General features: G+C 46.3%; 2 protein-coding genes and 2 pseudogenes across 3 annotated transcripts; all 4 read left to right on the plus strand.

The window, feature by feature from the left end:
- Positions 1–1,584, plus strand: part of LOC101775085 — a 3,713-nt pseudogene extending 2,129 nt beyond the window's left edge.
- Positions 1,585–26,134: 24,550 nt separating this feature from the next.
- Positions 26,135–32,898, plus strand: LOC101775493 (putative disease resistance protein RGA1). The gene is made up of 4 exons (XM_004979458.3): positions 26,135–26,462; positions 27,219–28,346; positions 29,927–32,326; positions 32,462–32,898. Exons 1-4 carry the CDS (start codon positions 26,172–26,174, stop codon positions 32,471–32,473), a joined length of 3,831 nt encoding a protein of 1,276 aa, XP_004979515.2. The 5' UTR covers positions 26,135–26,171; the 3' UTR covers positions 32,474–32,898.
- Positions 32,899–46,567: 13,669 nt separating this feature from the next.
- LOC101775911 lies at positions 46,568–50,399 on the plus strand (annotated as a pseudogene).
- Positions 50,400–51,534: 1,135 nt separating this feature from the next.
- Positions 51,535–59,524, plus strand: LOC101776718 (receptor kinase-like protein Xa21). Of its 2 annotated transcripts, XR_002678979.1 has the most exons (3): positions 51,535–55,393; positions 55,635–57,920; positions 58,163–59,524. XR_002678979.1 is itself a non-coding variant. In XM_004979460.3 (2 exons), exons 1-2 carry the CDS (start codon positions 52,639–52,641, stop codon positions 56,000–56,002), a joined length of 3,123 nt encoding a protein of 1,040 aa, XP_004979517.1. In that variant the 5' UTR covers positions 51,535–52,638; the 3' UTR covers positions 56,003–59,524. The 2 variants fall into 2 exon arrangements, 1 of the variants encoding a protein (XP_004979517.1); XM_004979460.3 differs by having other exon boundaries at positions 55,635–59,524.
- The last annotated feature ends 2,943 nt before the right edge of the window (positions 59,525–62,467 follow it).

Below are 62,467 nucleotides of genomic sequence, written 5' to 3' on the forward strand. Positions count from 1 at the left end.
CCTTTCGTCGCTCTATATTCTTCTAACCTGGCGCAGGAGAAGCAAAACAAAAACTCCTTCAACAATGTTCATGCCAGGCCACCCATTTATCTCTTATTCACAGTTGGTAAAAGCAACAGATAGTTTCTCGCCTACCAATTTGCTGGGTTCTGGACCATTTGGGTCTGTGTACAAAGGAGAGCTAGATGATCCAGATGGTGAAAGTAGAAATCTTGTGGCTGTGAAGGTACTAAAGCTTCAAACTCCTGGTGCACTCAAGAGTTTCATAGCTGAATGTGAAGCACTGCGAAACATGAGACACCGGAATCTTGTCAAGATAGTTACAGCTTGTGCAAGTATTGATTCAAGAGGAAACGACTTCAAAGCAATTGTCTATGACTTTATGCCAAATGGGAGTTTAGAAGGTTGGCTACATCCTGATGCAAATGATGAGCAGACAGAGCAAAGGTACTTAGATCTCGCAGAAAGAGTGACCATACTACTAGATGTGGCTTATGCATTGGATTACCTTCATTCTGATGGCCCAGTTCCTGTTATACATTGTGATCTTAAGTCAAGTAATGTGCTCTTGGATGCTGATATGGTTGCCCATGTTGGAGACTTTGGACTTGCCAAGATTATTGTTGATGGAAACTTAATTGTCCAACAGTCAGTGAGCTCGATGGGGTTCAGAGGGACAATTGGTTATGCTGCCCCAGGTTAGCACAATATTTTCTTCATTTCCATGTTTATGACTCTGTGTTATTTGTCTTTATTATTCTTTACTTCACTACCAAATAAAGCATGTTTGTGAAGTAACTTTGATGATTTCGAGAAGCTAAACCTTGCACACTTATGTTATGCAAACATTTAATTTTTCTGTATATTACAACTGTAACATAATTTTGCAACTTTGCACATTCTAAAGATATCTAATATTGTCCAAACATTTAATGGAATAGAGTATGGTGCTGGGAACGTGGTGTCAACAAATGGAGACATCTACAGTTATGGAATTCTTGTGTTAGAAATGGTAACTGGTAGGAGGCCCACAGATAGCACCTTCAGAGAGGGATTAAGCCTCCGTGAATATGTTGAGCTGGCCCTGCATAATGGAACGATGGACGTCATTGACACGCGCCTTTCTTTTAGCCTCAAGAATGAACTTCAGGGTGCGGGTGAGGGTAATTCTTCGCACAAAAGAAAGACTGATTGCCTGACTGCTCTACTTTGGATTGTCGTGCTCTGAGGAATTTCCATCCAGTAGGATGCCAACTGGAGACATCATCAAGGAGCTGCTTGTCATCAAAGGATCTATCTTGTAGGGAATGCAGAACATGAAGATGGAAAATCACTAACTGTATGTGCCGATGTGTCCATGGATATTTTTGATCCACTTTTAGATGCTTCAAGCTGATTCCTGCCGCGGCTAGAATTCTTGGATAATAGTAGGTTCATCAATGTGTCCAGTTTATGGCGATGGTTTCATCGTCCTTTATGTTATACAAGTGTGATACTTTCTGCTATTGCTCGCTGGAGTGGCAGCAGTTCAAATAATCTGTACTCTACAACGGATGGAAAAGCAATCGTAGACTTTGCTTTTGATTACTTCCTTGCATGCTTTTCATTATTATTGTTGATCCGCTATTAAGCTGAGAATTTTGTAAAAACTTGGCTGTGTGTGGTCGCAGAGGCCGAAGACTATTCCTTTTTTCTAAAAAAATTGAGTACCCTTTTAATGTTGTATCAAGATTGTTGGATAAAAGTTGGTGATCATCTCTGACAAGATGACCCCATGCATGCCTTCACTCTTCAACAATGAACAAAACAACTGCATTACTCTATCTTTTCTAAATGCATGGTTTTATGGCACTTGTTTTTGGAGGCTAATCTCTAGGTTCTAGGGAGGTAGACCTATTATTTTAACTTTTACAAGACCAGTAGGCCCATTATTTTCACTTCTACAAGATCAGCTAGGTTGTTTTAGTGTCAGTGAAATTTCACTTTTACAAGATCAGCTAGATTATTTTACTGAGAAAGGAATTGCTCAGTGAAATTTCTAAGCTGCACCACAGGTTCCTAACTATTTTTTAATAGGTGTTCATACATGCAACAGTTTTCATGATACCGTTCCTCATCCATACAACCGTTTTACACTGAGTACCCTTAAGGTTACTGACATATATAACACGGCGAAACAGCAAGAGTAGGCAACGTTCAAGTTCAAAGCATACCTGTAAAAAAAAATGTTTACCTTAAACTACGCATTCTTTTAAGCAAGTTCCACACTTTAAACTACAAATAAAACGAGTTGTTTATATCAACCAAATATAGTTTAGTCTAACCACAACACACACACACACGTTTTAAAACTACACTTTATTTTTGCCTCGAGGAAAGCAAGTTTTACTCACTGAAACGTGGGTCAGAGTGCCACACTACCTCTGTTCTAGTATTCCGCTTCCTCGTCCTGCCTTGGCCCCAACAAACTCGCCACAGCAGCCGCCGCGGCGATGGCGCCGCAAACTCCGCTGGCCGCCGCCGTCTGCTGCCTAGAAGCAGCTGTTGGGGGAGCATCCGGGAAGGAGGCCATGGGCCGCCGGATCTCGCGGTTCACGGTAAAAGACGATGGCATCGACGGTGAGCATACAGACTGCGAGCCACTGCCTTACTGCATTTTATTTTGCTCATCTTCCAATTGCCTGAATCATTTTGTGCTCTGAAGATCACTGTTCATTCTGCATCAAAATGATTTCTTTTGATCTTTTGCGCCTCTACATTTTGGACGCCGGTAGCAGGATTCGTGACCAACTAATCGCGAGATGTTGAAAGTAATGTTAGTGCAGACCAATTAGTACAACGATTAAATGATGCTTGGTAGAGGAAAGAACAGATCTGAAATCTTTATAGTAAGATTTCGTCACAGGCCACCATGAAGTTGTGTTGTGGTGGACCAAGGATTCGCCGATGCACACCGCTGCGGTGTACCGGCAATGCTGGGCACGACGGGCCGCCAGCACCTTTGACGCAGCACGATGTGGTTGACCTGGACGTCGATGCCCTAGCCCACCATGTCGCTCTCCCCGGCCTGCTCTCTTTTTTTTCCTTTCCGATGGATTCTAAGATGATTTTGCGTGTGTGCTATTGATCTCCTCCGCCTGCAACAGTTTATTCGCGCTTCTTCCCAACACGTGCGCTTGGGCTCCTCGTGCAATGCGGTGTAACTTGTGCGGGCGCCAGAAACATCCTGGTGCCAAATGTTCATCATGTAATTGACGCCTCTCAGTTTTAGGTCTGTTTTTCTCTTGAACTCTGAAAATCCACCTGTAACCTTACGCCTCTCAGGCTGTAAGGTAGTTTGGCTTTCCAAAAGGCCCAATGAAATTTCTGGTGGGCCCCCCGCGTCAACGTAGGTCCACCCCTGACAAGACCTTATGTGCAGGCCTTTGACTAGTCCTGGCACGGATGTTAAACGTGCCGGTGTGTGCCCTCGTCAGCTTTAGGACCACCACGGATGGGCCTTCCATTTCGGTGCCAACTGGGACGGCACGGATAAGCCGGTACGGACGGATGAGACCCTAGGGACGATCGGTTATGCTAAATGAAGTACTATATGTTTTCTGTTTTCTTTTTTTTATTATTTCTGTAGTGTCTAGTTCTTCAAAAAATAATGCATGCAGCTAGAAAAGTTGCAGAATTATTTGAAGCAACCTTGTGTTTTTCTGACCTGATGTTATGACTTATCCTTACATTGTCGATTTTAATTGTTCCGATTTTATTTGTTTTAATCTGCGATCCAACAGAACATGGTGCTGGAAACATGGTATCAATGCAGGGAGATGCTTACAGCTATGGAATTCTTGTGCTTGAAACAGTCTCCGCGAAGAAGCCCACTGTTAGTGTAATATTCCAAAAATTTGTAATATTTATTTATATGAAATTTTCAAAAAATTTAAACTTTTTTGTTTGAATTGTGTGCTTGTTTGAAAATGTTAGTCAAATTCTCTTCTCATCCCTAAATTTCATTTTAAAACTTGTGTGGATTCATTTGGAATCTTTATGAATTTTATTTGGATCTCATGTTTGAGTGGGTGTTTGCAAACTAAATGTAAATCTAAACCTATATCTAAATAAAAACAAAACCTACCTAACCTATCTAACTACTAGGCCGGCCACAGCCCAGCCCGTCAACCTCCCATTCCCCTCGCTCAACCGCCAGAACGGCTGACTAGCCCAGCAGGCCGCCTGAACAGCCCAACCGTCCAACCTAAACTGCACCGCGCCCCTCTCCTTCTCTTTCTCTCGCCGGTAGGTGGACCCCGCTCATCAATCCCCTGTTCATCTTCTTCCTATGGCCGTACACCCATGCGCCCGGCGCGTGCACGCGCGGATGGGATGAGGTCGTCGGCCGTCCGTGTGCCCGTGACCTCGCTCGCGCCCTTGCTTTTGCGCTAGCGGCCTCGGATGGCCGCCACGCCGCTCGTGCCACCGCAATCCCGACCATCCACGTTGCTAGCACCACGCCCCCAAACCCTAGCGCGCCGCCGCACCCTCCCTCTGGAAACCTAGCCACCTTTTCGCTATAAATAGGACCACCCAAAGCTTCCCCTAGCTGTCCACCCAGGGCTCCGCCCTTGCGCCGCTGGCTACCCGAGTGAGAAGAAGGAGCAGAAGAGAGAAAGAAGAGAAGGAGGCCACCCGAGGGAAATCAGAGCCGCCGTCTGCCACCGTACGCGGGAGCGCCACCATCCTCCTTCGCCGTCACCCCGCTGTGAGCCTCGTCGCCCCTCTCTTTCTCCTCGTAGCTTAGCCGTATGCCTCGTCTTCGTAGCAGCACCGCTCGCCTCGTTGTCGGCCGCAGCGAACCCGAGACACCGGGACTCCTGCGCGCCGCCGCGGTCGGGGACTACCATGAGCCCACGCGCATGCGCGCTACCGTGCCGCACCGCGCTGCGCATTTCGGGCACGAGGCCGGGGCCGAGCATTGACCCGATCGCAACGTGCTTGCGTGCCGCGCCGCACTCGCGTGCCGCACCCACGCCCGCGCACTGTATCGCGCGCACCGTGTCTGCGTGTGCCCGCGTTGCATGGCCGCTGCGCGCTGGTTGCGCCGCACCGCGATGTCGTGCTACGCTGCGACATTGTAGGCGCGGTCACAGCCGCGCCGCCGCCGTGCGCCACATAGATAAAGTGCGCCACGTGGTGCTGATGTGTCCGAGGCCTGGGCCCAATGGTGGTGCCCACTGGCAGGGCCGACCCATGGGGGTCCATTGGCCTGTGGGGCCCACCACTGGCTGATGGGACTCTGTTAACCATTGACGGTCAACAACGTTGATCGCTGACCGGGTCAACGCTGGCGTCAGCAGGCATGTGGCGCACTCTCATGCTACCACGTGGCCCAATCAGATGCTAACACGTGTCACTAGAATAATAAATGTTTTCTAAAATTATTTAAATAATTAAATAAATCCTTTAATCTTTAAAAATTTATAACTAATTCATTTTAACTTCAAAAAATAAGAAACCAATTGCATTAAATTCGTAAATTCGAGCCCGTGCTGTTTGTAGTTAGTTTAGTGTTATTTGGATTGTCTAAATTTGGCCTTCTTGGAGTTTTTTCCTAGATCTTACGCTATTTAATTTACTTTACGTCATATCTCATTCTATTCAGACCCGAGCTACGACCCGGAAAACCCTCAAGACCCTGACTACACCGAGGAAGACCCCAACGACCATGGATAAAGTGTCATGTCACTCCCAAACATATAGATCCTATGCATGCTTAGTTGCTAGCGCTTTATTTATGATGCTTGATGATGTCGGATTGCATAGCCAATGTTTTTATCCATGCCTTGATAATTGTTTATCATATTTTCCTTGTTACCTATTTTTGTGGACTAGCTAGAGACCCCTAGCTAGTCTACCGCTCATATATCCATATGCATTACTATCTAGCTGCTACTTGCCTTCTCCCTTCATTATTGTTTGGAATACAAAGCATCAAGCATCGTGACTCTGTCTGTTCGACTGTTCGTCTTTGGTCTTTCGGTCTTCTCCTTTGCTAGTTCGCCGAACACTGTGGCCGTGCAGCACTGGTACTGCCGGACTAGCCACTGGGAGACCGGACGTGAGAGTTGAGACGCTGCATGACGCCGTTGTCTAAATTGACACCGCCACAGGTAATCCATAATCACATGGCTATCAGTTCTACTTTGCTTTGTCCATTGCCCCCCTTACCTCAAATCCTGGCTCCACCCCTGGTTATGGATGGGCATTTGCCATGGCTTTGGTGATGGGATTCCTTGAACACTCTCACGTGTGTTTTAGGTGAGTGTGACTCCTTGATGTGTTTTGGCAAGAGCAAGCCATGGATGGTACTGAGGAGTGCCTTGCTGGGAGAGAGAATTCTGGACTCTCTCTATACCCCGTACCTGTGGCGGGTACCTCGTTTGTTACTAAGGAGCAGGTGGCGTACTTGTACATTGCAGGTGCTTCAGCACATACTTTTGGGTAGAGTGCTCGCTCTCAGCCGCTTAAGGACCGAGTCAGTTTACCACCAGTCACAACATCTTTTTATGTACATACCTCTCGCTTGCATTATGGGTGGGGTTCGGTCCTAGACTAGTGGTGGATAGTACTTTGCCTTTAGGCGGATTGGAAGATCGTGTAAGGAGTTCGAGGTGTTGCCCTACTCTAACCAGACTGGACCCTGACGTGGGTAGGTTTCACAGTTTTGAGATCCTCACTGGTGATGGCGTGCCCTGCAGATGAGGACGGTTCCAGACTCGAGAAAACAGGAGAGAGCTATCCACCTACTAGGGCTCCGGTTGTTAGGTGGGGTTTGGATGGCTGATCCCCGTTCAGGCTCCATCCGTGCGGGTATAGGTGTATAACCTCTGCAGAGTGTATAAAGCTATAGCTATAGTCTGTGTCCACTGGTTATGGATAGCGCTATTGACTACCGCTACTTCTGACTAGACTTTTCTTATTCTTCTACCTCCTTTTTTTGAGATAGGCCGGCATTCGCCGTTGAGATGTGAGGGGATGGAGCTCTCACATCGCCTAGTGTGTTTCGGTGCTAGACCCTTGGGTGCAGGATCCGGTGATTTGTGCCGACTTCCTTGTTTGAGGTGTTGACCTCGAAGATGATGTTGCCTTGCTGCTTCCTTGATTGCTGCTGCTGCTGCATAAACCTCTATAGCCATATAGAGGTTTTACTCATGCATATAGTATAATTCCCCCGTTTCCTTAGCTTGCTGCTTTTGGGAGTTGACATGGCCTACCCGCTTCTCGGGTAGATGGTGGCTTTTCAGGGTTGGAGCTTGACTACAACTTCGAAATGACGGATAGGAAGACTAGGGATGGTTCTTCGCTCGAGTCACCTCTGGAGATGGAGTTCGCCAAAGCTTTTGTTTCCGCTGCATAGATGTTTACCTTTCTTGATTCAGTCCTGATGGACTTGTATCGGCATGTGCCGAAGAGATGTACTCATTACTTATGATATTTATGATATTGTACTCTGTTGTTGCTCTAAATTTCTATGTTGGTATGGATTTGTACTATCTGAGATAGGGGTTCGCACGTGATAGCTTTTCTAGGACTATCGTCGAGGTGCGTAGACTTGAATTCTCAGAAATGAGAATTTGGGTCCATTTCAGCTAGCAACTTCACTAGAGGAGCCTCCATGAGTATGTTGAGTTAGGTCTACATGCACTAGTAGAGAAATGACCTTTGATGCTTGGACAAAAATCTCGAAATGAATTGGACCCGGGACTAAAGAGACATTAGTCCTAGGTCTAAATTTTGTAGTCCCTCGGAGCCTTTTTAGTCCTGGTTGGTGGCTCCAACCGAGATAAAAGTGGAGCTTTTAGTCTTGGTTGGAGCCACTAGCTGGGATAAATGAATTAGTCCTGGTTGGTGGCTCCAACCGGGACTAAAAGGGATTGGAGCCACCAGCTAGGACTAAATCCACGACGCGTCGACGCCAGCCTTAATTTTTCTCTCCAACTCCTCTCTCTCTCTCTCCCTTATTTGCTCCTCTCTCTCCTTCAGCTCGCTCCACCCTCTACTCCCTCTCCCCAGCCTCCTAGCACTCCTCTCTCTGCTCCCTCCCTCCCTCCCCGCCTCCACGTCCTCCTCCTCCTAGCTCCCTCCCCATGAGATGCTTGGTGCGGGCGGGTGAGGGCGGAGCTGCCCGGCGCGGCATCAGCGGGCGAGGGCCCGGCTTGCCACAGAGCTGCCCAGCCCAGTGCCGGCGCAGGCGGCCGGACGCGGGTGAGATGGTGAGCGGTGAATGATACGTTTGTGATTTTTGCTACGCGTGTTGTGTATTTGTTGACACCAGATTTCGTCACTAGTGAAATCGGCGCCAAGAAGAGAGGAAACTGGAAAAGTACAGTTGGGAATCGGCCGAATGGTGCTACAGTACGAGATCGGCCGATAACTTCTGCCTCGCTTCGGGTCGAGCGTGCCGGGTTCTCAATCGGTTGCCTCTTGCCGATAAGGAATCGGCCGATTAGGAGGTTGGGTTAATTGGGCCTGTATGGGCTTGGAAAGGAATAGAAGGATAAGGGGGAGATCAGCCCATGAAGCGTATAATAACCAACCTAGCACGAATCGTGCTTGTAAATATTCGTTTTCTATTTGAATTAGGGATAGAATTTTAGTCAGTTAAGGAGTCATCTGTACGGGGCTATAAATAGCTACCTTTGTAAATCTGTAAAGACATCAACAAATCCATACAACCAACTACTTTTTCCTCGTACTTACTTTCAAGCAGGCGACTTCGCCAAATACTTTCTCTTTTCACGAGTTCGTACGGGTTAGCAGGGCTGCATCAACTTGATCTCCGGCCGATCTTGTAAGTTCCGTTTACCGAGTAAGATCTAAGCTTTAACTTCGGGCGCATCGCTGTTGTTTCGTTTAGATTTATTCACTAGTTATCGATATTTGCTAGAATCATAGGTTTTACCTGTCTTTCTAGCTTTATCACCAGTTACCCAGCTAGGAATCGGTAGTTTCGGCTTTCTTCACGTTCTGCTATCAAATTCATCTATTTTATATTGCCGATTAGATCTATTCCTAGTGTTGTTATCATAGCTTTGCGTCGATTACTCCAGTAGTTTTCTGTCTACAAGGCTACAGTGATCGGCTGTCTTATAGCCGATTTCTTTATTACGGCAAATCGGCCGATTCGCTGATAAGCTCTCTCGAGATCGGAAATTTAGCCGATCGTGATTTCTGGACCTGACACGTATTCTTCCTTGCCAATCAACAGGTCAGATTGGCTGGCATGCCGCGCGAACCGCACCAGGGCAATCACCCGAACAGGAGTTAAGCAGATTCTCCCGGGTCGTGTGTCGGACGCTGGGATTCGGTTGACCGATTTCTAGCGCCAACACACTTTTGGCACGCCCGGTGGGACCAGTACAACCGCCATCATGACGAAAGCTGCTGAAGTCTCCGAAGATAACGTCATCGAGGTGACGGAAGCAGATCTGAAGGACGACCAGAAGGAAGAACTGGATAAGCATACGGCACAGTTCCGGAAAGCTTGCCCACAGTCTTTCAGTCGCTCCAGAAGCGGGGAGACTATCAAGAAGACTCCGTTCCCTGCTCCCCGCCAGATCACGATTTCTGAGGACTCGGCCAAAATGGCCGATATGATTCAACAGTCCGTTTATCACGCCTTCGTTGATCAGTCCCCGGTACTTTCAAATATGGTGCACAACGCCGTTGTCAACTCCTTCGCTGGTGGGATACCTCAAGGATACAGGGGACCGACATATACTCAGCCGATTCCACCAAACCAGAGTTATTTGAATTCGGTTTCTCAGCCGATCCAATTTTCTGTCGGGGGTTCAGGTGCTTCCTCATCATCAGCTCCTATGGGGTATAACTCCATCCAGCTGTCCTCTGTGCCGTTCCCTCCGGTTAGCCCAGCGCCTTGGGGGGCACCATCAGCCATGGCCGGTCAGAATCAATCGGCCAGTCAAGGGAGCCCACCATTCCAGGCATCTTTCCAGGCGGCCACTCGGCCGACCGTGCCGCCATACCAACCTGTCGCACTAGAGGTCAACAAGACAGCAGAGCTCATACTGTATGATGAAACGAGTGGCTCATTCAAACAGCCGACCTTTAATACACAGCCGGCTTTCACTCAGATGCCACCTGCTTTCACTCAGCCTCAGTTTATTCCACCTCCGGTTTACCAGCACGTGCCAATACCTCAGCCAACGGTTCACCAGCAACAGCCGGATTGGTCAGCACGTATTGCGGAGGTGATCCAGGAACAATTCGGCTTAAAGCCGAAGGTACAAACCTACACTTACAGGACACCATACCCATCTACATATGACCTGCTGCCGTTTCCCCATCGGTATAAGGTTCCTGACTTCACCAAGTTCTCGGGGATGGATGATACTTCAACCGTGGAGCACGTGAATAGATTCATCATCCAATGCGGAGAGGCAGCTACGCAAGATGCTCTACGGGTGCGGCTGTTCTCGTCATCTTTGTCCGGATCGGCCTTCCAGTGGTTCACGACATTGCCACCAAATTCTATTATCACGTGGGCCGATTTGGAGAGACAGTTTCACAAATACTTCTACGCCGGAGTGCATGAAATGAAGTTATCCGATTTGACCAGCCTCAGGCAGAGAAGCGACGAGCCGATATCCTCATATGTACAGAGGTTTCGGGAGATCAGGAACAAGTGCTATTCTTTGGCTCTAAACGACACACAGCTTGCCGATATAGCCTTTCAAGGCCTCCTGCCCCACATCAAGGAAAAATACGCCTCACAGGAGTTCGAGAGTTTAAGCCAGATCGTCCACCGATTTTCTGGACAGGAGGTACGTTCCTTCGATCCACGGAGGAATTTCCAGAAGAAAGTGGCGTTCTTGGAAGAGTTGGAGGACGAGGAAAACGTTGAAGTTGGACTTGCGGAGTGGATCAAGGGAAAGAAGCCGATATCATGCCCATTCGGCAAAAAGGAGCCAGAGGTGTTCGGTTTTGACACGACGAAGGCTGATAAAATCTTCGACCTTCTCCTCCAGGAAGGACAGATTAAACTCTCACCGTATCATACAATACCTTCTGCCGAACAACTAAAAAAGATGAAATACTGCAAGTGGCACAATGCCACATCCCATGATACTAATGAGTGCAAAATCTTCAAGCAGCAGATACAGTCGGTCATTGAGCAGGGCAGACTTAAATTTGAAGTGCCGGCAAAATCGGCCAAGCCAATGAAGATCGATCAGCACCCCTTCCCCACCAACATGGTTGATACGGGAAAGAATTCACTCCAAACAAAGGTGCTGACGTCCAAATCGGCTAAAAAGAGTGGCGCCATCGACTCCAGAAATCAAGCTACGCCTGAAGATGTCAAGGGGAAGCGGCGGATGGAGGATGACGATGGCGAATCGGAAGAGCCACGCATTACTTCCCAGTTCCTGCTCCAGAAATACCAACGTCAGCATGAACGCTCAAGATCCCGGGAAGAAGCGATGCGACGGCACGAAGATCACTGGAGGTGCCCGTTCTTCATCCACTGTTGGGAAAACAACCTCAGGCTACCTTCGGCCGATAATTGCCCAGAATGCAACGATCCATATCGTGGCAATCGGCCGTTCGACAAGTCTCGCTCCAGAGACGGAAAGCCAGAACCGATCAGCAGGAATTGGTGCAACCAAGATGACCAGCGCCCTCCCGTGCGTGATCGGCTGGGGGGCAGAAGTGACCGATACGATCGGTCGGAAGATAGACGCCATGACAGGCAGGGGGGCAGGAATGATCGACATGACCGGTCAGAAAACAAGGCCAATATTCACAGCCGGCTCGAAGAGATGGCCGATGCTCGGGTGACAGACGAAAACCCGTTAGGACGAGAACCGGAGTGGGAACGCGCCAAGTCAGGGGGCAAACTAATAAACCCCAGGTGGTGTCCCGATGGATTGACCAAGTCTCAAAAACGAAGAATCCAACGTCTCCGCCAATGGGAACAGCAGGAAGAGGAACAACAGAGCACGACGGACAAGAAGGAAGTAAGGCCTCGGGTATGGCGCCCCAAGAGAAACGATAAAGAGAACGACGAATCGGTGGGTGACGAATCGGCAGCCGATATCGGCATGGTTTTCATACTGCCGATGGAATTCATGACTCCCGCCGATCAACAGGATATATCGGCGATAGAAGAACAGACGGCACAGTTGGCTTTGGAGCCAATGATGGCCACGTTCAAGAAGCCCGAAGATGACGAACGACAACACATGAAAGCGCTGTTCCTTAAAGGGCATGTCGACGGCCGCCCCCTCACTAGACTGATGGTAGACGGAGGAGCTGCAGTCAACATCATGCCATACGCCGTGCTCCGGAAGCTTGGAAAAAGCGATGACGACTTGACCAAGACGGACATGATGCTCAAGGACTTCGAGGGCAACGTGTCAAACGCTCACGGCGCTCTCTGCGTCGACCTCACCATCGGCAGTAAGACCCTTCCTACCACCTTCTTTATTATTAATGGCAAGGGATCCTACAACATGCTACTCGGCCGGGACTGGATACACGCAAATTGCTGCATCCCGTCAACAATGCATCAATGTCTCGTACAATGGGTCGGCGACAACATCGAGGTAGTCAACGCCGATTCCGCATACAGCATCGCGGCAGCTGACACGCAGTAGTGGAGCTGCGAAACCGTCAGGTGCATATCCGGCAGAGTATGGGAGACCGATTTCCTGAAGGTTACCGATTTTGGCCTGCAGCCGATCCGAGCGGTCGGCTCCGAAGACTCAGAATAGATGGATCAGTTCGCCTGAGAAGATGGGAAGCTAGGGCATGGGTTCACGTCGGCCGATTCATTAGAGATGATAGACTTAGGCGATGGTACCAAACCAAGGCCGACTTATATTAGTGCAAATTTAGACCCAAAATACAAGTGTAAATTGACAAATTTGTTGAGAGAATTTAAGGATTGTTTTGCTTGGGAGTATCATGAGATGCCCGGTTTAGATCGATCTATTGTTGAACATCGGCTACCCATAAAACCAGGGTATCGGCCGTACCAACAGCCTGCACGGCGCTGCAATCCTAAGATTCTACCAGACATAAAAGCTGAAATAACTCGGCTAATCGAAGCAAAATTTATTCGGCAATACCGTTATGCCGAGTGGATCTCCAACATTGTACCAGTATACAAGAAGAATGGAAAGCTACGCGTTTGCGTTGATTTCAGTAATCTTAATCAGGCCACACCGATGGATGGTTATCCCATGCCAACGGCCGATGTGCTGATCGACGCTGCCGCGGGGCACAAGATTATTAGCTTCATGGATGGAAACGTTGGGTACAATCAAATACTTATGGCCGAAGAGGACATACCCAAAACGGCCTTCAGATGCCCAGGCCACCTTGGCTTATTCGAGTGGGTGGTGATGACTTTTGGCTTGAAGAACGCTGGCGCTACGTATCAGAGAGCCATGAATTACATATTTCACAAACTCATTGGCATTCTGGTAGAAATCTACATCGATGATGTCGTAGTCAAGTCCAAAGGTCACGAAGAGCATCTGGCCGATTTACGAAGAGTGCTAGAGTGCACCAAGAAACACGGGCTTAAGATGAATCCCAATAAATGTGCTTTCGGCGTATCCGCCGGACAGTTCTTAGGATTCATGGTGCACGAACAAGGGATAGAGGTCAATCGGAAGACCATAGCGGCCATCAACAAAGTCGTGGCCCCGCAGAACAAAACCGAATTGCAGTCTTTAATCGGCAAGGTCAATTTCATCAGAAGATTCATATCTAATCTATCTGGGCGGATTCAGGCGTTCACACCACTGTTGAAGTTAAAGCCTGACCAGGAATTTATATGGGGGGAGGAGCAACACAAAGCATTGGAAGATATGAAGCAATACTTGGTCTCACCACCGGTATTGGTTCCTCCTCAGACTGGTAAGCCGTTTAAGCTATACTTATCAGCCGATGAAAAAGCTATTGGGTCGGCTCTAGTCCAAGAGTTCGAAGGCAAGGAACGAGTAATTTATTATGTCAGTAGAAGACTTCTGGACGCTGAAACAAGATATCCTCCGGTGGAGCGGTTGTGCCTATGTCTTTACTTCTCATGCACTAAACTCAGGCACTACTTACTGTCGGCAGAATGCGTGGTCGTATGCAAGGATGACGTAGTAAAATACATGCTATCACTGCCAATCTTGAAAGGACGAATCGGCAAATGGATCTTAGCTTTGTCAGAGTTCGACCTGCGGTATGAATCGGCAAAAGCCGTCAAGGGTCAGGTCATGGCCGATTTCGTCGCCCAACACTGCGGACCGGAGATTACCCTCGTAGAGCCGGCACCTTGGACTTTATATTTTGATGGGTCGTCATGTGGGGTCGGATCAGGAATCGGCATCGTTCTCATATCGCCTCGGGGGGCAAGCTATGATTTTTCTCTGCCGATAGAAGCCACCGCTACTAACAATCAAGCGGAGTACCGAGCTGTATTGAAGGGCCTACAATTATTAAGAGAAGTCAAGGCCGATTCTGTTGAAGTCTTCGGGGATTCCATGCTTATTGTGGATCAATTAACCGGAAGGTCCGAGTGCAAGGACGACGTATTGAGACTTTATTATGAAGAATGTCTACAGCTCTTAAAAGAATTCAAATCGGCAGTAATCGAGCACATCCTAAGGGACCACAACGAAGATGCCAACAAGCTCGCCCAGCACGCATCTGGATATCGGCCAATTCTAGGCGCTATGGCTCTAGAACTCGCGGCCGATGACTGGCGGAAAGAGATTGCCGACTACCTGAAAGATCCGTCTAAAAAGGTGGAGCGACGAGTACGGTTTCATGCTACTAAGTACGTACTGCTCGAAGATGACATGTTCTACCGAACGATCGACGGTGTCCTACTCAAATGCCTGGGAACCGAGGAGGCCAAGACTCTAATGGGAGAAATCCATGAAGGGGTATGTGGAGCACACCAATCGGCTAATAAGATGAAATGGATTATCAGGAATAATGGGTACTACTGGCCAACGATCCTCGAAGACTGTTTCAAATATTATAAGGGGTGCCAGGATTGTCAGAAGTTCGGGAATGTCCAACGTGCACCCGCATCGGCCATGAATCCCATTATCAAGCCATGGCTGTTCAGGGGTTGGGGAATAGACCTTATCGGCCAAATTTACCCACCATCAAGTAAAGGGCACAAGTTTATTCTGGTGGCTACCGATTACTTTACCAAATGGGTGGAAGCGATTCCGCTAAGAGCCGTGACATCGGCTATCATGGCCGACTTCGTAAGGGAACATATCGTCTACCGATTCGGTATCCCCCAGACTATTACAACCGATCAGGGAACAATGTTCACATCGGGGGAATTCGAGGAATTTACAACCGATATGGGGATCAAATTGTTGAATTCTTCTCCGTATTACGCCCAAGCCAATGGTCAGGCCGAATCCTCTAACAAAGGGATAATTAAGTTGATCAAAAGGAAAATCGAAGAGCAGCCAAAGAAGTGGCATCTATGTTTGACCGAGGCCTTATGGGCGTACAGGATGGCTTGTCATGGGGCCACCAAGTTATCTCCTTATCAGTTGGTGTACGGTCACGATGCAGTACTACCATGGGAATCAAGGGCGGGATCGAGGCGCATTTCGCTCCAGGACCAGTTAACGGCCGATGAATACTCATCGCTCATGAAGGGGGAACTCGATGACTTGGCTGGCCAGCGATTGAGAGCTTTGATAAGCATTGAGGAAAACAAAAAGAAAGTAGCCAGGTGGTACGATAAGAAGGTCAAAGTCAAACAATTCTCCCCTGGGGACTTGGTATGGAAGTTAGTATTGCCGATTGGGTCGAAAGATCCTAAATTCGGAAAATGGCCCCCTACATGGGAAGGGTCGTATAAAATCGGCAGATGTGCTCCAGGGAATGCTTACATTTTGGAAACAATAGAGGGAGAAGAATTTACTAGAGCTCTGAATGGAAGGTACTTGAAAAGATACTACCCCAGTATATGGGTCAGAGCATAAGGGATTGACCGTAATACAACCACACATAGCCGATACAAAACGGTTCAAACACATAGTCGTCCAAATCGGCCGATGTATTCATTCGGTATGGACGATGGATTACGCGGCCGACAAGATACAAGTCGCCCTTAGAACAAAAATATACAATAACTAATTATTCTTCTTTTTGCGCTCCCTCTCAGTCCAACCCAAGTCTATCATAAGACGAAGGTACTCTTCTTCTATTTCCTTCATGGAAGCCTCCGCTTCAACTTGACGGGGGAGAGGGTGGCTTCGGTCCACCGCCGGACGTGACGTCCCCGCCGCCATGTCTTCAAGGGCAACTCACGGGGGAAGCGGATGACTCCTGTTAGTTGGAGGTCGCCGGCGACCGTTGCTCTCCAGGAAGTCCAAGACCACACGGGCCTCCGCGGTGATGTGTTCTTGAAGTTCGTCACGATGAGCCCTGATCAGGTCCTTATCCTCTGACGACAGCGGGTCATCAGAGTGTATGAGCTCAATGGCGCGTTCGAGCTCGGGGCTAAGACGTCGAGGCTGAAACAAAGAAAGATTAAAAAAGGGGCATCCTCTTCCCGAAAGCTAAAAAGAGAAAGGGGAATCAAGGCCAAGGTTTCACCTGGTTGACAGAGGAGGAGGAAGCCGATGAAGACATGACAGAAGGTCACGCCGACAAGAAGGGTGAGAGAATAAAGCCGAAAGCCAAGTTGGTGCTCTTGGAAGGGGGAGTCCAGGCTGGCATTTATAAGAGAGAGGAGCGTGGATATTTGGTAAAGGCGCGTCCCGTCGGAAATAAGAAAGGAAATAAATAGAAAGGGCGTCGCGAATGACGGTCATAGCAGTTATTAAATGTTCGTACAAAATAGTCAGTGTTTTATAGATTACCCAGAAGGGTATCGATAGCCGCGATCGCCCGACGCCGGATCTGATCGGCAGAGTCCAGGACCCGTTGGTCTTCATCCGCCGATCCAGGGACTTCTGATGCGCTGCGGTGGAGTTTTAGGGCCTCGTGGGCCAAGTGCTGCCTCTCCCGTTTCAAATCGGCAATGACAGAAGGGAGTTCTTGGAGCCTTTTCTCTTCGGCACTGATTGCCTTGGTCACTTGCTCCATTTCCTTGGCAAGCTCTGCCCTCCAACGTTTGAGGCGGTCTATCTCACCGATGATCCCTGGGCGGGAGTCCTCCAGAAAATCGATACGCTGGTGCGCCTCTTGAGCTTGACGTTTGAACGCGTCCTCCTCTTTACGAGTCTTGGCCAGCTTGGCGCGATCGGCCATGTGACGGAGGGCTCTGAAGACCGGGATCCTCATGGACTCGATGAATGCAGCCGGCGCCAAGGCTTCCTCTGCCTCTTCTGGCACCCGTCCGCTGACGTCACTGAAAAGCTGCCGAATCGGTGAGGCATCTTCTACTAATCGGCCGATGTCCCCTTGAAGAAGGGATCGGATACTAGTAAGTTTGGCTCGGACGTCGTCAGGGATGGAACTCAAGGCGACTTGGCGGGAAGCGACTTCTTCATCGTCGGAGAGGGCAACCGCAAAAGAGAAGAGGCTGTTGTCAGGGGTATCTTGTTCCTGGAGATAATAAAGAGGAAAAATAAATCGGCTGAGGGTGGAAGCAAATCGGCTAAATAAAGCCGGAAGATAACTTACCACTTTGAAGCGAATTTCTTCGTGTTGCATTTGGGAAGCCGTCGTGCCTTGTTCAGGGGCTTGTACCATGGGTTCATCAAAAGAGGAAGACTCCACGACGATCGGCGCGGTGCTTGGGCCAGCTCCCTGAGAGAAGACCAGTGGTTGAGGAGCGCTTGGCGTACCGATGACCTGTGTCAGAAGGTTGAATAAGTATATTATGCAAATACCAGGGAAAATCGGTGAAATAGTGTTGTACCTCAACGGATGGAAGCGGGGGCGCGTCGATGGCCGATTGGGTTACTGCCAATGGTTGTGTGTCCATGGGAGTGCTCTGTGCAGTCTAAGATAAGAAGGATTAATATCAGAACGACAATCGGGAGGAATGAAACATAAGTTTACCTGAACGGCCTCTAACAACAATGACGCGGCGGCTGCCCCAGCTTGTTCGACAACTTGAGTATCGATATCTCTGGTGGCCTGAGGGAGCGGCGCGGCCGAAGTCTCTGCCGATACGAGCATGGGAGGGTCTGCCGATTCTATACGAGCTCGGACTCGGCGGCTGGTCTTCTTGGCAACTCTCTTCTGAGCTTGTTTCGATCGGCCAGCAATCACGTCCACGGACGGAGCATCATAGCCGATGAGAGGGTAGGAGGTGTATGGATGATGACTCTCTATTAGCCGACCACTCCGGCTGTGTGTTGGAGGAGTACGATTCTCGGCCTGAAGAAATAGTAAAACCATTAGTGTTCAGTCGCGTTAAGAGGAGTAAAAATCGGCTAAGGAAAAATACCTCGGCGTTCGGGTCAATGTTGGCTGGATCCAGGAGGTTGCAGTATGCCGATGCCGAATTGCAGAAGAGGAATTGTTTTCAATCGGCCCACCAGAGTTTGAATGGCTGGACAGCAAAGGGAGCTACTTCCAGTTGTTCAAGTCAATGGTGTTGGAGTCCGAAATCCGGTCTCGTACCCGACTGTAGTCCAGACCGGTTGTGAGCTCATCTCTGAACTTGACTCGGCCAGCAAAATACACTTGAATCGGCAGCTGACCCATGCCGAGCTGACGTGCTACAACAGAAGGGTTGTAGAACTTGTACGTGGGGGCATCTTTCCCCGAAAAGAAGTTGGCTGGCAAGATTCCTGGCTTGATTAACTCATCGTTGAGTTCTTCGTCGAATCGGCCAGTGATTGAATCGAAGCAGGTTGGGAGTTCAAAGATTGGGTCATCCCGCCGATAAGGAAACCAAACGGTTGCATCTTCATTAAAGCCGTTATAAAAGCATCGGAAGTACTCGGCTACTTTTGTAGCAGAATACGTGCAACCTGGAAAGGCCGATGCTGCTTCACCAAAAGACATGCATCGGCGACGTTCGGTAGGATCTTCTGCCGATTCGATGTTGGGGAACATCATACGGTCCACCCTCTGTTGAGTGATCTCGCTCATATAGAGGTTCAGCCATAGGTTGATGAACCACCAGGGTCCGCCTGGATTTCCGATCGGCTCTCCCTTGGATAATCTGACGCCGATTTGGTGGAGCATGTGGTACACCGCCCCTAGCAAGTGTTTCCCAAGGGGAACACGATTTCCTCTGGACAGTGCTTCGGCTAAAGCCTGGGTGTTGGTTGATGGGCCGGCGGCTCTTCCACAAAAGAAGTGTTTTTCTAACCACATCATTAAGAAGGCCGTGTGCTCCCTATTCTCAACAAACCCAGCTCTTTTATTACATCTGATGAATCCTTTCCACCCGTCGATTCCCCTTGTGTCCAGCCGATGTGACGTTGCGGCTAAAAGGTGGAAAGGTGTGTCCGGGGAAGAAATGTCAAGGCCGGTCAACAGAACCACATCGGCCATTGTTGGGGTCATAGGTCCGTGCCCAAATAAGAAAGCATTGAGTGCATCAGACCAAAAGTAAGAAGCCGCTATTACCAACGGCTCATTTCTCTCCATCTGGGATAAAGACAGGTTGATACACTGGCCGATATTGAGCTCGTCCCATGAGACACTCTTCGACGCGGCTACCCGTTGGTACCACTCCCTCCAACCTGGGGTTTCATTCGGCCAGGACCTAAAAGTGCCCAACCAGTGATCCAGGTCCATGCCGGATTGTTTGAAGGGGATCCTGTGGGTTTCTAAATTGATAAGCTCTATTGGATCTGGGTTCCCCATAGGTCCGAGACAAATAAGGCCGGGATTTCCCGTAAGACCGATAGTAATGCGATGCCTAACCGCCTAAAAAAAGGAAAGGGGGGGTGTAAAAAGGTAAGAAACAGATCTAAAGTAAATGCATTGCCGATAGAAGAAGGATTCGGTAAATACCTCTGGGATGAAGTTCCGTGTGGTCGGCGTGGTCGCCGGTGCAGATGCGGATGATGAGGTCGCGATGGGGATCGCCATTGGGATCTCCGATGAAGCTCCTTCTTCTGTCGATGGAGCAACTGCCGTCGCCACTACCACCGGAGGTGCTACTTCCGGAGCATCGAGCGCTGGAGAGCTGCCAGAAGGAGTCGCCATTGGAGAGGAAGAGAAGAAGTAACAGGAGGATGGCGCTAGGAAGCTTCGGTGACAAGGGAAAAGAGCCGAGGAAAGAAGAAGGTGTGCGCACGGAGGAAGAAAGACATGAGCTTGAAGATGAAAGGCGGAGTGAACCACTATTTAAAGGGCGCCTGAAGAAGGGTAAAAATGGGATTTTCACCGCGCCGGCGTTTCGAGTTTTTCGGGAGTAGTGGTTGTCGTGGGCACCCGTTTCGAAAAGATTGCAATCATCAGCTGGAAGACCGCGAAACGGAAGGATATTTTCATTACGGCTGTTTCGGAGGAGAAGTTGAAGAGAATTTCGAAGTAAAAGACTATGTTTTACTCCGAAACTGGGGGGCATGTGTTGACGCCAGATTTCGTCACTAGTGAAATCGGCGCCAAGAAGAGAGGAAACTGGAAAAGTACAGTTGGGAATCGGCCGAATGGTGCTACAGTACGAGATCGGCCGATAACTTCTGCCTCGCTTCGGGTCGAGCGTGCCGGGTTCCCAATCGGTTGCCTCTTGCCGATAAGGAATCGGCCGATTAGGAGGTTGGGTTAATTGGGCCTGTATGGGCTTGGAAAGGAATAGAAGGATAAGGGGGAGATCAGCCCATGAAGCGTATAATAACCAACCTAGCACGAATCGTGCTTGTAAATATTCGTTTTCTATTTGAATTAGGGATAGAATTCTAGTCAGTTAAGGAGTCATCTGTACGGGGCTATAAATAGCTACCTTTGTAAATCTGTAAAGACATCAACAAATCAATACAACCAACTACTTTTTCCTCGTACTTACTTTCAAGCAGGCGACTTCGCCAAATACTTTCTCTTTTCACGAGTTCGTACGGGTTGGCAGGGCTGCATCAACTTGATCTCCGGCCGATCTTGTAAGTTCCGTTTACCGAGTAAGATCTAAGCTTTAACTTCGGGCGCATCGCTGTTGTTTCGTTTAGATTTATTCACTAGTTATCGATATTTGCTAGAATCATAGGTTTTACCTGTCTTTCTAGCTTTATCACTAGTTACCCAGCTAGGAATCGGTAGTTTCGGCTTTCTTCACGTTCTGCTATCAAATTCATCTATTTTATATTGCCGATTAGATCTATTCCTAGTGTTGTTATCATAGCTTTGCGTCGATTACTCTAGTAGTTTTCTGTCTACAAGGCTACAGTGATCGGCTGTCTTATAGCCGATTTCTTTATTACGGCAAATCGGCCGATTCGCTGATAAGCTCTCTCGAGATCGGAAATTTAGCCGATCGTGATTTCTAGACCTGACACGTATTCTTCCTTGCCAATCAACAGGTCAGATTGGCTGGCACGCCGCGCGAACCGCACCAGGGCAATCACCCGAACAGGAGTTAAGCAGATTCTCCCGGGTCGTGTGTCGGATGCTGGGATTCGGTTGACCGATTTCTAGCGCCAACAGTATCAAATCGAACTCATGTGTTCTTACTCATGTGTTGTGAATTAGATCTTCTGCGAATTGATTGGTTATGTGTTCTCATACTAAATGTACCCATGGGATGTCCATTCTATTGTAAAACTTATGCAGATATTTTAGAATCAGGGATTCATTTTGTGTCTTGATATTTAGAACCCCCAGTCCACCTTGTTTCTTGGGGGACACATACCATTTCCCAAGAAGCCTTTGGTGGTGCCTTACTATTGATTTCAAAACCCCTCCATAAGCAATGCTTTCAATATTTATCAATCAGTTTATAAACTGACTTATGAAGAAGAAAGGTACACATATGAAACAGGGGCATAGAGGTGAACACTGAATTTGTCAGTTGCAGTCTCCCAGGTTGTGATAGGAAAGAAGATGTGATGACTAGTCTTTTTTCACATTTGGTGACTGTAGGGAGGAATTCTTCCACTCTTGGTTTGGTAAGACCTAAAGGCAGACCTAAATATGTGAAGGGCAGAGTACCCTTAGAACACCCAAAAACTTGAGAGAGAAACTGCAGTCTATCTTCATCCACATTTATGGGAACCATCATTGATTTGGAGTAGTTTACTTTCAGGCCAGTAGAGACAGCAAAGGATTGAAGAGTTCCTTTAAGAACTTGTAGTTGTGTTGGACAGGCTTCCATAATGACTAGAGTGTCATCAGCATATTAAAGAATGGGGAAATCTTGACTATGCAGGAGTGGTATGGGTAAATTTAACAACCCTCGGCCTTTGGCATCATTAATTACAGATTGCAAAAGATCAGCAGCTAAGATAAAAAGTAAAGGGGAAAAGGGATCACCCTGTCTGACCCCTCTCTTGCAATGAAAAGTTTTCCCTAGAACTCCATTGAATAACATTGAAGATGTATCTGAGTTAAAAATCTGTTGCATCCATGTTATCCATCTGTGGCCAAAACCTTTATGGCGCATAACAATCGACATTGCCTCATGTTCAACTCTATCAAAAGCCTTTTCAAAATCCAGTTTCAAAATGACAATCTCCTTCTTAGAAGTGTGACAAAGATGAAGGTACTCAAAAGCCCAAGCCAAATAGTCTTGAATGGTTCTTGTTTTGATAAAACCATATTGATTTTTGCGAATAAGGTCCATAATCACCCTTTGCAACCTATTTGCCAGTAACTTCGTCAGTAAGTTCATGGATATGTTTAAAAGTGAGATAGGCCTGAAATCTAAAACTTTGGAGGCCCCATCTAATTTAGGTAGCAAAGTAATAAAGGAGCCATTGATAGTTTGAAGGCGGACAGTTCCTGAATGAATGGCTTCACACAAATCATAAAATTCTTGTTTGATTATTGGCCAACATTTTTTTAATAATGTTTGTATTGAAGCCATCTGGTCCACGGGCCTTATCTAAAGGCATTTTTTGAATCACTTCATCTATTTCTTCAGAGGTGAAAAGCTCTTCTAAGCATTGAAGATTGTGGGCTGGCTGAAGAAGCTGTTCCAGATTGAACACCATGGGATGAGGATCAGATGAGCCTAATCTATCTTTATAAGCTTCCCATTGGAGAAGTTCTTTTGCTTGATGTTGTGTGTGAGATGTGCCTTGGTTGTCTTCCAGACTTGTAATATAATTTTTTCTATGCTTTATAGTTGCATTGGCATGGAAAAATTTAGTGCCTTCATCCCCAAATTTGACCCATTTAATATTCCCTCTTTGTTTCCAGTATATCTTCTGTTGGTGTAACAAAGACACCAAATGTTCTGATAAAATTGTCTTGAAGTTCCACTCAACAACAGTTAAATCTCTATATTCCTCAATTAATTCCATGAATGTCAAAATGAGTTTGACATTAGTGATATTTGTCTTGAGACTTGAGAGCTGTTTCTGCCAGGCCCTTAAAACTCTTTTGAGGTTCTTACATTTTGCAGTAATTACTTTTGCTTTATCTGAATGATGGACAGGTCTTGACCAGCCATGTGACACCACATTCATGAATTGTTCATGTTCCATCTAATAATTTTCAAATCTAAAAATGTTTCCCTTGGGTATATCAGTGCCAATAGAAATAATGCAAGGGGAGTGATCTGAAGTTTCCATGGCTAAAGGATAAGCTGAGGTGTTAGGGTATGTCAAGGTCCAAGCATTTGTTATAAAGAACCAATCTAATCTTTCCAGCAAAGGAGATTGATGCTTGTTTGATCAAGTATATTGCTTTAGTTTTAATGGAATTTTGATAAGACTTAGGGCACTGATAGCATCATTAAACATAAACATTTCATTATGGTCACCACCAGGCCTGTTTCTGTTTGAGGGAAGAGAGTTGTTAGGAGGTTGATTGAGGCAATTGCTGCGAGTGGGGTGTTGTGGTCTCGTGCTTGCACCGTTTCGAACGCTCTTTTGAGATTCACGATGGGGATGCTTGCATCTAGTAGTTGGCGACGTTCTGCTCGAGTAGCATTGCGTGCTCTTCTTTGAGTTCTTTGGTCAGAAGTCTCGCCTTGTGGGGCGTTATCCAACAACTCATCTTGGGAAACTTCCTCAAGTTGTCCTATCTGTTGAGGAGTTCTTTGGTTGCTATTACCCGCGCCATTGTTTGGTGAGGTAATAACAAAGATCTCTCTATCCGGGAAGTAGCTTCCAGAGCTCGATGTTGCAACCTTCGTGGAGCCCCCTTCTTCACGGATCGGAGTGAGTGGAGTACCCTCTTGATACGAGAGGGTATCCAGATGTGCGATGAGGCGTGACTCGTAGTCTTGGGCAAGAAAGGATGGCTTCATCCCAGGCCAATAGACGAATCTGCCTTGTGGTGTTGAGGTGACCACTAAGCCCTATGCCAGACCTGATAAAGGGAATTTCATAGTGGAGTCCGAGTTGTAGTCGCAGTCCTCCTCTGGCTCTAGCCCAGATTGGATTCGAGTGAGGAGTTCTTGGTGGATCTTGGTCACATTTCAGAGTCCGTGTGGAAAATGACTTGGAGTTGTAGTCGGTCTATGCGGTGACTTGATTGCCAGCTCGCGCGGACTAGTCTGAGCCGTGGTCGAGTCCGAGTTGTAGTCGAACTTGGTGTTGAGTAGATCGAAATTGTTGATTTTCTCGACGGGATCTTCTGCTTCTTGTCGAAGAGAGTTTTCATCGAGATGCTTCTTTTCCTGGTTGTTGATGATGCAGCGTTGGCAGGATCCAGCGCCGTCAGCGATGCAAAGCTAGGAGCCAAAGATGAAAGTCGTGCTCGCTTCGAAAGCGAATGCCAGCTTGATGATGATTGGGGTCATCGATCTCATGCAGAGAAACTCGCGACTTCCCGTACCTAGCGTGCCAGCTGTCGGTGTTTTAGCCTAGCAACCCGTCGAGGGAGTACCCGAGACGGTATTTTTGTTGGTGGGTGTCGTCGAGAATCAAGGAGTCGATGGTGATGCAAGGAACGCGATTTAGACAGGTTCGGGCCGCTAGATCGCGTAATACCCTACGTTCTGTGTGTTGTATACGTGTATTGCCTTGAAATTTTGTTGAGGCGGTCCCTGCTCGCCCATATATAGTTGGGGAAGTAGGCTTACAGGGTACTTTGAGTACAGGAATCCTAGTCGAACATGGTTACAGAGTCCTACTCTATCTTAGCTGAGTAGTTTCCTTGCGCATTCCGACTAGTCTTCAGGAGTCCATGCAGGCTACGTTACCCTGCGGCGTAGTCTGCATGTCCTGATCATGTCCGAGTACGTCCCTTGGGTGGGTCGTATAGGGCCTACTCGTGGGCCCGGGGATGTATGCCCGACACCAAGGTCTTGCCAGACCTCGGGCGCCTTTGCCTTCTCGAACAACGACGCACCCCCGTCCTTAGCTCTGGGCCTTTGGCTGTGGCTTTCTTCCCGAGGCTAGTGCCCTGGGCGATCTTCAGGCTTTTCATGGTCGTCAGTCGCTCGCCCCAAGCTCGTTAGACCTCGGTCGTGTTTGTTTTCCTTCGTGCGCACAACGACATTGGGGCAAGGGTTATCGGGTTAGGAAAATGTCAATTTACCTTACCTTATCTTCGTTTCATGGCCTCGCTAGGCGCTTGAAGCCGGAAAATGATATCCAAAGTTGTGAGCTTTGAGAGTGTTCATGACGTTTCTTGATTCGACGGATGTCGTGGGTGGCCATGCTTTTGGGCGATCCCCAACAAACATCGTTGGGACGTCTAGAGAATGATATGGCAATATCCTTCGTGCGAGTTGTTGTCAATATTGGACTTCCAAGATCATTGTCAGGTAAGGCACAAATAATAACCTCCAAATCCTGTGTACTTCGTATGTCATCGATGTAGATGAAATACCCAGCATTTGAAGGTAAAACATAATTAACTAGGTGCCAATATTAAGTGATACTGAAAATGCCCATACAATACCATATATTATTGGTCCGTCAACACCAGTTAATCAGGATACCATTAGTGTGCTCCCACACTGGCGCCAGCTGGTAATTAGGATACCATTATTGGTCCATCAACGCCAGCTAATCAGGATACCATTAATGCGCTCCCACTGGCGCCAGCTGGTAATCAGGATACCATTAATTGTGCACCATTCGCACAAGTCTCACAGCTCTGCAGTCATGGCGGAGATCTTAGCTGGATTGCTCACTTCTGCCATCGTCGCCATCGCGAAAGATAAGCTGACCGCCACCATAGCAGAGCAGGCCAATTTGCTTTGGAACTTCGGCGACGACCTGGAGGACATGAACTTGGTGCTGGAGGCTATCTCAGCGGCGCTCCAGGATGCTGAGAGGCGGTCGGCCAAGGAGAAGTTGGTGCAGCTGTGGCTCAAGCGGCTCAAGCATGCTGCCTTAGACATCGCCGACATGCTCGAAGACTACCAAGACACTAGCGACCGGTTAACTGCAAAGGTGAGTGGTTATACATGCTCAATTCCTTTGAAACCTATCGTATCCCTCCTGGGGAGAACTAATTCATTATCAATTTGACACTCTTATTTTCAACCAGATGTCTATAACTCTGGACCAGAATAGAATGTCTTCTCGATCTCGAGCATGTTCGATATATAGATCAGATTTAGTGCAGAGGGGTTAGGTGCGGCTGTGTGACTCCGTGAGTTAGTGCGCACAAATAAACTTTAGGCTATAGCAAGTGTGTTACACTTGGATACACCTAAAATTTAAGGCAAGAAATATTGCACAAACTTACTTATATGAGTCATTTGGATTATTGAGTTTCCTCCTATAATTGATTTTGTGCCAAAGAAATATACCTTGTTTTTAGCAAGGTTTATTTTTTCCCCATTAATATTGTACTGCTCATCGCCTACTCCTTGGGCTGGCTTTCATATACCTGATGATGTTTGTTGGATAATAGCTCAATACCTACAGGCTACACTGGGACATGTAAGCTTGTAAATCCCGTTCGGGCATCAGCCAGACTGGTGCCCAGGCCAGAATAGAAGGCTATCCATCTGGTACCGATACCACCAATAGCGGTTAATATCGGTCATATCAGCTAACATACAGATCTCTTAAATTTGAAATATCTAGCCGATTAGCCAGTTCCTACTTCAGTTTGTGGTTCAATTTCCATGTAAGTTCATATGATCTGAAGCCTCTTTGCTTAGTGTAGATTCCAACTAAGAATAAATGAAATTCTTGCAGAAGCCAGGAGTGCTTTCATGTCTACCAGTTGCACACAAGAAGATTGTCGTGGCTAATAGGATGAAGAGTATGAGAGAAGAACTGAGCAAAATCAACAAGGACTTTCGGGATTTTAAATTCTCAGAGGGTGGCACTTGCACGTCTCTTGAGCAACATGATGACGATCGTGAAACATCATCACGTTTGCCTGAAAAACCAATAATTGGGAGGAATAGAGAAAAGAAGGAAGTCATAAACCTCTTATCCACAGGTACCAACAATGATGAGACTGTGATTGTTTCTATCCATGGCCTTGGAGGTATAGGCAAGAGTACTTTGGCACAACTAATTTACAATGATGCGCAATTCAAGAAGTATGACCATCGTATATGGGTTTATGTGTCCCGGGATTTCAGTCTAAAGAAAATAGGAAGCTCTATAATTTCTCTAATACAAATAGAAGGAGGCCAACAGAATAGGGATACACTGGAAGCTATAAATCAGTGCCTAGATAACCTACTCCGTGGCAAGAAGGTTCTTATTGTTTTAGATGATTTATGGGAGGAAAAGGACACTGAGTTAGGGAAACTGAGGAGTATGCTTCAGGTGGGCAAGAAGAGCACTACCATAGATGTCATAGTAACCACGCGCAACGAAGACATTGCAAGGAAAGTTTCCACATGTACACCGTACAAGCTGCAGCCTTTGGACGATTATACATGCTGGGAAATAATTAAGAGGTATAGCAGGTTTGAAGATCAACATTACCAAGAAAGATTAGAGAAGATAGGATTGGACATTGCAAAGAAATGTGGAGGTGTGGCATTAGCAGCTCAAGCACTTGGATACATGCTACAGTCCAAAGACTTGTCCGGATGGACTGAAATAAACAACAGTGATATCTGGAATGAATCTTTTGAAGATAATGGTGGTGTGCTACCATCCTTGAAGTTAAGTTATGAAAGGATGCAACCACAGCTAAGGATATGCTTTTCTTATTGTGCCATATTCCCAAAAGGCCATAATATTGCTGAAGATGATTTGATTCACCAATGGATTGCTCTTGGTTTTATCAAGCCATCGAAGGGGAAGGAATACACCAGGCAACTTTTGGGCATGTCCTTCCTTCAAGTTTCAAAGTTGCCCAAGGTAATGTTGAAGTATATATAACTACCAGAACACTACTCTTGCCTGCTGATTGATCTGTTGGCATATTGGTTGTTTTTGCGTACTACTAGTCATTACCACAACTCAATTGATGACATTTGACTTTTTACTATTATAGGATATGGAATTATAATATTTTTGCCATGGGTAATCTTTATCCTAAATTCAGTTAAAGTATAGATAAGGCTGGCTAGTCGGGTCGGCTCAGGTGCAAAAATGATTTTTTCTCAAATTTTTTATGCTGTTTCTAGTAGATGTTTATATCTTGTTGCCCATTTTTTCACTTGCAAAAATCCATGTTTTCACGGGTGTTCAGCTGCAGGTGCTTGCTTAAACCGACCGACTATACAAATGTTTGATGTAATAGTGTCAACATGTCTTTAAGTATCTAAGAAATGCTCGAAACCGCCCTACACCAAAGCTCCAGCGAGGTCCTCTTTTCGGATGTGGCAGTGTGGCTAGGAAACCTCAATGTTAAGTAGTGATTAGTCAGATGATTGTAGATGATTGCGTGGCATAAACTATGCACTAAACCATTGTTAAGTCGAGGTGAGGATGATTAGTGCACCGATATAATTAGTTAAGGGATCAATTTGCATCAAGTAAAACATTAAAATACTTAAGGAATAGAAATAGGAAAAGTGCACTTTTCATCCCTCGAGTATTGCAAAACTGTGGCATTCATTCTTTATGTTTCATTTGGTGTAAATCAGCCCCCTAACTTACTAAACCGATGAATTTATCATCCCACCAAAGTTTGATAATAGTTTAGTGTCATATAATATCACTTTAGGCCATGTAATCATCTTACTAGTCACTGCTTAGCTATTTCTAATGTTGAGGCAATTGCTATAATAGCTCCGTGTGAATCAGTTCTGTTAATTTTTCCGATAATTTTTATTTGATAGGAAATTTAGAGGATTTATTAATTTTTATTGGTTTTACATCTTCGACTCAGCATATTACATTGCTAAGCAAGGACTAGTCAGATAATTTCATGTCACAAACCGTCATTAGATGACATTGAACCTTTGTCAAACTTAGGTGGGGTTGATTTTCAGCAAATGAAACATGAGAGATGAATGTCACACTTTTACAATACTTAAGGGATGAAAAATACTTGAGGGACTTGTGGTGCTCTACTTCAGCCTCCAGAAGGGAGCTGTTGGCTTGCCTATTAGTTTCATGGAGAGAGAACGTTGAGAGAGAAGAGGTAATTTTGCTTGCTTCCATGTGGCATTAAAGGCGCTGGAGGTGAGTAGGTAGAGCGACGATGGTCGAAGCCTGTAGGAAATGGTACAATTAGCAAGTTTGGGGATCTGGTTGTTCATTTTGCTAGTTCGGCCGGGATGACATAACGTTACAATTTTGAGGACCGATAGTATGTTTTACTTTTTTAATAAGTAATATTTCTTTGGTGAAGTTATGATATACAATATATATTTACTAATAAGTAAACCACATAGTTTATACACATGTAAACTTATGATTTAAATTTTATTACAAAATGAAGAAATTATTAGTTGATATTTTAATGGAGTATGGTTAACTTATCATTTCAGACTTCGGGAGATCATATGGAGCGGTACACTATGCACGACCTGGTGCATGATCTGGCAGCATTAATTGTGGGTGATGAGTTAATTGTTTCTTATGTTGCATCGAAGAATAATAATGCACATAGCCAGAAACATTGTCGCTATGCATCGGTTACCAAATATGACCACGCAACAAGGTTATCCAATGTTTTACCCTCAAAGGTGAGGGCAGTTCATTTCTCAGATAGCGGCAAGCTGGATCTCTCTTGTGGGGCATTTTCATTTGCAAAGTGCTTGCGTATTTTGGATTTTAGTGGATGCTCTAGTATACTGTTGCCAGCCTCAATTGGGCAACTGAAGCAGCTGAAGTACCTTACTGCTCCACGAATGCAAAATGAAGTTCTCCCAGAGTTTATGACTGAGCTATCAAAACTGCAGTACCTAAACCTGGATGGATCTGCTCACATTTCTGGACTATCAGAATCAATGGGCAAGCTCTCGTGTCTGAGATATCTGGGTTTGTCAGGTTGTTCTGGCATATCAAAACTGCCAGGATCATTTGGTGATTTAAAATGTATCATGCATCTTGACATGTCAGGTTGTTCTGGGATAAGAGAACTGCCAAATTCACTTGCTAATCTCACAAATTTGCATCATCTTGATTTATCTGAATGTTCCGGTGTCAAGGAAATACCTGAATCTTTGTGTGGCCTCACACATCTCCAGTATTTGAACTTATCATCTTGTCGTTATATCACACGGCTACCAGAAGCTATAGGCAGCCTGGTCAATCTACAACATTTAAACATGTCATGGTGTGGTGTCATGGAATTTCCAGAGTCACTTAAGAGGCTCCGTAATTTATTGCATCTAGATTTGAGAAGCTGCTATATTGAGAAAGGCTTAGCGGCAGCTCTGCATGGCCTCACCGCATTACAATATCTGGATATGTCAAACATGAGGTGCTTGCTGAATTTCGAGATGGAAGATCTACTTGTAACTATGAGAAACCTCACCAATCTTAAGGTTTTGAAATTGAAATGTTTCCCATTTGGACTCTTTGTCAATCTTAATTTTATCAGTACACTTACCAATCTGGAGCATCTGGACCTATCATCGATCAGATTTATGTATCTACCAAAAAGTATTGGTAATCTCAAAAGGCTGCATACACTGAATCTCGAGAATTGTCGACTGCTCAAGTACCTGCCAGAGAGTATAGGTGGTGCAACTGGGCTGAAGTCTGTACTGCTGGATGGGTGCTCACACAAATTGATTGATCAGGCCAGTTCTCTATTGCATTATTCACTAACATTACCACTCTTTAAAGTTCGTGCTGATGACATCAGTGCTCATAGCAATCTGCATGTGCTTGAGGGTGAAAATGTCGGTGAGTTACATATAGTTTCCCTTGAAAACGTAAGAGTTCTGGAGGAAGCACAGAGACTTAAGCTGTTGACCAAACATAATCTTTTGACTTTGAAACTGGCTTGGACTCGGAGAGCTGATCGAGATCTGGAGGACGTGGATTTGTTGGGACAACTAGTGCCACCAATGAGCCTAAAGGACTTGAGTCTAGAAGGTTATAGCAGTTCGAGCTTTCCTGGCTGGCTCATGGCCATTTCTCGTCATCTCCCGAATCTTACTTCCATTGCATTGAAGGATGTGCCTAAATGTTTCAACCTACCACCACTTGGACAGTTGCCATACCTAGAAAGCTTGCGTCTCTCAAATTTACCCAAAGTTACAAAAATTGACGGGGGTATCTGCGGTGGCAAAGGAGCGTTCCCCCGATTGGCAAAGTTCACAGTGGCGGAGATGGATGGTTTGGAGGAGTGGAATACAACATCCCTTGGCGAAGATGGTGTGGAGGAGTTCATGTTCCCTATGCTAGATGTACTCAAGGTATCTAAATGTCCAAAGTTGAGGTTGAAACCATGCCCACCCAAATGTCACGAGTTCATAATATTAGAAAGCGACCAAGTTATATCTTCACTGGAGGAGATACAAACCAGCAGCCATTGCTGCAACTCTAATCCAAGTACCACCAGCCTGGCTATCAGCATGACAAGTCAGCATGGCAGTTTCAGGCTGTTTCACCACTTCCCTGCCCTCCAGGAGTTGGAATTCTCCTGGTGTTCACATCTAACGAGCTTGCCGGAGGGCATACAGAAACTCTCCTCCCTTCAGTTACTCGATTTGAATTGTTGTGACAGCATATCAGCACTACCAGAATGGCTGAGCGACATCTCCTCTCTCAAAACACTTGTGATCAAGGGCTGTGATAGCATCAAGTCTTTGCCTGCACGTATACAGCTGCTCAACAACCTCGAGCAGTTAGTTATTGTTGGGAACAAGGAACTGCAGCAGTGGTGCGAGTCAGAAGAGAACAAAGACAAGCTCGCACACATTAACATTAACATAGTAAGTTCACGACCACCACATTTATTTTTCTAAATCCAGCATTCAAGTTTTCTAATAAAACTTATGTGCTTCCTGTTTGTGATTTCCATGAGTATAAGCTAGAGCTAATCAGTCGCACTTTTTTCAACTTTGCAGATCAATTTATGAGTAGCTTAACCAAGTACCATAAAAATGCCACCAGGGTAGGTCACAACCAGCTGGACTTGAAAAGATACTGCGGGTAGTTCACTACATTTCCTCCAGAGGCCCATTAAGGCTTTCAGCACAAACAACATTGGAGCTCCAACTGCTTCTGTCAGTGACTTGTGACTGTACAAATGAGCTCTGTTCAGTTCTTCAAATTCTGCAATAGATTTTGTCTTCTGCTGAACTCTCCTTCCGTCCTCTTCTCTGTAATTTTTTTGTAGACAACTCTCTCTCTCTCTCTCTCTCTCTCTCTCTCTCTCTCTCTCTCTCTCCCCTTGATACTGAAGATCAAGTTTTACACGAAAAACAGGGCAAGCATTCCTGCAAGTAAGAAAAACACAAGCTTTTTAAGTATTCGCTCCTCCGTATGCATGAGAATCAACTGATTAATACGCCTCCACTAGCATGTCCTGATATATCAATGGTTACTACATTTGGTTGATACTTGATAGCAAAAGAGGGAAAAAGGATGCAGCAGCCAAGAACAGGGGATGTAATTCTTGCAGGCAAAGCATCGAGCACTTGGCCTGCAGATGCAGGAGACACCAACCTTTGCCGCAATGCAGCCGCGTGCTTGCTTGGCTTCATGCGCAGCCCGGCGCGGTGAAGAACCTTGTCTTCTGGTCCGCTCCGTGCACCGTGGCCAAGCGCGTCTTCGTCTTCGTCTTCGCCTCCGACGACCAAACTGCGGCAACCAAGCGGACGAGCGGTGGTTCGTGGGAGCAGTGGTGCCCTCCACTCTTCCCGCGCCGCCTCGTAAAGCCCCGTGTTATATGTGCGGCTAGCACGCTGGCCCACATCGTCACTGGGCACGGCGGCGGCGGGAGGAACTATTATGATCTGGCTCAGAATCTAGCTAGCAACGCAAACAGGCAGGATGGCAAGGAATTTTGGGTTTGGGAGGAAGAACAGAGCGCGGGCAGAATCGGGATCGGAAGACGACGAAGTTATCAGGTTCAGAGTTTCAGGTATGAGTTCAACGATGATGATTCCTTACAGAGGATGCAGCGATGGTAATATACCCATACGCAAGCGCTCCAAGGGGCCAACTGGGCCGACCACCACACCCATACATCAGATCACCTGCAGGCCCGCTAGAGAATAGAGATACTACTGAGTACACAACACAACTCTGAATCGATTTGATATAGTCAGACACACATTTCAAAAATATATATATAGTCAGACAGGTTCAGTAGTACGAGAGCCAGCCTCCTCACCGTGCGTTCATCCAGATGCTAGCTTGTGCCTCTTGAGCGCCTTCTTGGTCATGACATTGACGTGAAAGAAGCGACCTTTCTGAGCAACTCTCAAATCCCCAGTCGCCTCCTCGTCCTGATCGCTCGTCCCACAGTCGTTGAGAGAGCTAGCAGCTAGAGAGACGATGGGTTACACGTTGGAAGACTACGCAAGGCTCCAGCACAGGTTGTTCGATGAATGTTCACATCGATGTGCCCATGTATAGTTGCACACAGGTTGTTCAGCCGCTGAAGAAGATAGGAGAAGGAAAAAAATTGTGAAGAAGTTTGATCATGGGCTCTTGCTTTTCAGACTTTGACCAGCGTCAAGTGGGCTGGAAGTTTTCGTTCTTTTGGGCCTTGTATGTCTATGCCCAACAACAACGGATAGCATCACCGTCTCAAGTCAAACTTCAAAATCATTTGAGATAGTGTCGATTAAAAAATCAACATGTTAAAAAATGTCAGTTGAACATTCAAAAGTTGTGATCATCTTTCACTAAAAAGAATTGGACCAGGTATGTCCTCGTAATCAGCACCTGACAGATTAGCTCAATTATTTGTTGACATCACATTGCTTGAAGTTAAGTATACGCTACGATTAATTTAAGTAATTACCCTCGAAGTTGAATAATCATTAGCAGCTAATAGTCACTTAACAAAAGATTCGGATTAAGTTACACCCGATAATCACGCAATCAAAGGGAACAATGTGGTCGATTATCTGCCGAAAGGAGTGAATTAGAGCTTTAAAATTTCTGTGACATTGACTGAATAATGTCTGCACCCACATTATATATCTACTTGGATATACAATCGTCTATATAAATGGATAATGTCTCTGCATTTGCATCTTTACAAATTCAAGGTCAACTATATATAGCAACTAACCGATTGGTGGCTAGATAGTTAAGTGACGTAATCAACGTCTGTCCATGAGTTTGTCAACCCTTGCAACCAGTTTGCTGATTTTGTTTTCTGAGCTCACGTATACATTTAAAATCCATTGAGTAGAAAGCTTTTGTAAAAAAGCACCTCAATACTTTTAAAAGCATGGGATCGTACGCATACCTGGAAACTAGTACTCACGCTCTGGATTACCCTCTGGATTTCTGACTCCGGTGGCAACTCGACCACCGGGCTCTCCACGACTTCGGCATCCTAAGGCACTAGCGCCTTACTCATGCCAGACCCCGGCAAAGGGTCGAGTATCGGCTCATGGGTAAATGAGGTCTCTCCCTCGAGGATACCCTTACCCGCCACCTCCCCAGGTAATACACCTCCTTTCTTAGTAGACGCCACTTCCTCCACTACGACTAAAGCCAAGGCATCCGCCCTTGGATCGGTCGTAGTCGCCATGTCATCAACCAGGGCGATGGGTTTTCCAAAGACTGGATTACATCCTGCAACAAATTAAAAGTCATACTCACAAGACTCCCACCATCAAGGTGGGGTGGCTCGTCTTCTGTCAAATCCAGCATAGGAGCGGATGCAAGGATTACAGTTGACGGACCTTGAGCCAACTCCGCGTTTCCCTCGATGGGAATAGTCTCTTCGGCGTCCCTGTTCTCAACAAGTCAAAAGTTTACCAAACGGCTACAGCATGTAAAAGTCGGAAGCATGAGTACATGAGTACTTAGTACTTACCGAGCTGTCCGGGGCGGCACTCGAAGGCATTTTTTCTCCACAGGCACAGGTTGATCACTCGAAGCTAACGCCATAGCCGCCACATGAGGAAGATCTCCTACATTTTCACCAAGTCCAGACAGGCAGCGCGTTCGGCAGCGCGTAAAGCCGCTGCTGCGGCTGCGGCTTATCAGCGGAAGCCGTTCGGATGGCTTCGGAAGCCGTCACAAGCGGAAGCCGTCGTTGGTAACTAGCTAACGCCGCACCGACGCACCGACGCGCCAGTGCCTCCCTCCTCTCGCCCCCTCCGTCGGTTGCTCCCCACCGTGCCTTGCTCAGATCCGCCGCCACGGCTCCCTCCGCTCCCCGCTCCGTCCCTTCCGCCCGGTCTGCGCCGCCGGCGGGCCCTCGGCGCCCGCGCTCCGTCGCGCTCGCCCGTCGCTCCGTCGCTCCCGCGCGCTCCCTCAGTGCCTCGCGCTCGCTCCGCCGCTCCCTCGCTGCCTCGCGCCCCCTCCGTCCCTCCGTCCGGATCCGCCGCCGGCCGTCCCTCCGGATCCGCCGCCGCGGCTCCGAGCCGGCGCACGCGCTGCCGCCGCCGGTGGGCCGTCCGGATCCGCCGCCGCCCGTCCCTCCGGATCCGCCGCCGCGGCTCCGAGCCGGCCCACGCGCTGCCGCCGCCGGTGGGCCGTCGGGTGGACGGACCCTCTCCCGCGCCGTCGCCCCCTGCATCACCTCCGCTCACAGGTATGGATGCTACCGCATCCCCTGAGCCCCTAGTGAATGAATGAAATCTGTTACACATTTCACTACATACATGATCTGGTCAAGTACATACCTTATTGCGTATTGTTGCCCATTGTGATAAAAGGAAGGCCTCAACTAGGATTGAGGTTATTTCATGGGTTGTTCCTTACATCTAGCGTATCTGAAAGTGAAACATCAGTTTATAGCTTGAATGGTTTGATTTAATTTATCCCCTGGTTTGTGAGGCATATACTTTGTGTGACATACTAGATTACTTCATAGTTTGCTGACATAAGTATATATGCAGTATGAATTGACAATGTCTTCGACACTTAGTTCAAGTAGACATTAGTTACTTGTTAGCTCCAGGAATGTCAGCTAAACAAAAAAGGTCCTCATAAGTTACACTTCCTGATTTTTACAAGTATGTGAGAGGCAGACTGAAGCTGTAGGTCATTATGGAGATTGGAGTGGACATTTTTGTTGTGACAATTGTATGAAATCAAAGGGGCAGCCATCTAAATGATGGATGAAATGTGGATAAATTTGATAGATAACCTGAATTACCTTCAACCAAGAAGTGTCAATATGTGTTTATTTCAGTACAAGGCTAAAGTCCGTTGTTCTGATGCCTTTCTCCATGAAGTGTTAGGTTCTGTCCTTTATCCAGAATTCCTGATTCTAGTTTTCACTAGATTTACCTCTGCTAGATTTCTCTTTGTCTCCTGAATTTATTGCTATGCCATATCTTTATGCATCCTAGATGTGCAAGGCACATTTAATCAGTACAAATACGTCTTCCACATGCATTTTTCATAGCTGCACATTCAAATGCTAATTGTAGACCCAGCATTTGGTCCAATCCCATTGCTTCTTTTGACTCAGTCTACACAGCTGGTTCGTTTTAGACTTTTGGTGTCTACATTTTTTTTCTTCAACTGCAGGTCGGTAGCCACCTTATTGTGATGATTTTGTGCCTTAATTTTTTAATTTTCTAGATCTGCTTCATCAAAGAATCTTTGCTTACCTTTTGATTTAATCAAATCATCATCATTGAACCTTGAAGACGGCTACACTTACCCTATAACAAATACAGCCTAGACTTATAACTGTTTGTGTTCTGAAATATATTATCATGACTTGAGCATATTCCAATATTCCATACTTTAAGATAGCTAATCTGTAACAATTATTTCAAGTTTCCCTTTGGCAGTAGAGCATATTCTGTCCTACATGTTTAGCTTGTACTTAGACCCATATATGTGTAATCTGCCCTTCTGATTTTTTTTTAACCTTCTGATTTTTTTTTAACCTTTCAGGCTTGAGGAGGAAGGGTGCAAGGACCACAAATCTGAGGCACATTCAAAGGTGCCCACACTGGCATCGTCATCGACTGGGTCCTGCTCTCCTCCCCCCGTGTGCCCGTACAATTTTCGCCACAAACGCCACAAAGCACCTGCTAAGGCAAGTAACAAATTCTTCATTTTCCATTGCTTAGTTGTGTACGTAGGTCGTAGTTGTCCATAGATCGGTGCCATATAATTGCAGCTACTGTGTGGTCAGATGAGTAACCGTGCCAGCTGGGATGAGCCCACGACAAAAATATTGCTGGAGATGTGCATTGAACAAAAGAACCAGCTAAACTGGAGCGACAGATGCCTCACTAAGTTGGGATGGAGGAATGTCCACTCCAGGTTCAGGGCAGCAACTGGATTGCAACTGGGAGTGAAGCAGCTGCAGAACAAGCTCAACAACTTGAGGAGGCAATTCTTCGGCTGGCGGGCATTGGAAACCTCGACTGGTTTAGGGCGCGACACACAAACTGGTGGGGTGTCGGCTGATGCCACATATTGGGAGCAGGACCAACAGGTAGGGACTTTCCGTCGTCCCTAACTTACTGATCGTCATACTTGTAATTTATTACATTACCAATGCTGATATTTTAATTTTATGGGACTTTGCAGGACACCCAGGTGAGGTCACAGCCGCATTCTGTGAAGCCTCCACCTTTGCTGGACCTGCTGTTCGAGTTGTTTGGCCACGAACCACAAGACAGGGGCACATTGCTTTCGGCCGGAGGGATTCGGGAGGGCACACCTAGCATGGGGGGCACACCTAGCATGGGGACTGAGGGCAATTTCGTGGACTTGGAGGACGAGCAGGCCCCTGCTACTAGTGCTCGTTTCAGTGCTCGTGCCAAGTCAAAAAGGCCGGTCCGAGAATACTCAGTGGACAGTCCCACCAAAAAAAGAAGTGACAACTTGGAGCAGTACATTAGGGACCTATCTGATAGTGTGGCCAAGCGGAGCCTGCTACGTGCGCCGAGTGCCCATGAACAACTAAATCGTTGTCTTCAGATCCTAAAAGAAGATGGTATAGAGCAGGGGTCGGAGCTTCACAACCAGGCCATGTTTTCTTGTGGGCAGAGTTCGGATTGTCGGACCACGTTCTTAGGGTTGGACACAAAAGATGCCCGATTGAGTTGGATCAATTTCTTCTGGAACATGATGCACAAGAAGTGATGGTGGCCTGGTTCTTTCTTAGCTTAGTTGCACTTGTGTTGTGTTGAACATTGAATGTAGCTTCTGTAATTTGTAGATGAGGTTGAACCTTTCTATGTGTGCTGGGTTGAACATTTTTAAGTTAATAATCGTTGAACCTTTCTCTGTTATATTAGTGGTTGTTTATGTTCTGGTGTATCTGACTGTTGACCAATTCTATTAGTTAGTTGTATCTGTTCAGTTGCACGTATAAGTTATGTTGCTAAGTTACTTTGAAGTTAAGTTACGTTAAATTTTTTTGCAAACTAGTTCTACCTGCTCTCAGTATACATAACGTTGTCCACCTTGTCTTATAAGCTGTGTTTTCATTTTCGACAGGTATTTCAAGTATGAGTGCTCCAGAGGAACACAACAGTGACACCGGCAGCGACAGCAGCTCCGTGTTTGATATGAGATGTTTAGGAGGAGCTGCAGCCGCATATGAGGAGCTTCGCAGCATAAATCGTGCTAGACGGAACCGACCTGTTGACTTGCCAGTTGAGCTCCCACGCCTGACGGGTCGGCAGTGGGTGGAGCTGAACCTCCGGGACAGGAGGCGGTGCTACGACAATTTTCGTATGTATCCCGACACGTTCCTTCACTTGCACGACATGTTGGTTAGCAACCATGGGTTGACAACGTCGCAAGGGGTAGAATCCGTTGAGGCGTTAGGTATGTTTGTGTGGGCATGTGCGACACAGCAGGCCTGCCGGCAGATTAGAGAAAGGTTTGACCGGAGTCTGGACACGGTGAGTAGGAAGATGGCGCATGTGGCGAATGTATTGTATTCGTTTGCCCAGCAAGTCATCGCTCCAAAGGATAGAGCGTACTCTACGGTCAGTCACAAGCTGACCCAATATGCACCGTTCTTTGATGGGTGCATAGGTGCTCTTGACGGTACGCACATTCCAGTAATTGTCGGCCGTGAGTCCCGTTTGGATTTCCTAAACAGAGAAGGATTCACAAGCTTCAACGTGCTAGCCATATGCGATATGGACATGCGTTTCACGTACGTAGGAGCTGGCATGGCAGGCTCATGTCACGACATGGCGGTATTGCGTGACTGTATGTCGGCACGGACGTACCCACATCCACCTGCAGGTATGTGACTTATAAGAGTGGCACATGTAGATTAATCAAGAAAATGTGGTGCACTAATGTTGATTTGTTGTGATTACCTGCAGGCCGCTATTATTTGGTCGACTCGGGGTACGCCGTTCGCGAAGGGTATCTGGGCCCGTATAGAAATACCAGGTATCACCTCGAGGAGTTTAGCAGAAGGGAGGCCGACACATTGGAGGAGAAATTTAATTTTCACCATTCCAGTCTTCGGAATGTGGTGGAACGCGCCTTCGGTGTCCTGAAATCGAGGTGGCACATTCTGCGGGAAGTGCCACTATATTCGAGAGAACGACAAACCAAGATTGTTATTGCTTTCTTTGCACTGCATAATTATTTGTTGGACGTTGGAAATGATAGTTCTGCATGATCGTCCAGGGCGCGAGAACCGGACTATGCGGTGTCCGAATGGGTGGCAGCTAATGCTACACCTGATATGGGCAGTGTGCGAGATTGGATTGCTGCGGGCATCTCGTTGATGTAGACGCGGGATGTATGTGTGTAAATCATGTTGTAATTTGTATGTACGAATTTGTAATATGTTGTGTGTACGTTCGTAAGCTCGAGTGTGTTTGTTATGTTTGGCGCGCACCATTTAGATATTGTAGTTGCGTTTACCGCTACAAAATTTATTTTCGAACGTAGTAGCGTATCAATACGGAAACCACTTTGGAAATTGGTAAGGATAAGTCGTTACCGATCTCTCGCTCGTTTCGGTACAGGAACAATTTAATTTCTATTTTTTTAACAACCTTATATTTTACAAGTATGAACAATTCTATTATTATTTGTAGTCGTGTACATTTTAATTGTTTCATTTTGTAAAAAAGAGTACGCAAATTCGGTTTGCTTCATTGGTTTCCTGCATAAATTTCAGTTGCAACCGGATTAAATTTAACCTTGCAACTAATGTGGCCCAAACGGCCCGTTAGCACGCACACCCGGCGGGCCAAACGGCCGTTACTACCAGGCTTAGCGGCGGCAGCAGTAGCAGCTGCAGCGCTACAGCAGCAGCTGCAGCGCTACAGCACCGGCTGCGGCAGCCAGCAGCCGCAGCAGCGGCTTAACGCGCTGCCGAACGAGCTGAGGATCAATGCTGAAACTACGCACGCATGACTACCAGCAACGTACGCGTACTCACCATCACCAGCAACGTACGCCAGTCGCAGAAGGCTCCATCACCCCACTTCCCGTACCCCCGAGTTCGACGACTACCGAAACAGTAACCAGCTCAGGTGCTATCACCTCGGGGGCTGGCGGCACATTTTCCATGAGCACCTCCTCGACAGCGCTCACACCCGCGGCTGCCTCTGTGGCGATCTCGACTACTTTAGTGGAAGTGGCTTCGTCGATGCCATACGACAAGCAGTTCACGGCCCTTTCAATACTATGACTAGCATCTTCGACAACCTACCAAGTGTGTCATCAACTCGACTACTCACAAGTGACAAATCAATCAAAACTACTTGAAATTATGGTACAAGTCTACATACCTTGGACTTCCGCTCTTTCGCGGAAGTGATCACCAATGCGGTCTCCTCATGTTGAATGGCCGACCGTTTCCTCACCACAACCCGACGTCTCTTTGCTGGTGCAGCCGGGGGCTCAACTTGATCATCGCCTTTGGCCTGTTCCCCGGCATCACTTGGTGGCGTCTAGTAACCACTCAACACTCAAGACTACAATTCACAATCAGCATTTTACTCGGAAGGTTCTACTAGTCAAGAAAGCAAATGACTACTGCTGTCAGCGACGAAAAGGAAAAGTCGCACAAGCAACTTATCTCTCTGGGCTCAAACCAACTATCAAATTGGTGAATGGCTTCCTCGACTACTGGTACTCCTTGGAAGTTGTTGAAGAACTTACTCAATAGTACCTCCACAGCATCATCAGAAATGTCTTCTTGAGACATACAAGATGGGTCATCAAAACCCAAGTACTCGAAGCCCCAACGATCTCGCTGCTGCAGAGGCTGTACCCTGCGCTTCAAGAAGCTGGCAGCCACATTAATCCCAGTTAGGCCCGCTGTTTTCAACATGCTGATTCTCTCCAACAAGTCGGTAACCTCCTAGTCATCTCCATCCGGCTCTGCTACCCACTTGTCCGAGTACCTTGGAGTATGGCTTGTGACTACTGGTAAGATAGGATCATGGTTACCAACATAAAACCATTTCTTCTTCCAGTCACCATGGGAGTCAGGCAACTCGTAGTCGAGATATGTTGCCGAGTTTCTCAGTTGGATGCTGGCTCCCCCAAATACTTCTGTCCTAGCCGCACTGGGCTGCGGCTTACAGCGAAACAACTTTCTAAACAACTCAAAGTTGGGCAGAGTATCTAGATATACTTCACACAGGTGGATGAAGATAGCCAAGTGCAGAACACCGTTTGGGTTCAGATGAACAAGTTGAATGCCATAGTAGTCGAGAATACCTCTAAAGAAGTCAGAGGTAGGAAGCGTCAGGCCTCTCTCGACGAAATGTGCAAGCGTCACAGTCTCCTGGGGATGTTCCTCAAACTACCATGCATTGCTATACGCGGATCTCCATTCAAGCACACTTTTTGGCTGAAGCAGCTTCTCATCCACCAAGTCTTGGATAGCCGATTCTTTCATCATTCATTTCTTCCAGGTTGCGCCTGGAGGAGGCGGCGCGGTTTGATTCGTCGAGCCACACATAGGCGGTAGAAGCTCCACTTCCTTCCCCTTCCTGGATTTGGATTCCTCCTTGCTCAAAGCGATGGCCTTCCGCTGAACTTTCTCGGACTTTTTGCCCATCTTCTTGATGCGCATCCACTGGATTCCGAAAGGTAGATGGGGATTGCCGTGGCGACTACTCTGCGAGTTCAAGCAGGGAGGAGCAACAATGGCGGCGGCGGCAACAGAGGTAGCGGTGGCACTAGGGTTGCAAAAGGGTGCTCTAGCAGATCTAACGAAAAATGCACTTGGAAACAAGTGTTGGGTTTTCCACTTTATGTCAGCACAACGGATATGAACCACCACGAGATTTCAGGGACTCGCCCAATAATCAAGCAATGGACCATTGCCGTCAGGATTTACCATGAGATATAGAATCCAACGGTCACAATAACCAAAGGTTGACCCCTTCACCGACTAAGAGTAGTCGATCAAGTGCTCGGGGGCTGCGTACACCTCACCCATTGGACAAAGTTTTCTTTTTTCTCCAAAGACTAAGAGAAGTTGAGGTGAAATTATGAGTTTGACCCTCAGCCTGATTCTTCGATTCAACCTAAGGCTTGGGGGCTACTGCATATGGAGTGCGATTGTCATCGCACTACCATATAAAGATTCAAGACAAAGGTTACTCGAAGCAACAACAAGCGAAGCAGAGAGTACCTTCCAGCCATGTGACAGTACTCGGATACTCAAAGACTAGCGGCAACGAGAAGCAGTCAGCGAGCACCAGAAAATACTCGGGTGATGTCTTCGGAGTACTTGGAACTATTCCACTCGACTACAAAGTGCTCGGGGGCTTGTCGGGCATACACCCCTGGGCCCACAAGTAGGTCCTGTATGGCCCACTCAGGGGCGTACTCGGACGTGATCAGGACATGAAGACTACGCCGCTGGGTAACGTAGCCTGCATGGACTCCCGAAGACTAGTCGGAATGCGCGAGAAAACTACTCTACTGAGTTAGAGTAGGACTCTGTAACCGTGTTTGACTAGAACTCCTACCCTGTAACCTTGCTCCCCCAACTATATAAGGGCGGGCAGGGTCCCCCTCCAAACAGCTAAACCCAAGTTCAAAGCGATACAAGCATACCACACACAGGACGTCGGGTATTACACGATCTAGCGGCCTGAACCTATCTAAATCGCGTTCCTTGCATCACCATCGACTCCTTGATTCCCGACGACACCCACCAACCAAAACACCATCTTGGGTACTCCCTCGACGAGTTGCCAGGTTAAAACACTGATAGGGCGAGAGAACATGACGGTATGGAGACAATGTCGGTCAAGTTGTCGACATCGAGGAGGTCATGTTGTGGCCAAGCACAGATGGACGGTTTGGGCCTCAAAACCACCATGTGGGCAGGTTTCCTGGTTAGAGCCTCAAAACCGGGGGTGAGCCCAGTGCGACTGGAGCTTCGAGAAGGAGGGTGCCACTCCTCGGTCGACATCTGAAAAATGTTGTTAGGGTTGTTACTAAGTCGATAAGTTAGAGAAATCAAGGTAATAATAATAATTGTTCAAGGAGTTGTATAACAGTTAAGGAGTAGATATACTCAGTTCAAGGATAGTTATGCTTCCTACATCACAAGCAACTGACTGCTTGGCCCCACACATCAGCCACCCGTGCCACTTTTCTTCCCGCGGTGCTCATGGGCTCGATTCTACGAATTTAATGCAACTGATTTCATATTTTTCGGAGTTCAAATGAATTAGTTATGAATTTTTAAAGATTAAAAGATTTATTTAATTATTTAATTAATTTTGGGAAAATGTTAATAAGGGTGACACATGTCATCTTCTGGTTACGCCACGTGGCAGTACGAGTAGGGTGCCACGTGTTGGCTGACATCAGCGTTGACCCGGTCAATGGTCATCGTTGATCGGGTCAACGATCAATGTTTACTTAGTCAATGTTGACTTGGTCAACATTGACCGGGTGAACGGTCAACGTTGACTTGGTCAATGTTGACATGTCAGCGGTCAATGGGCCCCACCAGTCAGCCAGTGCACCCCACTGGTTAGCCGTTGGGCCCGACCCTTTGACACGTCAGCACCACGTGGCTCCACGTGGCGGCCACGTGGCCAACATATCCGACGTGGCACCCACGTGGTGCGCATGTGGCTGAACAGGTTAGCTTGGGATCCGGTGTGCCGACCGGATCCTGTGCGCCACGCTGGTGTGGCCGAGCATGCGACGCGCGTAGGTTGGCTGCGGGTGAAGTGGCGGAGCGACGTCGCGGCGCGGTGCAGCGGCGACAAGCGCGTTGCACGGTGAGGCTGCAGCTCCGCCAACGGCAAAACCTTTGGCCACGGCAAGGTAGGCGCGAGGCGGCTGCGCGTGCGTGGCACAGGGGAACTCCCTGCCCACAGCACGCCCATGGTTGCGCGCACGGTTCCGGCTCCCTGGACCCGCAACAACGGCGAGCGACGGGTTAGGCAGAGCAATGGCGGTAGCGGCACGAAGGCTGGACAGAACGCCAAGAGAAAGGAAGAAGAGGTGGCGGCACTCACGGTGAGGATAGAAAGAAGAGGCGGGCGACGCTGGTGAAGACTCGCGATGCGGCGGCGACGGCTCCTGGCTCCTCCTTGGGCGTGTCGGCGAAGAGTAGCTCTGGCGGCAGCAGCTCCTCCTCCAAGCACGACGCCCGGCTCATCCTTGGGCATGGCCTCCTTCACCTTCTCTCTTCTTCTCTCCTTCTCTCCTCCTCTTCACCTCTCTTCTACCCGGTTGGTGGCAGCGGCTAGGGGGAGAACCCTGGTTGGATTGGATGTCGAGGAGAGGCTGTTGGTCAGGGCTATTTATGGCCTGCAGCCAGGGCTAGGGTAGCGGGGCAGTCGGCTGACGGGCGGGTCCGGCGCTTCAGCGAGAGAAGAGAAGGGGAACGGCGGCGTTGGCAGGCTGGCGGGGCCGCCGAAGTGGGCCAGCCTGCTGGCTAGGTGGTGGGGCTAGGCGGGCGGCTAGCAGGCCAGGCTAGCTGGGCCGGTTCACCTGCTGGGCTGCATGCGGTTGGGGGAGGTTAGAGCGGGCTAGGCCGGTTTAGCTTCGGGCCGTCCTGGGTAGGTTAGATGTTAGGTTAGGTTTTGTTTTTATTTATATTTAGTTTGAATTTTGAATTAGATTTAAAATTCAAACACACTCATTTTTGAGATCCAACAAAATCCAAAAAGAGCCGAATCAAACTAGCACCAAAAGTTCTGAAATTAAATTGAGATTTAATTTATTAGGGAATTTCTAGAAGAGAGTAGAATTTGCCTTCCATTTTCAAATATGCACACAATTCAAACAAAAAGTTTTAAATTTTTAAAATTTCTCTCAATTTAATATTTCAAATTTTGGAATATTACAAGATGCTAGAAAGAAGATGGTGTTTTTTTTTCCAATGGGGAATGCGCCATTAAATTTCCACCTCCAGCCAAAGACTGCCTCGCAGCTAGAGCCTAGATGACAGGGAGATAGATGACGTCTCCTGTATTTAGGGGGCGTTTGGATACCAAGGACTAAACTTTAATCCTATCATGTCCAATGTTCGGATGCTAATTAGAAGGACTAAACATGAGCTAATTACAAAACTAATAGCAGAACCCTTAGGCTAAATCGCGAGATGAATCTATTAAGCCTAATTAATCCATCATTAGCGAATGGTAACTGTAGCACCACATTGTCAAATCATAGACTAATTAGGCTTAATAGATTCGTCTCGCGATTTAGTTGTGCAATTAGTTTTATAATTAGTCTACGTTTAATACTCCTACTTAGTGTCCGATGTGACAGGAGTCCTGTCTCCCAAACAGCCCCTTTAGTCATGTATATTTCTAGTGGGAGAAAGCACCTTTACCCGTCAACCACGACAAAGTGGACGTCAGTTCCACACGTCATTACTGTCCCAACTTGCATCCATAGCAAAAGAACATTGACCAAAGACTAAAGGACCCTTCTATCAAGGCTACGCTTTGGTGGCGCCCGCATGCCGGAAGACTTAGAAACCCGCCCGCTACGCTTTATTGGCCAAACTCTGGAGGCTAGATGAAGACGACCTGTTGACCACTGATGTCTCAACCCTGATTTAGAAACTGGTATATAAATACACATCTACCTTCTCTTCCTGCAGGATCAATAGTATCTAGGAAGGCAAGTGTGCTCTTGTAGGCTGTAGCCCCACATTTTCATCGATGCAGGAAGCGATGACATTGTTCTTCTTCTCTTTGTTCTTCTTCTGTTCCCATGCTCTGGTGTCTCTAGGGAGCAGCAATGCCACCGGTGATGAGCTCGCGCTACTCTCATTTAAGTCCATGCTGTCGACCCCGTCCAAGGTCTCGCTGGCATCATGGAACATGTCCAGTCACTTCTGCAGCTGGCAAGGAGTCGTTTGCGGTCGTCGGCATCCTGATAGGGTTGTCTCGCTGCACTTGAGCTCCTTCGACCTCTCGGGGCGCATCTCACCGTTCTTGGGAAACCTGTCATTTCTCCAGAAGGTTGAACTTGGCAACAACCAGCTTGTTGGGCATATACCGCCTGAGCTCGGTCGTCTCAGCAAGCTTCAGGAGCTGAATTTGAGCACAAATTTTCTCCAAGGAAGCATTCCTGTAGCCATGGGAGGTTGCACCAACCTCATGGTGCTTGATCTGAGCAACAACCAACTGCAAGGTGAGATCCCATCCGTGATAGGTGCCAGCATGAAAAATCTTGTCCAGCTTTACCTTCGAAAGAATCTTTTGACGGGAGTGATTCCCCAATCTCTTGCTGAGTTGTCATCGATTGAATTATTGTTTTTATCCCACAACAATTTAGATGGTGAGATACCATCTGCTTTGGGCAACCTCACAAACCTCTTGTCTATTGGTTTTTCTAACAACATGCTTTCAGGAGCTATCCCTTCATCTTTGGGTATGCTGCCAAATTTATCTATGCTCAGCGTAGGCTTTAACAATTTAACTGGACCAATACCCACTTCTATTTGGAACATTTCATCATTGACAGTGCTTTCTGTCTCACGAAATATGCTAAATGGAGCCATACCTCCTAATGCGTTCGATAATCTTCCCAATCTCCAGATATTATACATGGACCACAACCACTTCCATGGCCATATCCCTGCCTCACTGGCTAATGCTTCCAATCTGTTCATGATTGTCCTTGGTGCAAATCCTTTTAGTGGCATTGTTCCCAAAGAGGTTGGAGAGTTAAGAAATCTTAACCGACTAGTGCTCACGGATTCTTTAGTTGGAGCCAAGGAACCCAAAGATTGGGAATTCATAACTGCATTAACAAATTGCTCCCAGCTAGAGGTTTTAATACTTGGTATTTGTGAGTTCAATGGAACCCTTCCTGATTCACTTTCCAATCTTTCCACTTCGCTAAAAATTCTCTCCCTCTCAGCAAATGCAATTTCAGGAAGCATACCCAAAGATATTGGTAATCTCTTCAACCTACAAGTCCTTGACCTTGCCTATAACTCTTTCACAGGAAATCTTCCGTCATCCTTGGCTAAGCTTAAAAACTTGCAAAAGTTCTTTGTAAATGATAACTATATTAACGGATCATTCCCATTGGCAATAGGAAATCTCAGATACTTAATTTCACTGTACTTAATGTCTAATGCCTTCAGCGGTAGGTTGCCAAACACACTTGCAAATATGACAATGCTGTCGGAACTTTATCTTGCTAATAACAACTTCATAGGCACAATTCCTAGTGGTTTATTCAACATATCCACACTCTCTATAGGTTTGGACCTATCTTATAATAGCCTGGAGGGATCAATACCACAAGAAATAGGAAATCTAAAAAGTCTAGCCAAATTCAATGCAGAGTCAAACAAATTGTCAGGGGAAATCCCTGCCGCCCTAGGGGAATGTCAAGGTCTCCGGTATCTCTTCCTCCAAAATAACATCTTAAACGGTAACATCCCAGGACATCTTAGTCAACTGAAAAGTCTACAAAGGCTTGACCTCTCAAGCAATAATTTGTCTGGTCAGATACCAAATTCTTAGGCAATCTTACCATGCTATCTTACCTAAACCTTTCATTCAATAATTTTATGGGAGAGGTACCAACTTTTGGTGTATTCGCTAATGCTACTGCAATCTCAATCCAACACAATGGCAAACTTTGCGGTGGGATGCCTGCTATGCATTTGCCTCCATGTCCTTTGCAGTTACCAAAGAACAAACATAAACTCCTAGTGATTCCTATTGTTACTTCTCTCGTTGGAACATTAATCATCCTTGTGTTGCTCTACAAGCTTCTTACTTGGCATAAAAGAAACAAAACGGAAATCCCTTCAATTACAACCATGCAGAGACAAAGACACCCACTTATCTCTTATTCAGAGTTGGTGAAAGCAACAGATGGTTTTTCAGCAACAAATTTGTTGGGTTCTGGTTCATTCGGTACCGTGTACAAAGGGGAGCTAGATGGTCAATTGGGTGAAAGCACGAACGTTGTTGCTGTGAAGGTGCTAAAACTTCAAACTCCTGGGGCCATGAAGAGTTTTGTAGCTGAATGCGAAGCACTACGGAACTTGAGACACCGAAATCTTGTCAAAATAGTTACAACTTGTTTGAGCATTGATCATAATGGGAATGACTTCAAAGCAATCGTGTATGAATTCATGCCTAATGGCAATTTAGAAGGTTGGCTGCATCCTGACACAGATGGGCAAATGGAACAGAAATTTTTGAATCTGATCGAGAGGGTGAGCATACTACTCGATGTGGCTTTTGCATTGGATTATCTTCATTGTCATGGTCTAGCACCTGTTATACATTGTGATCTTAAACCTAGTAATGTGCTCTTGGATGCTGATATGGTAGCCCATGTTGGAGACTTTGGACTTGCTAAAATTCTTGTTGAGGAAAGCTCAACTGTTCAACAGTCCATGAGCTCGATGGGACTTAAAGGAACAATCGGTTATGCTGCCCCAGGTTAGTCTAATACATATTTCCTTCTTTTCAATGCTTATGGTTTGTATTGTTTGCGTTTGTTTTTTCTCAATGTCATTATCAAATAAAACTTTGCTGATGCCCTCATGATTTATATTATTTGCCTTTGTTGACGCTTGGTGACAGAGAAACTCAGAAGTGAAATTTTATACTTTTATGTGAGGCATTTTTTTGTTTTTGTAATACTACAACTGCAATATAAATTTACAATTGTGCACATCCTAAGTATCTTTATTTTTCGAGGACGAGCATGCCTCAGATGTCTAATATTGTCCAAACATTTAATGGAACAGAGTATGGTGCTGGGAACGTGGTGTCAACAAATGGAGACATCTACAGTTATGGAATTCTTGTGTTAGAAATGGTAACTGGTAGGAGGCCCACAGATAGCACCTTCAGAGAGGGATTAAGCCTCCGTGAATATGTTGAGCTGGCCCTGCATAATGGAACGATGGACGTCATTGACACGCGTCTGTCGTTGAGCCTCGAGAATGAATTTCAGGGTGTGGGTGAGGGTGATTCATCGCAAAATAGAAAGACTGATTGCCTGATTGCCCTACTTAAACTTGGATTGTCGTGCTCTGAGGAATTGCCATCCAGTAGGATGCCAACTGCAGACATCATCAGAGAGCTGCTTGTCATAAAAGGATCTATCTTGTAGGCAATGCAGAACATGAATATGGAGAAGCACCAATTTTTAGATGGTTCAAACTGGTTCCTGGCGCAGCTAGAATTCATGGATAACAGATGATTCGTCAACGTATCCAGTTCATGCCGATGGTTTCATCATGCTTAATGTTATACAAGTGTTATTCCTGTTGCTCTCTGCTCGCTGGAGTTGCAGCAGTTCAAACTTCAAATATTCTGTACATTGAGTACCCTTTTAAAATTGTATCAAGATTGTTGGATAAAGTCGTTGATCAGAGCTGACAAGATGTTGATCCCAGGGCATGCTTTCAGAAATTCAAAATAACTGAGTTACCATAGCTTTGCTAAACTCGTGGTTTAATTTTGTTGTACTCATTTTTTGGGGTTAATTTCTAGGGAGGCAGTATTTTCAGTTTTACAAGACCCGTAGGCCCATTATTCACTATTACAAGACCAGTTCGGTTATTTTACTGTCAGTAAGAAAGGAATTGCTCAATGAAATTTCTGAGCTGCATTGCTAGTTCCTGACAATTTTTTTGTATAGATGTTCATCCATGCAACAGTGGTTACAGACATAATGCAGTAAAACAGAGAACTGCAACTTTGAAGTTTTGAACTATACCAGTAAAAAAGCGACTTTAAACTACAATAAAATTAGAGGAGCATCATTTGAAGCAAGTCTCGCATAAAATCGGCTTATAGGAATGTTACAACACAAACAGGGGCCCTTGAACACAAATCGGATTATCACCCTTGAACACAAATTACACCATCTGTGTCCATTTAAGTTTTGAACAATTCATGGTTTGTGCTTTGTGTAGTCAGTCATTCTACTCTTTTTTTAGTAAAATAAAATAAATAGTACTAGCAGTAAACAACTATGCTAGACAAATACTGGAACCCCATTTCATTGGTAAAAGATTTCCCCCCCTTCTTTTGTTCTTACACTGACATGAACCTTGAACCACAATTCCTTTTGAGATCTTTTTAAACCACCAGTTTTTACTATTGATACATTTATATTTAGTTTTTTGAAAACATTTTATTATTAAAATATTTTTTTAGACAAACGTAAACATTCAGTATGAGTTAGATTATCAATCAAATTTGCTTAGTCTAACCATAACCACAAACGTTTGAAATCGACACTGGAAGGTGGGCCACACCTGTCAGTGACCTCTATCCTATTCCGCTTTCTCGTCCTGGATTGGCCGTCTCGGCACAAGGCCTGGAGAGTGGAGACTGCAGCAGCCGCGGCGGTGGCGATGAAGATGCGACGGCGGGGCGCCGCAGTTCCGGCGTTCCGCTCGCCGCCGCAAACTTTGCTGGATGCGGCGTCTGCGCGAGCGAGATGTGCTCGTGGATGCCGCCGTCCGCCGTCTAGAAGCGGCTGATGGGGAGCATCCGGGAAGGAGGCCACGCGCCGCCGGATCTCGTGGTTCTTGGCGAAGATGGTGACATCGATGGTGAGCACTCAGACTGCGAGCCACTGCCTTACCACATTTCATTTTTCTGATCTTCTAATTGCCTGTTCGTACGAATCCATTTTGTGCTCTGAAGATTACTGTTCACTGCATCAAAATGATTTTTTTACCGGTCGCGGAAAAAAATGATTTTTTACGTCTCTGCATGTTGGATGCTGGTAGTAGGATTTGTGACGAACAAATCGCGAGATGTCAAAAGTAAAGGTTAGTGTCGACCGATGGTTACAAGGACCAGATGATGCTTGGTAGAGGAAAGAACAGATCTGAAATCCCCATACCATTCCCAAGGAGTCAATGCTGAAATTTGCGGTACAGACACCTTTAGCAAGTGGCTGGCCGTGTCCCCCACATGCCAATTTGCCATATCATAAGCACTGGAGCTTAGGTACAAGACAACGATGGTTCTTGGATGCATCCGTGGCAATGGGCTCCTGAGCACTCCAACCCTGAACATGCAGTCGCCAAAGTCGACCAGAGGTCAACGAATTCATGGTTCCACACTCAACTTGCAATCCTTCCGTAGCGAAGGTACAAGAACCGTATTCATTAGTAATTAAGGTCCTCTTTGGTGCGGCTCTTCCTGGCTCCGGCTCCCGCACTGTAGCGTGGCTCCCCAACTCCTCCTTCATTTTGCTCCTTGGGAGCCGAAACAGTTCCTCGCTACAGTACTAAATAGTGACGCTACAGTATCTTTGAGAAGGAGCCGGAGCCCGCTGAAGCTGCAGCAAAGAGGCCTAAGTAGGCCATGTCAGTGTATTACAAAACTGTGAAGTCTTTTGCAAATGCTCTGAAGCTGTTATGCTCTTTGTTCCTCATGTGCCAGTTTTCCATATAAGAAGATGACTGGGAGACCGACGATGACTCATGGATTTAATCATGTTTCGATTGGGACAGAGCTTTTTTAATCATTCAACCAGGACCAAGTCGAACTTGGCTCCACACGCATATCTGTTCCAAACTTCCACTTGCATACCTTCCCTTGGCAATAAGTTGCAAAAATGTCACATTGCTTCTCTATAACATCCTTTATAAGGTACATTCTATCACAAAACTTCCTTACATTCAGTTGAGATCTTGTAGCTTCATTTCCTGATGGAAGGAAGAACCAGATTGCTATTGCTATCCTTGCTGTTCCTCTTCTCCCATGCTCGGTTGCCTCCGCGCAGCAGAAGCAGTAGTAACACGACAGCCGACGAGCTTGCGCTCCTCTCCTTCAAGTCCATGTTGTCAGGCCCATCTGCTTTGCTCGCTTCATGGAACACGTCCACCAATTACTGTACCTGGCCAGGAGTAGCTTGCAGCCGTCGGCCACCTGTGAGGGTGGTCTCGTTGCTCATGAACTCCTTCAATCTTTCAGGGAAAATCTCGCCATTCGTGGGCAACCTATCTTTTCTAGAGAAGCTGAACCTTGGGAATAACCAGCTCATCGGGGAGATACCACCAGAGCTTGGTCGTCTGGCCAAGCTTCAGTTGCTGAACCTGAGCGCAAATTCACTGGAAGGAAGCATTCCGGCGACTATAGGCAGATGCACTGAGCTCAAATTGCTGTGCTTAACCAATAATAAGCTCCAGGGTGAGATCCCCACGGAGATAGGTAACTTGAAAAATCTTCTCGGGTTGTTCCTTTTCACTAATGCTTTCTCAGGAGAAATCCCTCAATCACTAACAGAACTACCATCTATGGTGCACTTGACTTTCTATGACAATAAATTATCTGGTGAGATACCGGCTAGTTTGAGCAATCTTACCAACCTTCAGTTTCTTGGTCTTGGAAAGAACATGCTAACTGGATCCATCCCTTCATCTCTTGGTCTATTGCCCACATTATCATGGCTTGACTTGGGATTTAACAATTTAAGTGGGGTTATCCCCACTTCTCTTTGGAACATTTCCTCTCTAGTCATGTTTTCTGTCTCACAAAACATTATGCTAAGTGGAACAATACCTCCAAATGCATTCAATAATCTTCCTCATCTGCAGAAGATATACATGGACAACAACCAGTTTCATGGACAGATCCCTGCCTCGATAGCTAATGCTTCTGAGTTAGAGCATGTTCAGCTCGGTTATAATCTTTTTAGTGGCATAGTTCCCCCGGAGATTGGAAGATTAAGAAATCTCAGTTGGCTCGAGCTCTCACAAACTATGCTTGAAGCTAAAGAACCCAAGGATTGGGAATTTCTAACTGCACTGACAAATTGCTCCCAGTTGAGAATTTTAGACATGATGTTTTGCAGGCTTGGAGGAGTCCTTCCAAATTCAGTTTCAAATCTTTCTACTTCTCTAGAAATACTCTTCCTGGGACACAACCCAATTTCCGGAAGCATACCTAGAGATATTGGTAATCTCTTCAACTTGCAGATTGTGGATTTTGCTCAGAACAACTTCACAGGAACTATTCCTTCATCATTCAGTAGGCTTACAAACTTGCAAGGTTTGACCCTATATGGAAACAAGTTTAGTGGGCCAATCTCCACCATCGGAAATCTTACAGAACTAACTTATTTATACCTGGGTGCTAATGGCTTCAGTGGTGGGATACCAAACACACTGGGAAACCTGAAAAAACTGTTGGAATTAGATCTTTCAAGAAATAATTTTACAGGCTCAATACCGAATGCATTGTTCAACATCCCCACACTCTCAGAAGGTTTTGATCTATCATATAATAACTTGGAGGGAGATATACCACAAGAAATCGGGAACTTAAAAAATCTTGTACAATTCCATGCAGAGTTCAACAAACTATCAGGTCAGATTCCTTCCACCCTAGGCGACTGTCAACTTCTGCAGAGTCTCTATTTGCAAAATAATTTCTTGAGTGGCAATATTCCGTCACTCCTGGGTCAGTTGAAAGGTCTTGAAAATCTTGACCTCTCGAGCAACAATTTATCTGGCCAGATACCCAAATTCTTAGGAGACCTTAGAATGCTCTATTATCTGAACGTTTCATTCAATAATTTTATTGGAGAAGTGCCATCTACTGGCGTTTTCGCAAATTCCTCTGGAGTTTCAGTCCAAGGCAATGGCAGACTTTGCGGGGGCATACCTGATCTACATTTGCCTCTTTGTTCATTACAACTACCAAAGAAAAAACATAAACTTCTGGCGGTACCTATTGTTATTTCTATTGCTGCAACATTGGCCATCCTTTCGTCGCTCTATATTCTTCTAACCTGGCACAGGAGAAGCAAAACAAAAACTCCTTCAACAATGTTCATGCCAGGCCACCCATGTATCTCTTATTCACAGTTGGTAAAAGCAACAGATAGTTTCTCGCCTAGCAATTTGCTGGGTTCTGGATCATTTGGGTCTGTGTACAAAGGAGAGCTAGATGATCAGGATGGTGAAAGTAGAAATCTTGTGGCTGTGAAGGTACTAAAGCTTCAAACTCCTGGTGCACTCAAGAGTTTCATAGTTGAATGTGAAGCACTGCGAAACATGAGACACCGGAATCTTGTCAAGATAGTTACAACTTGTGCAAGCATTGATTCAAGAGGAAATGACTTCAAAGCAATTGTCTATGACTTTATGCCAAATGGGAGTTTAGAAGGTTGGCTACATCCTGATGCAAATGATGAGCAGACAGAGCAAAGGTACTTAGATCTCGCAGAAAGAGTGACCATACTACTAGATGTGGCTTATGCATTGGATTACCTTCATTCTGATGGCCCAGTTCCTGTTATACATTGTGATCTTAAGTCAAGTAATGTGCTCTTGGATGCTGATATGGTTGCCCATGTTGGAGACTTTGGACTTGCCAAGATTATTGTTGATGGAAGCTTAATTGTCCAACAGTCAGTGAGCTCGATGGGGTTCAGAGGGACAATTGGTTATGCTGCCCCAGGTTAGCCCAATATTTTCTTCATTTCCATGTTTATGACTCTGTGTTATTTGTCTTTATTATTCTTTATTTCACTACCAAATAAAGCATGTTTATGAAGTAACTTTGATGATTTCGAGAAGCTAAATCTTGCACACTTATGTTATGCAAACATTTAATTTTTCTGTATATTACAACTGTAACATAATTTTGCAACTTTGCACATTCTAAAGATCTAATATTGTCCAAACATTTAATGGAACAGAGTATGGTGCTGGGAACGTGGTGTCAACAAATGGAGACATCTACAGTTATGGAATTCTTGTGTTAGAAATGGTAACTGGTAGGAGGCCCACAGATAGCACCTTCAGAGAGGGATTAAGCCTCCGTGAATATGTTGAGCTGGCCCTGCATAATGGAACGATGGACGTCATTGACACGCGTCTGTCGTTGAGCCTCGAGAATGAATTTCAGGGTGTGGGTGAGGGTGATTCATCGCAAAATAGAAAGACTGATTGCCTGATTGCCCTACTTAAACTTGGATTGTCGTGCTCTGAGGAATTGCCATCCAGTAGGATGCCAACTGCAGACATCATCAGAGAGCTGCTTGTCATAAAAGGATCTATCTTGTAGGCAATGCAGAACATGAATATGGAGAAGCACCAATTTTTAGATGGTTCAAACTGGTTCCTGGCGCAGCTAGAATTCATGGATAACAGATGATTCGTCAACGTATCCAGTTCATGCCGATGGTTTCATCATGCTTAATGTTATACAAGTGTTATTCCTGTTGCTCTCTGCTCGCTGGAGTTGCAGCAGTTCAAACTTCAAATATTCTGTACATTGAGTACCCTTTTAATATTGTATCAAGATTGTTGGATAAAGTCGTTGATCAGGTCCTCCAACGTGTTGACCGATATATGGAGTAGCGTGCATGCCAGGGCAAATTAAATGGCAGAAGAAGACAGTACTGCGTTTCCGGAGACTTGCTAAAGCTGAGCTCGACTGATAAATAACACACTCCATGCATTGCCAGTTTTCCATCCAGCAGCACTGCAAACGGAACCAGCACAACAAGCACGCACAATGGCTGTAACGCCACGCTCATGTGCCTCCTTTCATGGAGCTGCAGCTGTCATGTGCCTCCTGTTGCTCTTTTCCCCAGCGCCAACAACAGCCGTCGCCGCTTCTTCTGTATCAGGCAGCTGCATCGCGGCCGAGAGAGATGTGCTAATCTCCTTCAAGGCCGGCATCACGAACGACTCCGCCGGATGGCTGAGATCTTGGCGAGGCCAAGACTGCTGCCTGTGGTACGGCGTGAGGTGCAGCAACAGGACAGGCCACGTCGTGAAACTCGACCTCTACAATAAGTTTGTCACAGAGGATCATTATGGTCCTGTTGACAATCTTCTCGGGTTGAGTGGTAGTTCATCTCTTCTTGCCCTACGCCATCTCAAGAGCTTGACATATCTCGACCTCTCAAACTTGAATTTCAGTGGTCAAGTACCTCCTCAGCTAGGAAACCTCACCAAACTGAAATACCTCAGCATACATGCATACTCCTACAATAATCAATATCCATATGCATCAGATGTTTCATGGCTAGCAAATCTTCACTCGCTGGAGCATCTTGACATGAGCAATGTGAACCTTAGAGCAGCGGTTGACTGGGTTCAATGGGTGAACACCCTCCCAAATTTGAGAGTTCTACATCTCAGTGGTTGTGATCTTCCTAGTTCCATCCCATCACTTCTACACAAAAACCTTACAGTGCTTGAGAATCTGGATCTCTCCTCTAACATTTTTCTTAGTCCCGCTGCACCCAATTGGTACTGGGATGTGACTAGCCTCAAGAGTCTAAACCTAGCGTACACGTATTTCTTAGGCCCCTTTCCTGACGAATTGGGTAACTTGACCAAGTTGCACACCCTTGATATGAGATACAATGAAATTCAGGGGATGATACCATCAACACTGAACAGAATGTGCAGTTTACAGAGTATACACCTCAGCGAGGTCAATATTGGTGGGGATATAGCACATCTAATGGAGAGGATACCAAAATGTTCCCTGAATAGTTTGCAAGAGCTAATTTTGGATAGAACCAACATCACTGGCACGATAATAGAATCAGTATCCGACTTCACTGCCTTAAGCATTCTTGACATCAGTTACAACCACTTGAGCGGTTCTTTGCCTGTGGAGATTGGAACGTTACAAAATTTGACTGAGTTGAGGATTCGTGGTAACGGCTTCACTGGTGTGATATCAGAAGAACACTTCTCTGGTTTGATGAATTTGAAGTACATTGACTTGACTGGTACACATCTTCAAGTCATGGTAGGCTCGGATTGGGAACCCCCTTTCGATCTGCATAAGGCATATTTATCATCCTGTTATTTGGGTCAAATTCCTAATTGGCTTCGATGGCAAGAAAGCATTTCAGACCTTAACATTTCAGACACAGGTCTCATTGGTGTGATCCCGGATTGGTTTTGGACTACATTTTCTAATGCCACATCTTTGGACCTCTCTTACAACCAACTTTCTGGTAAGTTACCTCTTGATTTGGAGTTCATGTCTTCAACGCTGCTTCTTCTCCAGTCAAATAATTTAACTGGTTCAGTACCAAGGTTACCAAGAAGCATTATTTTATTGGACATCTCAAAAAATTCTTTAAATGGACAACTTCCATCAAATTTTGGAGGCCCAAATTTACAGGTCGCAGTTCTGTTTTCCAATCGTATAACTGGGATCATTCCTGACTCAGTTTGTCAATCACCTCAACTGCAGATCTTAGATCTTTCAAACAACCTGCTTACAAGGGGACTACCAGATTGTGACAGAGAAGGGTTGAAACAACAGAATCAATCTAGGAGCAACTCATCAAGGGTCGGCTTTGGCTCTGCACATTCTTACAGTTTGAAAATCAGTGTTCTCCTTCTAAACAACAATTGTCTTTCAGGTGGATTTCCTTTATTCTTGAAACAATGCCAAGGTCTTGGATACCTCGATCTAAGTCAAAACAGATTCAGTGGAAAGTTACCTGCCTGGATAAGTGATAACATGCCTAAATTGCTAATGTTACGGCTAAGATCTAACTACTTTTCAGGTCATATTTCGATTGAAACAAGAAGGCTATCTTATCTTCGTATTCTTGATCTCGCAAACAACACTTTCTCTGGGGTTATACCAAAATCTCTTGCAAACTTGGAAGCTCTCACTACCACCCCAAAATCTCTTGCAAACTTGGAAGCTCTCACTACCACTGAGGATGTAGACCCATTATTTAATCCTTTCATTGAACATTATAAGTCTGGGTATTTTACATATGATATGGGTATGTCTGGTGATAGCTTTTCGTTGGCAACTAAAGGACAAGTGCTTCAGTACAGTGGGAATGCCATATTTGTTAAGAGCATTGACCTTTCTTACAACAGGTTAGTCGGGAAAATACCTGAAGAAATAGGCTCACTTCTTGGGCTAATAAATTTGAATTTATCATCAAACTTCTTAAGTGGAAATATCCCATATAAGATATGCAATCTACAAGGCTTGGAGTCTCTCGACTTGTCCAACAACCAACTTTCTGGTGAAATTCCTTGGTGCTTCTCAAATTTGACTTCACTGAGCTGTCTTGATTTATCCTACAATCACCTATCAGGCAGAATACCCTCAGGACATCAATTAGACACTCTCAGGGCAGATGATCCTACTTCAATGTACATTGGCAATCTTGGTCTTTGTGGACATCCACTTCGAAAGCTATGTCCTGGAGATCAGCCACCAGTACAAAGAGATCCCGTCATGTTGCATGAAGACGACAAGGCTAAAATAGATTTTCATCTCGGTTTGATCATAGGGTTCTTGGGAGGCCTTTGGATAATATTTTGCGGCCTTCTGTTTAAGAAGACATGGAGATATGCCTATTTCAGCCTATTCGACAAACTGTATGACATGTTCTATGTCTGGTTTGTAGTCACTTGCAAAAAATGGTTCACAAATGCAGCTCCAAACTGAGTGAGCTCTATAAAGTGTAGAAGTACTATATATGGGAAAATAACGCTCCAATCCATGGAGCATTTAATTCTATGTAATACTAGATGGTTTACCCCATCCATAGTGGTATTAAAAGTTCAGAACGTTTAATATAAATGTGTATGATATTGTTATACTGTAAATTGCATGTTTGTTCTTTGTCAATATGATTTCCTTATATATGCATAGTGTATTCTGCGTAGCCCCCGTGAGCCGAAACATGTTAGGTGGCTTAGGGTGCTTTTGGTTGAGCTTTCAACCTGGCTTTGCTTTTGCAGAAGCCAAAAGCCAACCAAAGGGTTAAAAAATCACGAGTGCTTTTACCTAAAAGCTACTTTTGCTCTATTACAAAACTAAAAGCACATTCCCCTGCTTAAGTGCTTTTGGGGTAACGGTTACGAAGTTCATTGTTCCCCATTCTATTTCTCCGCATCGCCTCCTCCTGGCCCGTCCGTCTCCTCCCTGCAGGAACGCCTCCTCCCACCGTCCGCCGGAATTATCCAAGGATCCGGGCGCGCGGGTCGAAATATCACCAGGATCAGCAAGAAGTGACGACGGCGGCCGGGGAGCTGCGGCTGGGGCGAATCAGATCGAGCAGCAGAGGATGTCACCAGAGACTCTTGCGTGTGCGACGCCGAAGCAATCCCCAGTGGCGGAAGCAGCGAGCCCCTGCACTACGGGAAACACTAAAGTCGCCGAGTGTAATTTGTTCGCTGAGTGCATTATTGCGGGCACTCGGCGAAGGCCACGTTTGCCGAGTGTATTCCTTATAACACTCGGCAAACATAATACACTCGGCGAAAACACCATTTGCCGAGTGCAAAAAAAAAACACTCGGCAAACTCACAGGGGATACTCGACAAACAAAATCCACTCGGCAAACTCTTGAGCATGTGACCTGCACGTGCGGCGTCCGGTGAAGCCTGTGACAGACGTTAGCTGTTTGCCGAGTGTCGACGGGGGACACTCGGCAAAGCTCAGGGTATGCTGAGTGCTAGGCGGGGCACTCGGCAAACCTCCATGTTTGCCGAGTGTCTTCATGGGGCACTCGGCAAACATGAAGGTTTGCTGAGTGTTTTTTGACACACTCGGCAAAGCTAAATTTTTTTTCCCTCCTCCACCCTCCAAACTTTTTATACTCTACATGTATGACATTTGGCACTGCAGGGTAGAAGGTGGACTATTTATTGACCTGTTTGCTATATTTAATCAATTAATTTTATTTAGAGTAATTTGTTGATTTAAGTCAAATTTGAACTACACGTGATTGGAATAATGGAATAATATGAGTGGAAAAATCATATTCATGTTAGTGAGTCCAAATTGAGGTCTCACCCGGAAAATGAAAAGAAATTTCGAACATTTTGTTAAGGAAACATGACTACGAACGTGTGGCCAAATGATTTTTTAATTCTCAAAAATACAAACGAAGTTTGAAAATCACGAGATTTTCCAAGATGCTATGATTTCATATGCAGAGGCTGTGGTAAAAAATTGAGAAGGTTTCGCACAAATTTTGACATATGATGCTTAGAATTCGAAGCATCTCCGGAGAGGATTCGTAGAAGTTGGAAGGATCCGGTAAGATTTTGAGTCGAATCGATACTTGAATTTGTCATTGAGTTCAAATTTATTTTTATAGGCCATAGAGAACATAGATTGGTTCATGTCAAATTTTGGGAATTTTTCGGATCCGTTTGATAATTTTTATTTATTAATTGCAAGTATATGAATTTAATAGATATGAATTCAATATGAGCTATAAATCCATGAAATAATGGAATAATATTACTTGAAAAATGAAATACACAATGTTTAGTGAATTTGACTAGGTTTTTGCAAAGTTTACATACTTTTAATTACTAAAAGTACTTTGCACATGCAATATAGGTACTTATTTGCCGAGTGTCGCAGTGAGGCACTCGGCAAAGAATTTGTTTGTGGAGTGTCATCCCGCGGACACTCGGCAAAGCTCGCCGCGGGTCCACGTGTCATTGTCAGTCAGAAATCCGGGGGAAAAAAAATCCTTTGCCGAGTGCCCCTGAGCTAGCACTGGGCAATGGGTGAAAATTTCGAATGTGATTAGAAAATGCCTTTGCCGAGTGCTAGATCGGGGGCACTCGGCAAAGACTAGAATTTAATCCGGCGCTAAGTCCCGCACGCGCACACAACCGCACACGCACAGGCACACGCACACGCACCGCACGCGCCGCCCGCCCGCGCCACAGTTGGACCCGCGCCGCCCCCGGCCGCCCGCGCCGCTCGCCAGACCCGTGCCGCCCGCCCCGCGCCGGACCCGAGCCGCGTCGGCCCCTGACCGCCCTCGCGCCGGCCCCCCGGCCCACCTGACGCCGCCCCGGCCCGCGCCGCGCCGGCCCCCGGCCGCCCGACACCACCCCCCGGCCCGCCCCGTGCCGGCCCCCTGGCCGCCTGACCCCGCCCCCGGCCCGCCCCGACCCCCGGCCGGCCCCCGGTCAGCCCCCGGCGCCCCCAGCCAGCCCCGACCCCCGGCTAGCCCCCGGCCACCCCCGGCCGTCCTCGGATCGATCCTGACCCCCGACCAGCCCCGACGCGCCGCCCCCGGTCCCAGCACTAAGGTGAGTTGATTAAACTGAATATTATCTGCAATATTATCATGCTTGAAATATTGTCATGCATTATGTATCTGTGCTTGTTGTGGAGTCAGCCATAGTGCCGTTGTGTTGTTGTAGATGTGATTGTCGGCCATTGAGCCGTTTTATTTGATGCAGGTGTAGGAAACCTCCCCGTGCAGGGGAGGTGCTGTCGAAATTTTAACTTGACAGGAGTATTTTTTTAGGAGAGCGTACGTTACCGTCCTCGAGTCGTCACTTTGCAGGATAGCAAGGTGAGGCATCCTACAACTTTCTTTCCGTATAATATTCGTATATAACGTAACCTAGTTAGGCGTCTCCCGTTCGAAGGAGATATGGTTGGAAATATGCAGATCTTTGCATATCTATAACCGTATCTGTTTCGAATTGTCCACGTTTTTTGGACAGCCCGAGGATGTGTAGGTGGGTTTAGTATCCATGGTCTATT

This window comes from Setaria italica, chromosome VIII (assembly GCF_000263155.2).
Source record: "Setaria italica strain Yugu1 chromosome VIII, Setaria_italica_v2.0, whole genome shotgun sequence".
Classification (NCBI taxonomy): Eukaryota; Viridiplantae; Streptophyta; class Magnoliopsida; order Poales; family Poaceae; genus Setaria; species Setaria italica.

Bases quoted from the DNA above. Each gene is read 5' to 3' on its own strand.
- LOC101775493 (XM_004979458.3), top strand. From the start codon at position 26,172: ATGGCGGAGATCTTAGCTGGATTGCTCACTTCTGCCATCGTCGCCATC. The intron at 26,463-27,218 runs GTGAGTGGTTAT...AAATTCTTGCAG, and splicing joins GCGACCGGTTAACTGCAAAG to AAGCCAGGAGTGCTTTCATG. The intron at 28,347-29,926 runs GTAATGTTGAAG...TTATCATTTCAG, and splicing joins AAGTTTCAAAGTTGCCCAAG to ACTTCGGGAGATCATATGGA.
- LOC101776718 (XM_004979460.3), top strand. From the start codon at position 52,639: ATGGAAGGAAGAACCAGATTGCTATTGCTATCCTTGCTGTTCCTCTTC. The intron at 55,394-55,634 runs GTTAGCCCAATA...TTAATGGAACAG, and splicing joins AATTGGTTATGCTGCCCCAG to AGTATGGTGCTGGGAACGTG.